The sequence below is a fragment of the Acinonyx jubatus genome, chromosome D1 (genome assembly GCF_027475565.1).
Source record: "Acinonyx jubatus isolate Ajub_Pintada_27869175 chromosome D1, VMU_Ajub_asm_v1.0, whole genome shotgun sequence".
Classification (NCBI taxonomy): Eukaryota; Metazoa; Chordata; class Mammalia; order Carnivora; family Felidae; genus Acinonyx; species Acinonyx jubatus.
This window is the reverse complement of record NC_069390.1, coordinates 103,782,825-103,854,255: the sequence shown is the minus strand read 5'-3', so window position 1 is coordinate 103,854,255 and position 71,431 is coordinate 103,782,825. Positions and strand designations below refer to the sequence as shown.

Below are 71,431 nucleotides of genomic sequence, written 5' to 3'. Positions count from 1 at the left end.
ATCTCTCTCCAAGCTTCTGCCCTGTTGAGGGCTCGGCCCCAGTCTGACTTAGAGACACACAGAGGAATGCAGGTGCCGCAGCCGCGGGCCGCCCAGCTTCACACATGCACATGCAGCATTCTCCACCGGCTAAAAATCCATTCCTGGCTGCACAGGGATCTGAGTCAAATGGTAATAGCAACCAGGCTGTCTGTGGGCACGTGCCTCAGTTTTCGTAACAGAAGAGAGCAAAGAGAACAGAGTTAGCAAGCACTGAGTGTCTCCTCTTTGCCAGTCACCATGCACATTACGTGCCTTCTTTTAACCTCACGAGAATTCAACAAGGGAACAGATACACTAATAGCCTCATTATACAAAGGCCACAGACTATAGAGCAGCTAGGGGCATAGGCTCTGAAGAAAAGACTGCCGGGGTCCAAAGTTTGGCTCTTCTTCTCCCTGCTGTTTGCCTTTGGGCAAGTTCCTTCACCTCTCTGTGCCTCAGTGTCCATTCTCATCAGTTCTTCCCTGGGCTCCAGACTTGAAATGCAACTTGAAATTTTGATTTCCTTCTCAAGAAGGAGATCGGCCCTTCCCCGATCTCCAGCCTGCTGACCCACTCTGCAGATTTTGGATTTGCCAGCCTCCTTAATCAAATGAGCCAATTCCTTAAAATAACTCCCCAGGCCCCACCTCCCTCTGGAATGTATGACCCCCCTTTGCTTCTTCTCAAGCCAAGGATTGTCCACACTGGTGCCATCTACCAGGCCCAAGAGAAGGCCACTACTCGGGAGAGCTGGCCCAGCCCTGGCAGGTGGGGTCAGTTATTGCTGTCATGGTTATATTTACCTAGGTTGTCACGAAGGCCTTTACCTCCCTGGCTTCCAGCCCAACATCAGGGTAGCACCTGGTGGGGGCATCACGGCTGGGGGTGGAGGGACTTCTCACACCGAAAGCCCATGGGCTGTTTCTGGAGTCTGGTTTGTCAGTCCTTTACCCTTCTCAGCAAAACTTCCTGAGCCACAGAGACACTAGGTCATTTTCCCAAGGCTACACTGCTAGTGGATTTCAACCCAGATTTGCCTCCAGGGACCACCACCTACTTCTACTTGCTGTGGCATTAAATTAGGTAATAACCCAATCACACATGTGAAGTGAGTAACAAGCACCACATCTGGGGGCACCTGGGTGGCTCAGGCGGTTAAATGGCGGACTCTTGATTTCCGCTTGGGTCATGAGCTCACAGTTTGTGAGCGTGATCTCATGCTGACAACAAGGAGCCTGCTTGGGAGTCTCTCTCTCTCCCCCCTCCCCCATGTCTCTCTCTCTCTCTCTCTCTCTCTCTCTCTCTCTCTCAATAAACAAACAAACGAACATTTCCAAAAAAATAACCACAATGTCTGGTGCATTTTAGGTGTTCCATAGTCATTAGCTTTTCTTACAGACATGATCGTCATCCAATCTTTACAAAGGATTGACACTTAAGACAGTTCCACCATTTTCTCAAAGTTACTCATACCGAGTGAAGGTCAGAGCTAAGATGACTGTGCAATGCTGATAGGAAAATAAAACCCACCGAATGAAAGCATTACTACTTTATCGGCATTACCTCGGTGGTCTAGACGCCCGCACATTTGCCATACAAAATGTGAGAGAAGTTAGGGTTGCAAAGTTAAGACACTTCAAAGGCAAAGCACAAGAGCATTTCTTGCGAATTTGTAATTCTCATAAAAAGTGATGAATGTCCATGCTATTTGGCCTTCCACCCCTCCTAGGCTGGCTGGTCAAAGTCAAGGTCATGGCTTGTGGCTTTACGGCCCTGCTCTGAAATCGACTGGTCACTAATACCCTGTCATCCAGTCCTCTGCTCCTGGAGGATGGCTCCTGGGTCCAGTCCAGGTGTGAGCTTGCCATCCTTAAAGATTTCCCAGGAAAGACACCTCTGAGTCTCCCCTGTCATCATTTCCTTCCTGTAGCTAATGACCATTGTCATCAATGCTTCATATATCCATGTTCAAGGATCTTGGTTAAAACATCATGGTGGTGGAAATTGGGTAACAAACGTTCACCAGCTGTTCACCAACAAACAAACAACAAACAACAGAGGAACCAGACAACTACAGCTTACGTACCCACAACGGGAAACTCCAGGCAGTGGCAGACAGGGATGAATGCATCTGCTATGTGTACATGGAAAGAGGGTCAAGACATATTGTGAAGTGAGAGAATCTCGAAAACGACGCTTGTAAACACCATTCCGTGTATTAACGGATAATAAGGGATGCTGATGCTTTCTCTGCATTTACTTAACATGTGAGATGGAAAAAGCTCTGAATTAGCCAAACTGACAATAATTACCACCGGAATGGGGAAAAGTGACACAAAAATAGGGGATTGCAGCTTTTTCTGAGCCGTCTTAATTTTTCCACAAGAATAATGTGTCCGTGCGCTGCTTATGCAATTATAGAAAATTTATTTTTTTTTCAACGTTTTTTATTTATTTTTTGGGACAGAGAGAGACAGAGCATGAACGGGAGAGGGGCAGAGAGAGAGGGAGACACAGAATCGGAAACAGGCTCCAGGCTCCGAGCCATCAGCCCAGAGCCTGACGCGGGGTTCGAACTCGGACCGCGAGATCGTGACCTGGCTGAAGTCAGACGCTTAACCGACTGCGCCACCCAGGCGCCCCTATAGAAAATTTAAAATAAAGTCGCTTTGATTATTTACATTAGAGAAACGGTAACATATGGTGTTCAAGGATGCAGCGTAGGGTCAGATCTTGGCTTCCACGTTGACTTGGCCACTCAATAGCTGTGTGACCTAAAATAAGTTTACTTAACCTCTCTGCGTCTCTTCAGCCTTTTCTATAAAACAAAGCTGATACTAGCACTTAGCTCAGAAGGTGTAGGGAGGAATTAAATGAGGTAATGGAGTAAGCACTCAACTCTGTGCCTAGAGCATTAAGTGATAAGTAATACTGGCAACTCGTTTGGTTCCTGAAGACCTCTGAGGAACTGTGACTTCTGCCCTGGAACTGGCAGAGATCTACTGGCGATCACTAAATGTCTCATCACAGCTGCAGGATTTCTATCAGGGAAATATCCAGAGCTCGTGCCTCACCCCCAGCGCGCACACACACACACACACCAGAGGAGAAGAAACGGCAGGACAAGTGACAGCCAACAGGGAAGCTGGATGGAGAACAGGCATGAGAGCTCTTGTCTGTTGAGGTCAGAGGATGTTTACGGAAGCAGGTCCCCAAGACCCAGGACTCATCTGACATCCTTTCCCCAACATGGCTGATCCCCTTAGCTCTGAGGGCAGGAGTTCACCCCCAGGGAAATCAGATCCCTAGAAGAAGGCATTTGGAAATAGAAAGGGGCAAATATAAGAACTGAAAGAGAGCATTTCTTCCTTCCTGTAAGACCACCACTCAGTTGACTGCTGAGCGCTGGCTGAGCAGGGAAGGTGGACAGAGAAAGCCAGGACAATAATGAGGGGGTGGTTGGAAAGGTCCAATTAGGAGAGTGGTGGGGTAGGGGGCTTTCTACAGAGAGTGAGGCTAGACCAGGCTCTGTCTATCCCAGCCCAGCACAGACCCAGAACCACAGCATGGCTGTTAAGGATGCAGGAGTCCGGGCAAGCAGGGCTGCTGTTCGGCACAACATATCCATCTGAATTCCAGTGACTGGCTTCGGAGCCAAATAACTCTGTGATCTTACCCTTGGAGCGAGGGAGGGACTAATACTTTCCTTGGCGCTTAGCCAGAGTCTACAAGCACACGTCCCGAGCGTTGCCTTTACAGAGCCGAATGCTGTGTATCCTGATTAAATATTGGTAATAGCTCTACCTGCCTTATCTTGATCTGGTGGAAACCTGGTCCCCGGGGAGCTGTGCATCCAGGCTGGGATTTACCTGCTGTGCTACATGCCAAGGAGATTTCCTTGAGTCATCTCTGCAAAGAAACTGCTCTAACTTATGTAAAATCCAAATCTGTGTTTTGAATACTTACATTAGCAAAATCGTTTGTCTGACTGTTAAACCCTAAATAAAAGTCTCCTTCAGCCATCTGGGTCTAGGAGGTGAATAGCAGGAATGTCACCTGTGTGACTTAATAAATCACTCATTAACTTTCCCCTGGCAGGTTCCGTGGGGGGTGGTGTGAAAGGCCCGGGCGCAGATCCCTGATGCCTGTGCTTGAGGCTGCTGACCATCCAGGCCCTCCCCATCCAGGGCCAGGGCCTGCGAGGTCAGAGGGAGTCCAAGAATGCCAGCCCTAAAAGAAAGGACTAGCTGAAGTGAAATCTTCAGGGGGCAGAGGTTACCCTCAGTCCAAGCTTGCCCGGTCGCTCGGGGCCCTCAGGCTATTCTGTGCCATCCAGGACCCGGACCTCTATGCTGTGTCTTCCCTGGGAACATGCCAGCCCCCTGCCTGGGACCCCTGATTTCCCCACTACGCACCCTGCTAAAGGGGCAAGAATAGATTACGATTATCTCCCAGGAGATGAGGAAGGGGTGATCCCACGCCCTAGGTCTCTTTGTTGGCAGAGGGCATCAGGGTGTCCCTGGGGAGGAGGGTTTCTCATGGCAGAGCTCACTACAGTAAGGAGGGTGGGCACTTGTGACTCCCCCAGGCAGGTCCCCTGCTCTGCAGGTGTGAGTCAGAGGTTTCTCTCTCCCCCTCCCGCCTCCACCCCACAGCCCCTGGCAGACAAGTGAATCTAATCAGAAGCACAAATGCTCAAGACCGAGTTTTCAGTTCGCGCCGCATCCTAAGACCCTTCTGGTAAGAGCTCTGATTCGCTGCCGTCTCACACTCCCTTCCACCCCTCCCCAGGCAGGAGATCACGAGTTCCAGAGCTCTGTGACAGAGAAGAGCCACACGCCTCTAGAACGCTGGATATGGTCTTCTATTCAGGGGAGAATGTTTTGGTGTCGGATCCCATAGGCCACAGAGACGGATCTCTGAGACGTCAGGTTTTCTCTCTCGTTCTTCCCCGGTGCCACCTGTCACTCAAGACACCAGGCCCTAGGATAAGTGCTTTGTGTATTATGAGTGTATATACTCATCTAATCTTCAAGGTAATCCTTTGAGAGCCCATTTTATAGATGGAGAAACTAGGGCAGAGAGGCAGCAACCAACGTGCCCTGGGTCACATGGCGACTAAGTGACAGAATCAGGGTTTGAAACTAGATCCATCCGACCTCATAGTCCAGCTCTCAGGCAGTCGGAGACTCTAGGGCAAGACCGCTGAGGTTACCGTAGTATGAAAAGAGTTACTACCCATGAGGTACTTGGAGCAGAGCCTAGAACATTATAACACTGTGCAGGGTTTATTAATTCATAACAAGCCTTGTGGGACCACAGGAGAAGATGACACCGAGCACCTGCGTGGCCAGGATGCAGCCCACAAATGGAGGAGTGGCCTGGGACCAGGCTGAAGAGCCTCTCAGATCTCTGCCCCTTTCGAACTCCTGACTGTCCCCCTAACCCCATGTGCTGAGGAGGAAGTGGGAGCCACCGGCACAGTTCTCGGCTCTGCCTGTACTTGACGGTCCCTGGGGCTGGAAAGGGCAAGAGTGATCTCCTGCAAGGGCTCCCAGGAAGGCTGCACTCAGCCCCCTAAACCTGGACGTTAATACAGCTGGAGTTCGTTTGCATTGGGATCGCACGGGCACCGCATCATCCAGGAGATAAGTCTGCATTATGCAAATTACTTGTGCCAGGATTCTCCAGAAATAACCAAGCCACAGGGGAATTGCCCAACCGCTTAACCCTTTCCATCCAGCTCCAGATTGAAAACAGACACTGCTGATCAATGCGAAGTTTCCCAGGACTTGATGACTTGATGAGCAGACGGGGACCACTCAGGATGGATGTGACGGGCACGGGACTCACCCAGTGGGTTTGCGGGTTTGCCCTAACAGCTGGTTTGAAGCCCGAACTCTGCCTTCCCATACCTCTTGAAGGGGAATGTGTTTCCTCCAGGGGATCCTTGGGGCTCACTGAGGGCGGGAGATTCCTCCAACGGGCCCCAGGAGCTCAGAGTCATTTACTCTGACTGACAAGGCGGTGGGGGTTCTCAGAAAGGTGGTATTTGAACTTGACATTGGGGGTGAGTCAACCAGAGAGAAAGAGCATGTCAGGGACACAGAAGCAGAAAAGTCTTCGGTTTATATTGAGGACAGCAAGTGGTTTAAGCAGACTAGGTAACGAACAAAGGCAAAGTGCGTTTTGTGTTACAGAAATCAGTGTAACAAAGCTAGGGATATTTACTAAAATCACCAAGTTCATATCTATGAGCTATAAAATTTACCACTTGAACAAAAGACAAACAACAAACAAACAAACAATTACCCAAACTCACTAGACAGATTTCCTACTGGCAGGCATGTGGGCATTGGAGGTTCCAAAGCAAAAGGTAAGGTCGGCACAAATACAAACTCATAACTGGCATTTGCATAGCTGAGCTCCCGGGTCCAGCTGGAGCAGACAAGCCCCAGGGAGGCCAACAGCTTGGCCACCTGGGGCTTAGACTGCCAAGTGAGAAGAAAGCAAAGGGTCCCTCAGAAAGGCCAGTTTCCCCTTGTGAGTGGCAATCTGAGACATCAGCTTTTCTTATGGCCTCCATAAGAAGGAGTCATGGGATCTCAGGGCGGGTGGCCAACCAGAGAGCATCTGATCTATCCTTCTATTTCCAGGCCAAACTGTACTACCTCTAACAAAAAATGGAGACAGAGAGATGATGCTCATCAAATGCGTCTTGTGACAGTAATGTTCCCAGCCCAGCCTGTCCTTTGATGCTCAGAGATCTTACTGATTCCATTCACCCTATGGTGACGATATTTACTGCCTTTATTTTATTTTATTTTTATTTTTTTAATGTTTATATTTGAGAGAGAGACAGAGACAGACAGAGCCTGAGTGGGGGAGGGGCAGAAAGAGGGAGACACAGAATCCAAAGCAGGCTCCAGGCTCTGAGCTGTCAGCACAGAGCCTGACACAGGGCTGGAACTCATGAACCGCGATATCACCATCTGAGCCGAAGTTGGACGCTTAACCGACTGAGCCACCCAGGCGCCCCTCACTGCCGTTATGACCAAAAGCTGTTTCTTTAGCGTCAGCCTGGAACCCTGGAGAGGAACTGTGAGCATCCATGGCTTTAGATGATAGAAAATGGACCACCTTCTCACATATGCTTCCTACATTTGCCCTCACTTATCAGTTGACAGAACAGGACTCACTAAGCACTGTGCTCTTAGAAAAGTCACTTAATCCCTGTGGACTCAGTTTCATCTCTGTAAAATGCAGATAACAGCATCATGTTCTCATAAGATTGCTGTGGAGATCAAAGGAGAACATAGAAGCTAAATCTGTTCATAAGTAATGCAGTATAAATATAAAATATCATAGTATTATTTCTACTTACAAAAGAACAATACCAGTGAGCAAACAGTAAGCACAATGAGGCTGAAGTGGCTATATTAATATCAAATAAAGTAGACTTCAAAACAAACGGTATGACCAGAGACAAAGAGGGACATTTCATAATGATAAAAGAATCTATTTATACAGAAGCCATGACAACGTAAATGTGTATCTACCTAACAAGAGAAATTCAAAATACATGAATCAAAAGTCAACAGGACTAAATAGAGAAATAAATAAACTCACAATCATAGAGATTTTAACACCCGTCTTTCAGCGACTGATAGAATAAGTAGACCAAAATAATCAGTAAATACATAGGAGACTTAACACTATCAACCATCTTAATTGAATTAACATGTATAGAATACCACATCCAACAATTACAGAATTTGATTTTTTTTTCAAGAGATCATGGTATATTCACCAAGAAAGACCAAATGTTGGTCCATAAACACAAGTCTCAATACATTTTAAGATCGCAATCTTACAGACTATATCCCCTCACAACAGGGGCGCCTGGGTGGTTCAGTCGGTTAGGCATCTGACTCTTGATTTCAGCTCAGGTCATGATCTCACGGTTCATGGGATTGGGCCCCATGTCAGGCTCTGCACTGACAATGCCGGGCCCACTCAGGATTTTCTCTTGCCCTCTCTCTCTGCCCCTCCCTTGCTCATGCTCTCTCTGTCTCTCTCAAAATAAATAAATAGACATTAAAGAAAAAAGAATATATTCTCCCACAATAGAATTAAATTGCAAACCAGGAATGTTATGATTTCTAGAGAATTCCAAAGCATTTGGAAATTGAAACATACCCACATACCCATGGCCAAAGAAGAAATCACAAGGAAAATTAAAAATATCCCTAAATTAATTATAATTAAAATACTATACATAAAAATTTGCAGAGCACAGCTAAGGTGATGTTAAGGGAAATTTATAGATCTAAATGCATATTTTAAAAGGTATTAAAAGAAAATTCAGTGAGCTCAGATATATCTTTAAACTATAGGTCAAATGTAATTCTCAACCAGGAGTGATTTTATTCCCTAGAGGATACTTGGAAATGTATAGAGACATTTTTGGTGTCACAACTGGGTGAGGGAGAGCTATTAGTATCTAATGGATAGAGGGCAGGTTTGGCCCTAACCATCCTGCAACGCATCAAACAGCCTCCCCCAACAAAGAATTATCCAGTCAAAAATGTCCATAGTGCCAGGGTTGAGAAACCTGAGTTAAATATGGCATGGAAAACAGCCCCACAAAAAAAGCTATAGGCCCAGATAATTTCATTGGTAAATTGTATCAAACATTTCAGGAAACGATGAATACCAATCTTACACAAACTACTGTAGAATACGGAAAACAAACAAACAGTTCCCCATTCATGTTATGAGGCTAGCATAACCTGTTATTAAAACCTGATAAAGACAGGACATATATACAGGTGAAAATTTTTTTACCAAAGAAGTTACATCGTGGCCTAGTGAGATTTATTCCAAGAATACAAGGTTAGTTTAAATTCCAAAGAAACCTATTGATGTAATTCACCATATTGACAGAAAGAAGAAGAAAAACTGCATGATTATCTCAATGGATCAGAAAAAGTCATATGACAAGTTCAGCATCACTGTGACTTTTTTTAACTCAGCAAATTAGGAATAAAAAGGTATTTCCTCAATCTTATAAAGGGCATCCATTAAAAACCTACAATTCATATTATACATAATGGTAAATATTGGTTTCTCTCTAAGATCGGGAATAAGGCAAGTATGTTGCCTCTCTCCACTTCTTTCAACATTTACTAGAGGTCCTAACCCATGTGATAAAACAAGAAACGAAAATAACCCAAACAGACTGGAGAGAAAGAACTCTGTTCACACATGAATGTCTATGTATAAAATCCTAAGAAGCCTATGAAAAATAGCGACTATAATCAATAGTTTAGCAAGATTGTGGGGTACAAGGTCAATCCACAAATGTTAGTGGTATTTGTATATACTAGCAGCAATTAGAGAATGAAATTTTTAAATATAATTTCTTTTATGATAACATAAAAAATGAAATGCTTAGGAATAAATTTTGAAAACATGTATAGGATTTGTACATTAAAAACTACAAAACCTTGGTAAGAAAAATTTTTAAAGAACTGAATATATGGCGAGATACACCACATGCATGTATTGGAATATGCAATGTTTCAATATGTGAATTACTGAAAATTGATCTACAAATTTAATAAGATCCAATCATAATCTCACCAGGCTTTTTGGGGGGGGTGGGTGGGGGGAGTAGGAATTGACAAGCTGATTCTAAAATTTACATGGAAGTGAAAAGGACCTATAATATTCAAAGCAATCTTGAAAAAAAGGAGAACAAAATTGGAGAACTTGCATATTTGATTTAAGTTTCACTACAAAGCCATAATAATTAAGACAGTATAGTGCTAGCATAAGAATAGATAAATGTATCAATAGATCAGAAAAGAAAGTCCAGAAATAGAATTAGACTTACGTACTTATCTAACTTCAGCAAAAAACATCAGAAAAATCTGATGGAGAAGGGCAAGGCTTTTCAACAAAGACTATTTCATACCCCACCAAAAAAATGGATATTAGGTTTCAACATAAAACATAAAACTATCAAGCTTCTAGAAAAAAATAGGATAATATTTTCACAACTTGGTGGGGAGGGTAGGCAACAAAACTTTCTTAGGTAAGACACAGAAATAAATACCCATAAAAGAAACGACTGCCTCAAATTAAGATCTTATTCGCACCAAAAGATACTATGGGAAAAATGAATGCGCAAGCTGCAGCCTGGGAGAAATATTCACAAAATATATACAGGGCAAAGGAATTATATTCAGAATACATAAAGATCCTATAACTCAATAAAAAAGAAGACAAATTGCCTTATTGAAAAATGGGCAAAATATCTGAACAGACATTTCACAAAGGAAGATAAATGAACAATAAATATGTGTAGGACAGTATCCAACATCATTAGTCATCAAAGAAATGCAAACTGAGATACACCAAACATTGGCAAGGATGTGGAATAAAATGGCACAACCACTTTGGAAAAAGATCTGGCAGCTTTTTTATGAAACTAAATATATACCTACTATATGATACAGTAATTCACTCTTGGGTATTTACCTGAGATAAATAAAAAACTATGTGTACCCACACAGACATAGGCAAAGTAAACCAACTCGTACAGGACTGTTTTTAGCAACCGCATTCGGAATAGCCCAAAACTGGCAACAGCCCGGGTGTCAGTCAATAGGAAAATGGGTAAACCGACTGTGATGTGTTCTTGCCATGGAATAGTACTCGGCAGTTCAAAGAAACTATACGTTCAACAATGGGGGTAAGCACGAACAGCATCATACTGAGTCACAGGAGAGTTACACGAGGGAGTGTGTACTGTATGATCCGATTCATGTTAATTCTCCAACAGGCAACACTGATCTATGAGGAAAAATAATTGGTGGTTGCCTCCATGGAGTTGGCAGTGGAGACTGCCTAGGTAAGGGCATGAGGGGATTTGGGAGTAATGGTAACGTTTTGGATCTTGATAGAGATTCGAGTCACACAGGTGTACTCGTTGAATTCTTACATTTCGTTTTACATAGATTTGCCCTCCCAATAAGAAATAAGAGCCCTAATCTCAGTTGGGTTTTTTTTCTCATCTCAGTTTTAATATACGCGTCCTAAAGTACTTAGAGGTGAGTGCACCGATGTCCACGACTTAGTTTGAGATACATCTAAATACAAAATCGATTAATGGAGAAAAAGATGCATTAGATCAGTTTATAATAAACTAGAGAGAAATGCTCATTGTAGCTCTGGGGGGGTGGGTGAGCATATGGGCATTCACTGTATGTTTTTTTAAATTTTGGTGCCTGTTTGAAAATTCTTATGATGAAATGCAGGGGAAAAAAGTAATGGTGATGGGAAATATCAGAACTCTTCCTGGTAGCCTCAGGGCAAAGGTATGTGTGCTTCTCCTGTTTCTTTCCAGCCCACTCGCCCACCTGTTGCCATGATGGGTTCTTCTAAACACAGGCGTCTGATAAACCCACATCATTACGTTGAACTTGCCCAAAAGAATATACAGTGTTTTCAGTAAGTCTGCGCGTACCTTCTAATTTTAATAGTGGTTGCCAGTATGATAAGGTTTATGATAAGTACATCATTTAAGTATATGAAAGGTACCCTTATTTCAGACGTAAAGCTAGTGACACACAACTGCTATATACAGCAGTTTGTGTAATAAATGAAACCCTAACTATATGTATATGATAAGCAAGCTATAAAAAATATAATTATTTTGCAGCCAGGTGATTCTGTTTTACTATCAGCTATAAGAAAGGTAGTTTGCCTTTAAATTTTGCTTCGGAAGTGTTTCTACCATACCTGTGGGCTGGTTTTAAAGTTTCAGTACAAGATGCCGGAAGATCTTCTTTTCTACTCAGGAGGAACTAACATTCATGCGAGGTTTATGATAGCTACGTCAGACGTTCCCACGGGCACTTTAATTCTACTCTGACATATACCCATTCAAACCTAGTTTCGTCTGCTCTAAGCTGTTCCCCTTTTCATCAGGTACCTCTGCGGCAGATGGGGTAACAATGGCTTTTGATGTGAGAAAGAGTCTGTTATTCCATTTCAAAGGTGCAGGTAAACAGATCTTTTACAGGGGACACAGCAGCAAACGCATAGCCTCTGAACTCGCCCCAGGTGAGTTGGCGCTGAGTCACTGCAATGACTCAGCTCAAAAGCCTTCTTGTCTTCAAGTTCATAGACCAGAGTCACTGTTCCCCGGGGGGGGGGGGGGGGGGGGGGGGGGTCAATAGGGCCGAATGCCGCAACTCCAAAAAAATATTTATCCTGACTTACTTCCTGAGGCAGAAAGACAGAAATTCAGGTCTGCAAAGGCATTTAGGCGTTCTCGATGCATCTTTACCCCAAAGCCCTTGCACTCTTTATTGGCTTATGCAGAAAGGATTATGCTTTTTCTGTTTAGGAAGATGGTGTGTAGATTTCTGTTTAAAACGGAGAAAGTAGATCTGTAAGTCTAAGAGATTTGGAAAAACAAAAGAGGATCCCCTTCAGAATAAAGAGAAATACCTGTTTCAAATTATCTCATAAAAACTTCATACCGACTACATCACTCCTTCCTCTGAAGGGCATTTTTTTTAATTTAGTTTATTTTTGAGAGAGACAGAGACAGAGCAAGGGAGAGGCAGAGAGAGTGGGAGACACAGAATCTGAAGCAGGTTCCAGGCCCTGAGCTGTCAGCACAGAGCCCTACTCAGGCCTCCCAAGTCACCAGCTATCAGATCATGACCTGAGCCGAAGTAGGACGCTTAACCGACTGAGCCACCCAGGCGCCCCAGAAAGGCATTTTTAAATCAAATCTACAGAACAGGGTACTCTCATGAATAATTTGCCAGAACTGAATTCTGTGTTGAAATTTACAAAAGGTGTTTAACCCATTTAATTTCAGCCCCTTAGATATTCTGATTTATGTTAACGATGTCAGGACACAAAAAAGAAAGGCGAGGAATTCTAGATTTAGGAAATGTGCCAGCACCTTGGCTGAACATGGTAGCTGCTCACTACGATATTGTGATTTTTTTAAGAAATAGAAATTTGGTCTTCATCCTGTTCCTAGCACACTGCTCCTAAAACCCTTGGAATTTCCTAAGTGACCAGGGGGATAAAGACGTTTTGTTAATGAAGCGGTTTAGGATAGCCCCTGGGTAACCTGAGGAAGGGCTGGTTGCCAGAGAAACCAACCTGCCAACCAAGGCTAGATAGTCCTGAGAGGGAAGAGGGGCTAGAGGTTGATTGAACTGATGGCCAGGATGGATGATTTAAGTCAATCAGTGACCATGTAATGAGCCTCCATAAAAACCCAAAAGGGTGGGGTCCAGAGAGCTCCTGGGTTGGTGAACACTTGGAGATTTGGAGAGAAGGGTGCGTGGGAGACAGCAGGGGAGCACCGCTCCCTTTCTCCCATCCTTTGCCCCGGGCACCCCCCCCCCCCACTGGCCAGGCCCTTAAGTAAAATACTTCTCTGACATCTGTGAGCCACTCTAGCAAGTTAATGGAAACTGAGGCGGAGGTCATTGGAACCCCCAATCTATAATCAGTGGGGGTGCGGTCTCGTGGGACTGAGTCCGTCACCTGTGGGATCCGAGATATTTCCAGGTGATGGTGTCAGACGTGAGTAACAGAACTGGACTCCCTAAAGCACCTGTTAAATGGGTGGCTAACATATCAAAAGGAATGCAAAAAAGGAGCATAATGAAGACAGAGCTACCATCATCACTTCCCTCGATTTGGAAAGCACCCAAGCATAAGTGTGCATGGAGCGCTTTGGAGCTAACAATCTACTAATTCTCAAAATTCCTCACCCTCAGAAATGGGCAAATGATACTCCCCTCGACAGAGGAAAACAACCCAGGCACACAGGTGGTGTGGCAGACTCAGAATCTTTACAGCAACTTTGAAAATCACGACACCTGAGAAACCGCCTCTGGGGACACACCCATTGGCTACAGGTCCACTGAAGGACAAACTTTCAGAGAGACCACAAAAGTACGAAAAGGTAAGACTTCTGGCTACAGTCTGTGTAATCCGTTAAATATATTTTGTTTTGTAAATCTACATCCATTCAGTTTTCTATCTGTATTGTGTGTATACCGCAGGTCCAAATGATATTACCTCGCTTAGTAGCAAAACGGGAGGGTTTGGATATTGGCACATAGATAATTAGCACCGTGAGAGCATATAGGACTTGGAGGGGGGCGCCACTAACCATCAAGATTCTAGATCTCAAGGTCAAACAGCCACCAGCCGGCTGACCTAAAATGGTGCCCTTCTCGCTGCACATCCATTCTGGATTCAGTGCTGACCAGGAGATTCTCCCAATATGTAGACCCCTGAGTGATTGCAATCTGAGGTAGTCCACGTGGGAACATTCCAACCGACCACACGTCTTCATCCGTATCTTCTTCTTCACCCATCTTTACACACAGGGCAAACAGTAATACTTGCTGGATGAATTGAGGTGAACATGTGAACTTGGATAAGTTACTTAACCTCTTTAAGGGTTTCTTTTCCCTATAAACAGGAGTTAAAATGGTGCCTTCCTTAGTTGCTTTTTGTGAGGATTAAATGAGATAGTGGCAACACCTTTACTAGTAAATGTGAGATACGTAAAGCACCTGGGTTTATACTTACCACTCATTTCACGACGTTAAAATAACCTTCCATTTGCTCCGCTAACCCTGAGTGGCTTGTAATAAGGGCTATGCCTGACTTTTTAAATTCCCCAACGAGTAGCTCAGTACCCGGCACCTACATGTTGTTTATTGCACGTGGCATATGAGGCAAGAGTCTCCAGTCTCATTTATCAGAAGTTAGTTACAACCTCTCTGGAGCCCTCCTGAGTCACTGTAGACACCACCAGCTTGTTTCACAGAAATAGATAGAATTTTAAGACCGCAACTAAAGACATTAGTCATGGCTCAGTTATACCCTATCATTGGGATAAGCAGATTTTTCAGCCCTGCAGGGGTCATTCTAGTGCCAAGGTTCTTCAGGCCACAGCCAGCTTCTCTCGGGTGGTCCCCATGGGGGGGGGGGGCTTTAGTGACAACTCCAGCAAGCAAGAATCTTTAATCCAAGCTCCAAAGTGGGGTGTGTATATCCTAGGTATCACAAGAGACAATCCATTGGGGTATAGAAAGAAACTACTCATTTATGAGAAAAAAAGAAATGAAATCTACTTGGATTGAATATGTGAACTAAGGGGACCAGATGTCCCTGTTTGCCTCAGACTGAAGATTTCCTAGAACACTTGATTTTCAGTGCTCATTCATGAGTGAATTGTTACCTCAGCATGGACTAAGGCTGGTGCCCAAACTGTGTGACACGTGGGTCTGAGAGTGTCCCCAGAGAGACGAGGACGTCCTGTATGGGAGAAAGGTTGATGGTGGTGCCTTTGCTCAGTTCATTCACTTCCATCAAATTGCAACATAGTGAGTTTTACAGGATGATCATCTGTGTGATTAACCTTACGGACATAGCACCTCGCAGTGACGCAAGCTTTATAGTGGGATGGGACTCTTGCACCATGAAGAGAATCACTGATTATCTCCCGGCTAAAACTCCAAAGAACTGTCAGACTGAAACATGAATTATGGATATTTTTTACCTAAACTTGCTATTCTTTTTTGGTTGATAAGTTTACTGTGCAAAATATGTTACCTGCAGATTTTTTAATGTTTCATGTATTTTTGAGAGAGTGCAAGCAGGGGTGGGGCAGAGAGACAGGGGGACAGAGGATTCGCAGTGGGCTCTGGGCTGACAGTTGTGAGCCCGACTTGGGGCTTGAACTCATGAACCAGGAGATCGTGACCTGAGCCGAAGTCGGACGTTCAACCAACCAAGTCACCCAGGCGCCTCAGATATGCTTTAAGTAACGAACATAATTTTCATTTAACCAGCCCATCAAAACAAAGATGACATTTTAATGATGCTTTTATAAGCTCATGCAATGGGGAAAACATTTAGAAAGTGGAAGTTTAGTAGATGTTGAGGAATATATCCATCATCATGGGCTATTGTTGCTGACAATTATGATTTAGGTGTGTGTCACCTATGAAAACTGTCTTCATACTTTTTTTTTTTAAGTAGAAGCAGAATGTTTTAGCTTGTTTAAGAATTTTCCAGATAAAGATTTTGAGTGGTTTTAACTCAGTGTGTTGAAAATATAAAAAGGCAGCCCCCTCAGTGAGTTTATAAGACTGATGTCAGCTAGGATGGCAATTTACCAGCCAGATTTACAAATAAAGCTTTGCAAAATTGATGGAAGCAGTTATGAAATGATTTTTTAATTTGTTTAGCACAGCCAATGATTTACTATTTTTATTTGGATCTCAACATCTTGGTATGGTGTCTTTTTCAGCTATGACATCCATTCAAACCAAGTACCTAAACAATAGAACTTAGACCCAGATCTTCAACTTGGAGTATCACAAAGATTTTATTTTATTTTATTTTAAATTTATTAAGTTTATTTGTTTATTTTGAGAGAGAGAGAGCACAAGCAGGGGAAGGGGCAGACAGAGAGAGAACGAATCCCAAGCAGGCTCCACACCACCAGCACAGAGCCTGACGCAGGTCTCGAACCCACAAACTGCAAGATCGTGACCTGAGCCGAAGTCGGACGCTTAACCGACTGAGCCACTCAGGCGTCCCTGGAGAATCACAAAGATTTTAAAAATCAATTTAGATATATTCAATAATATTTCTCCTTCTAAACATTATTTATTATTATTTATTATTTATCAGTAACAAATAACTTTAATTATTAATAAAGTTAAAAGAATTTTATTATATTAATGACTGAAACAATGCTTTAAAATATTATGTTTTATATTTACTTCATCTTTTAAATTTCTCTTGTGACCGTTCTATAATGGATATTATGTTCATAGAGGAGTTCAGGGATACGATTTATAAATAACTAAATATACGTGTATAGGGATGGACACTCACACTGAAAAGAGATCACTGCACTAGCAAACTACTTCAAAGCAGAAATCTGTAATAACTCTTGATGCCTGCCTAGCCCAGAGCTGCCACTGAATAACATATATTCAGTGAATGAATGGTCACGTTCGTCAATGTTGTCATGTCCTGTAGGACTGCCTTTTTTAAAGCTGAATAACCATTGTATGTATAGGTCACATTTTCTTTATCCATCGAGGACATTATGCTATGTGGAAAAAGTCAGTCACAGAAGCACAAACACTGTACAAGTCCATGTCCACGAGTGTTTTGCCAAAATAGTTAAACGCATAGAAGCAAAGAATGGAATGGTGGTTGCCAGGGGCTAGGCCGAGGGGGAAGAGGGAGTTGCTAATCAGCGGGTATTCCATTTCAGTTATTCAAGATGAATAAGTTCCTAGAGATCTGACGTATAACATTGTGCCTAGAGATAACAATACTGTATGGTATACTTACAAGTATGTTGAGTGTTCTTGACAAAATTGATTAATCTAATTTTAAAAAATTTAATTTTACTGAGGGCTGATGGGGGGTGGGAGGGAGGGGGGGGTGGGTGATGGGTATTGAAGAGGGCATCTTTTGGGATGAGCACTGGGTGTTGTATGGAAACCAATTTGACAATAAATTTCATATATTTAAAAAAATAATAAAATTTAAAAAATAAAAATTTAATTTTATTTATCTTGAGAGAGAGAGAGCAAGGGAAGGGCACAGAGCAAGGGAGAGGCAGAGAGAGAGAGAGAGAGAGCAAGGGAAGGGCACAGAGCGAGGGAGAGGCAGAGAGAGAGAGAGAGAGAGAGCAAGGGAAGGGCACAGAGCGAGGGAGAGGCAGAGAGAGAGCATCCCAAGCACGCTCTGGCTGCTAGCGCAGAGCCCAAGGGGCTTGAATTCAAGAACCGCGAGATCATGACCTGAGCCAAAATGAAGAGTCAGGCACTTAACCGACTGAGCCACCCAGGTGTCCCTAAAAATTTTTAATTAAGAAAAAAATGTAAAGCCCTTCCAAAGAATCCATAGGTGTACCTGAAGAACTAACGAATAAGAAGACCAGCTTATGGAAGTTCCTACCCAAGCTTTAAGGGGAAAAAAAAAAAAAACATCTGAGAAACGTCATGTGTCTGTGAGTCTCAGAAAGGAGGCTCCACTGTAATCAACTGTGTCATCCGTATCCGTTTTCCTTCAACAGAATCGATGGAAAATCTCCCAAATTCATGCAATTCAGCGAGGAATTACTGAGTACCTCACCTCTGATTCACAAAGTAGGTTACTACAAAATGAGTTATCTATGATTTCTGATTTCAGGAAATTCATGTTTAGAACACGTCTCCAAATTCCACTGAGAGATGATTGCAGATGAAGGATCAGAGAATTTGAGCCTCGTGGTGGCATTATTATTTTGTAGAGGCCCAGCTTCTTTGTCCCACCGGGTACTCATCTTCTCCTTTCTGCCTCATTTCACGCTGGAAATGGGCAGCTTCATGGATCAGAATCTGACAGGGCACCGACCTAGACCAAGGCGGCCGTATGTTCCACACTGCAGACCGAGGGCATCACGGAAGCTGGTGACAGAGGCAAAGTACATTTTTAAAAGATCTTCCCCTCCCACTGAGTGTTGGTAAAACTAGAGGGGGGAGAAATCCTCAAGTACGTTTCCTTTCGTGTCTTTATTCTGGATTATGATCTACACAGAGACTAAGAAGAAAGACAACAGGGGTGATCAAGTAAAGCACATGAAATAGCTGGAGATACTATTGTCCCCCAAAATCTGCACACAAGACATATGGCAGAATAAAGTGGACTATTAAAAAAAAACAAAAACGGTTACCCCAGGAGAGATGAACAGTGAAGGCAGTGATCTCAGAAGTTCTTAGTAACTCAGAAAATCACCTGGGAAAGGAGACCTTCCAATCCGTTACTCACTCTAAGGACTGGTGTTCCAGAGGACTGGCAGGCTTCTTGACCGTCCCTCTCACTGTGATGTCTGGCCCTGAGAGCTGGCTTCCTGTGGGCCTAGCTTCTGACACATGGAGGTACCAGTGGTTGAACTTACCTCTGGACACCCAGCATCACGAGAATTGACTCATGTAGCATGAATAACACCCAGGAAGGGCAATAGAGTTAAACAGTTTCCTTCATCATCTCAGATCCCCGCTCGCCTGGAGACAAGGCTACGGGCCTCGCACGTTGTGCCCGCAGGAGCTGGGCAGCAGGCAGGTGGGGCCGGTTCCTTCTTCCCTTGCTGTAGATCAAGTTGCAAAGTCAACAAGACTGGTGTAAGCGGCTGCCTGCACTCACACTGCCCCACACGGAACTGCAGGTGAAGGGGGATTAATCTGATAAGAAATAAAACGCTTCGGCACAGGAGTCTGAGCAAATCTTTATTAACATGTTTCCATTTTAGCAGGAAAACCCAGGAAGAAACTGAGGGAGGTTATTACAACCAAGACCTTTTCACCTCAAGGTAAGGAGACAAAAAGACACTGTTTAAATCTTAGCAAACACTTAAAGTACTTTATTTCCTTGGTAGTTTTTGCCAACCTAACTCCCCTACAGAGATTGCTTCTACGTCCTCTCAAGCCCTCCAAGAGTAGGCTGAAAAATCTTGCATAGTGTTTTCTTAAAGGAAACCAGGGTGTTTGATCCAACAGGCCTGAAACCGCCCCCCCCCCTTTGCCTACTCGCCGTCACTACCAACAAAGATGTCAATTCGGTACCTGAAATTTTATGCTTTTAAATCCAAAGAGTAAGTCTGAGTAAAAATAATTCAAGATATTCGTATTGAGATTTTAGGCAGATGCTGACATTTGGGTCAAAATAAACCCAAAGCAGAAAAAAAAATCCAATGAAAGACAACTTTCTGGAGTTTTTATTTTAAAAGGGCAAGAAAATGTGTCCAAGAAGCCATTGTTTCTGAGAAAAGTTTATTACCTCGTCATGGATTCCGCCAACTAAGCTGTCTGCCCTGTGCTGACAATGCGGTTAGCCAGCAGATGACAGCCCCTGTCAGGAGATGAACGCCCCCAGCAACAGCTGTGCTCCAGCACCAGCCAGAAAATATCCGTTGAAATTAAACCCAGTGGTACTTCTGGCTGAGCTTCTAGAAGCCCCCAGGAAGGTGCCTGAGAAGGAGGCTGTGGTCCCACACAAGGATGGCTCTTTCTAAGACACAGAAGAACCACGTGTGGCACTGAGCGAGGACCCCGCCCCCATGGGGCTTCAGCGAGTTTTGGTTCGCACACAGCGAGCACCACGGAGGGTCCGCACGTGGGAAGGCGCAATCAGAGGTATTAACCCTCCCGATTATAAGAGCTCGGCTTTCCTCCCAAGTATCCTCAAGGAGAGCGACAAAACCACCAATCGAAGCAATTATTGCTCTTAAGTTTATTCTCCTTCTTAATAACCAAGTAATCTGAAGCTCAGTGGTTCCTTAGTCCTCCTTCTCCCCACCCAACCTTCTCCTCCCCCTCCCCCCACCGCAACACATGCCCACACACACACACACACACACACACACACACACACGTTCCCCTCCCTCCTCTGTCCCTCAACCCACCCACTCTGCTGTTGATTTTTCTCCCCCGGAACCCCCACCACCTAACTGAGCCCCAGGCCTTGGGACTCTGCTGCCTAGACTGTAAATCTGGCCAGCACAGAGAACAGCAAACAAAGAATCAACTGTGAGAACTGACAGCTCAAGGACTTGGGCAGTGGGTCTGCGAGGCCACCCCATACACCTCAAAATGACAGAGGGCAGGGCGGCACTGGCCCCAAGACAGCTCAGCTGGGCTGCTGCTCCAATGAACAAAATGAGGCAGAAATAAAAGCACCTGGGACATGGGTTTGCAACACTGGCATCAATATTACCACAAAAATCTCTATAATTCCTTCTCAGATGGAAACAGAAATGGGAAAAAAAATGAAGGAAGGAGGAAGGGAGGAAGGGGTTCAGGGGAGGGAGGAAGGGAGAAAGAGAGGAAGGGAGGAGGGGGAAGCGAGGGGGGGAGGGAGGAAGGCAGGGAAGGAGGGGAGAGGGAGAAAAGGAGGAAGAAGGCAGGAAGGCAAGGGGGAAGAAGGGAGGAGGAGGGAGGGAGGGAGGAAGGAAAGCCAATTATTCTAGTTGAGGGTGGAAAGTGTAGTTGTGAGACAGCTACTCCAAACAGGCGTGAATCTGAGGCTCAATCCCAGGCTCAGTGTAAAATCCCAGGCTCGGGGAGCAGGACTCTCCGGGCGAGCAGGCCCTAAAAGCCTTCCACCGAGAGCGTGTGGTTGAGCGCGTAGGCGTCGCCATCCTCTTCCTCCAAAAGCAGCTTGTCGATGGTCAGGGAATTGATGGCCCTCCTGGGGTCTTCCGTGTCCTGAAGGACCGGCTCGGGGATGGAGATGGGAAGCTGGACGAACTGGGGCCCGGGCAGGGCTGGGGCCGGAGGCTGGTACTGCAGGGTGGAGGCGGGCAGTGTGGAAAGGGGCTGCGGCCATGGGAAATAGGTGAGGGGCGCCTGGTGCTCCGGGCCCTCCAGCTGGGGCCCCACGGTGGGCGCGGCCGCTCCTCTGGTCTATGATGGGGAAGACAAGGGACCAAGGGTTAGCAGCCCCGGGGGTATCCGCTCGTCCGTCTGCGCTCGTCCTGCTCCCGGTGGAGAGCTCTCCAGCCCCCTCAACTTGGCCCCTGCCTGCGCTCTCAGCCCAGGGGGTGGGGGGGTGTGGGGGCTCCATTTCCACCTGCTCGGTGTCTCCCCCCAAGGAGAAGCCAGGCAAACTTCAGCTGGATCCCTGCCCCTGATTCTCACTAGCTACAAGTCCTGGCTCCCACCACCTCCATTTTTCTCTTCTGTGGGGTCCCTTACGAGCAGGACTGACATCGCAGGGCTGAGCCAATTGGAGACGCTTTTCCAGATTTTATTGCATATGAATTCCATCCTAATTTCAGAGATATTAAATTGTGGAGGCGGGGGAGGGGGGGGATGCACATCTTAAAAACTGGTGAAAATACAGCATGTTAACGAGACTGCCCCCTGGGTAGCAGCTGTACCCCCAGGCAGCCGCTGTCACGCCTGGACACACACGGTGTGTGGTCCGCCCTGAGGTCCGCCCACACGGTGCCACTCATCTCCCACGTGCTCGGGACCGACCCAGACGCTGGGGGAACCCGGTGCCTGCCACATCCTCATCCTCCTCTGTCTCTGAGCTGGGCCCCCGTGGCTGTCCCCGGGCGTTCTCGCAGGTGCCCTACAAACAATACCCCTCACGTGGGCAACAACCACACTATAAAGGTCACTTTATAAAACCACACTTGAGGTCAAGCCTGCAAGAGAGGCAGGGCCTGGATTCCGACTATCTCCCGCAGCTGAGGCAGCAGGGACGGGGAGGAAGATCTCTGCGTGAAATGATGTGAGACAGGCTGAAGTCTCCCCCTACCGCCCCTGGGAACAGAGTCATTTAGAAAAGAGATTATGTCAGTCCCCTGGGAATCTTGCTACAATGCCCGTTTTGGTACAAGAGGTCTGGAGTAGGGCCCGGGATTCCGCATGTCCCATCAGATCCTTGGTGACGCCAGGGTGGCTGGTCCGGGGACCGTAGCTCGAGTAGCAAGGCTTTAGGGTGTTTTTCTATAGAATGACAGAGCTGGGAAGGGTCTCAGAGGCCTTCCAGCCTCCCAGCAAAGCCTGACTGTTTCCAGCATTTCAAAATTCCCATGGAAATCCTACTTTGTGGAGTCAGAAACCGGGGACTGCAGGTTTCTTTGCTCAGGGATAGAATTCCACCAACCCCGGGCTTTAACAGGTCTTATCTCCTGCTAATCAGGGGTGCTGACTAGTAGCTCTCACCAGCTTTGATGCGTTGATTTACAAAGCGGCAAAACAAACAAATTATTTCTTAATAAATACAGTCTGTTTGATACACAGAGCCTTTCAAGGTAGGAGGTGGGGATAATGAAAGGATAAATAATGAGAGAAATCCTTGGGATTGAAATGACTGAGAACCATTATGTCCACCGCTTCCCGCCCCCACCAAAGGCCCACGATATGGAAATGAGTTGCTTGGGAAAGATGTTGAATTCACTCCTCTAGCCACCATCATCCATGCCCACAACCGGTTTGCAGAGTAGCCAGGTAGGGTTGGGGGAGGAGAGCTCTTGTGTGCGCTTGCCTGGATGGTGATGAAAGGGCAGGTGCAACAGCATGACGCTGAACCCTTGAGGGAAACGGGTGGGGGGAGGTGGGGAACCAAAGCCAGTTCCACCTCAATGTGGGCTTTGCAGCTACTCCTGAGGCCCCAACTCGCACCCCCAGAGTGTTCCCTGAACTGAGGCGGGATATAGCTACACCCATAGACCTTTCCTCCTCCGAATGCTTAGGGGATTCCCATTCCTTTGCTCAAACAGATACCATTCACATAAAACCACTTCTCTTCCTTTGTGTCTGGGGGAGCAGGCCCTTTCTTTCCCATCGGGCACTCGAAGGCAGCCCTTGGTTAATGTTGCTGGCCGACTTTGAGACAATCATAACGTAACATTTATTGAGTGTTTTCTATATGCCAGGAACTGTGTTAAGTCCTCCACGGGCATCATCCCGATTGAGCCTGACATCAGCCCTCTTGTTAATATACCTATTTCACAGATGAGGACACCGGGGCTCAGAGAAATTAAGTTACTCAGTCCAGGATCACATAGCTAGTAAGGGACAAGAATTTGAACCCAAGCAATCTGATGCTAGAGTCAGGACTCAACAAATTACCCTGTAGGTGGGTCTGACTTCATCAAAAGTAGTTTTCTGAAAAGTCGTGTCACCTGTTGCAAATCCCACTATGAGGTGACCGATCAGCCTCTAAGTCAGCAGAATAGAAAGAGAGCCCTGGTGTGGCGCAAGGCCCCAGTCAGACCTCACCTGATACCCCCACTCACTGAAAACCGAAACTTCCAACCAAGACCTTCTGCTTTGGGGGCAGCACGGGGAGATTTAGGGCAGAAGGGCCGGAGAACATCCCTGCCCCAAAGAGCACAACGTACGACAAGGGAGGCCATCCGCCTTCTTTGCGGAAGGTCAATGGGAAGAGCAGGCCTCCCTGCGGGACAGGAAGGGCTTGAAGACTCAGTTATCCTGAGAATCAGTAGCAAGAACGATCAGGGGTCAGGAAGTCAGCCCAGGTTCCAAAGGGTGTCCTTGGTGCAGCAATGCTTTTGTGTGACGTACCGTGACATTAGTGATGAGCGGCTGGGAGGCGTAGGTCAGCACGGAGGAGGGCCCCACCACCGTGTAGCTCGGGCACATGGGCTGCACGTACATGTCAGCTGAGTAGGGGCAGCTGACAGCTTCGTGGGACACGTACTCCGTGTAGGGTGTCCACGGGGCCAGGGGTTGGAGGGTGGCCGGGGCCGGCTGGGAGAGCCAGCCGGCACACAGGGCCCCCTCCTCTGTCACTGTGGAAGCGGAGACCTCCATGTCAAGGCAGGGAGGACCTGTGGGAAGAAGGAAATTACAGAGTTGCAGGTGTGGCCCAGACGAGGGGCCTGGAGGGGACCAGGGCTGTGGGGAGCTCTTACCCACTGTGGTGTAGGTAGCCAGGGGCTGATGGGGCAGCACCACCTAGAGGGAGGAGAGACTAGGATCAGTGTTCAGCTCTCTCCATCGGGCCCTCTGCAGAAAACTTGCCCAGAGGGCCCCAGGGGAGGAAAGTATACGTTGCGGGGTGATGGGGGGGAATCTTCCTTCTCAGACCAAAACATCCATGTCATGTCCCAGCCGTCACCACCTATACTTATGGGGGATGCGTGTTTCCGTTTAGCAAGAAGCCTGTGCACGTAGGGAACTGGCCTCGTCGTCTTCCCAAGGGGGTACCCAGCTCACGCCAGGACGTGTGAGTCATCTGCTCACTCAGGCCCCCGGCATTGGCTTTGTTCAATGGGGCCAGCCCATGGCCCCAGTCCTCCTTGGTCTACCCAGGGATCACTGACCTGTTCTCCCCTAAGCCCATTCCTCAGCAGCCGTACCTGGCAGCGTGTTGCCTTTGTGGCCTCGCTGAGCCTCGCCTAGAGCCAGGGCCCCTTTGGACACCCCACCGCACACGCACACGCACACTCGGGCCACAGTGGCCCCCTCACCGCCGTAGGTGTGACAGCCGTCCCGCTGCTGGCATGGCCACGTTTCCTCCGGAGCAGTTCCTTCACTGGCTCCTTCACACGGACGCCCTGGTATGGCCGGGGTGGAGCCGGGGCCTGTTCTGGTGCTGAGGCTGCGAAAAACAATGTCGCCGGTGCTCATCGGCCTCTCAGACGAGCCCCCACCCCAGCGTATGCTCCCCTCTTCTCAAGGGTCTGCCGGCTCACCTCAGCTGTGCCTGAGCAGGGAGGACCCGGGAGACTTCCTAGACAATTTCCCCCAGTATTGCCACTCCTCCTGCCCCAAACCGTCTATAGCTCCCTTCTGCCTCACCAGTTCAGTCCTGTAAACTTAATGTACAATTGAAAGTCCTGGGCTGCGTCAGCTCAACCCATTTTCCGACCACTTTGCACACTAAGGACTAATAAGCCCTGACTCTGGCCAGAAGGGCTACTCAGACTTCTCTGGTTTCCTGCTTGTCTCCTCTCCTCGCCTTTACTTGAAATTTCCAGTGGTCAGGATTCACGCTCACACTTCTCAGCTTCCTGATTTGCCCTGGCTCAAGACTAGTGCAACCCTCCTGGTGGCCCACGGCTGCCCACAGAAGTGGCTTCATCCTCCAGCCTCTTAGACAGGCCTGGTTAGTGCTCATCATAGGGGGCAGTAGAGGACGGCAAAAGAGCAGGGACGCCGAGTCGGATGGCACAGGCCTCGAAATCTGCCCCTGCCACATTCTAGCTATGTGATCCTGGGCAAGTTACTAAACCTCTCTGTGCCATTTCTTGCCAAACGAATGTCATAAGGGGTCGCTGACCTAGTAAATGGGGAGCACAGTATATGCTTACTATAAAACAGGTACAGAGCAAGCATTTAATAAATTTGCAATCTGCTATATAATAATTAGTAATCCTTCGGTGTAAATTTCGTATGCCCCTAACCGGATGATAAGCTTCTCAAGATGAGATACTATACCTTCTTTCTCTATATCTTCTCAAGTAGCATGTCCACAGCGAGCTCAGTAAGGGATTTGCTGATTAACCGGTTGGATGATTATTTGGAATGTGCTGCCATTCACCCCCTCCCACCGCCTTCCCCTCTCCTGGACCCATAGAATGGGCTGCAGTGAACGGTTCCTGGATTCTCCGTGGCTCCCAAGGCAGAGGACCAATACCCACTGGTGATCCACATACCGGGAGCCGGAGAGTGTCCAGCCCTGCTGTAGAGAGAAGGCTCCCTGTGCCCTTTGTCATCAAAGCTGGGAAACCAAAGCACTGAGCTGGAACCGGGCACTTCCTGGCCAGGGAGAGCAAGCCAGAAGCAGTCATGGCTGGGCACTGACCATCTGCCCTCCCAGACAGCCCACAGTCTAGGGCCCTGGGCCTTTGGAGGGCAGGCCTGGGTCAGCCAAGAATAGTGAGTAGCCCTGGCCCTGGGGACTCACACAGGGAGCCCATTATCATCCACTGATAAGGGTCCCAGGGACCTGGACTCTGAATCAAAAGCCTGGAAGCCTAGGTATCTATTAAACCCGGAACCATAGGGCTACCTGGCTGAACTTTGCTCAGTAAATACCCAATTGATAAGAACTCATGCCTGACCCGGCACCAGACCTCCATCCGTGCTCCAGGCACACACGCAGTTGGCCTTGAAGCCCAGCAGGTAGAGAGGCAGCAGGGGGAGGGAAAGGGGTGTCCAAGAGCCCCAGGGACACATAATACAGAGAACCCCAGACTCAGATGCATCCATGGGGCCTCCTCACCTGGCCAGGTAGCAGAATTGACCAGGGAGTGGTACACAGTGAAGATACCCAGGCCCTGCTTCCAGGTAGTTCCAATTCTGGGGGGTTGATGTGGGCCTAGGAATCTATATTTTAAAAGTCTTTCCGGTGATTCTGAAGCTCTGCTGGGGTTAGCATCACTGATAACCACCCCTAATCGAATACCAGAGTTTCCCTCTAACGTCCTGATAGATAAATTATCCTCTTTTTAATTCCACCCCCACCCCTGACCCCGCCCCATCGTAACAAGGAGTCTCAACTGATATTCATTCTTCCAACTATCCCTGGGCACTGGGAATACAGCACTGAGCAAGATAGCTATGGCTCCTGCCCACATGCATCTTGCATCTAGTGGGAGAGACATGCAATGAAACAGTTACAACCGACATAAAATCAGACTGAAACTAGAGTGTGGAGCAGAGAGATCCAGCCCCATACCAGTGCCCCAGCACTACCTGGGCACCATCACCTTCGTAAAAGCAGCATTAACAACAGACTTGAGAGCCAAAAATACCTGTATGCAAAACTGGGCTGTCGCTTATTGGTGGCAAGGTCTCGGATGATTTATTTAACACCCCTGGGCCTCAATAACCCACGTCTCACACAGTAGTTGTGAGGATTCCCTGCAATAATACGCCAGAGGGTCTCAAAGCCATGGCCAGGGCCAGCTATGGTAGATGCTACTTTCCTTCCCCTCCCTCCACCCATTTCCACCTTCCTCTGGGGAGCTTCAGTGTCAGGAAGCTCTATCCTCTTGCTTGACCGGCCGCATGGTAACAAGCGCCATTTTGCCTGGCATTGCCTTCTGATGAAACTCGCCGTTCAGAATCCATTGACAGCCTTCTCACCTCTGCAAATGAAGATCATAATGGCACATACCTGGTAGGCTTGAGAATTCCAAGTAAATGCTTGCAACAGAGCGTGTGCTCAGCAAGCATTAAATACATGTGAGCTAATAGTATCAGCAGTAGTCGTATCTCTTTCCAGCATCGGAAGGCAGATACCAGGTCCCCCGTAGTCTGAATGCATATCCGTCCTTCCAGCTATTTCTTAATGACATGTCCTGAATCCTTCTAACCCTCCTTCTGGGTGCCTCACTCCTACACGGGTTCCTTGTGCCACTTTCTCTCATGATCAGTGATGCCCAGCATTGGCCACAGACCCCAGGTGGGGCCCCACATGGCAGCAAACAGGGGCGCCTGCCCTCCCACACTCTGTTCACTCATTCTCAGTCACCCACAGTGGCTTTATTCGCTCCCATATCAGACCACACTTGTCTGCAGCTGGGTTTCCAGCTATTCTTAGGTACGAGTGCAGCCTGAGGCATTGCACACTCGGAAGAAACTCAGGGGACAGGGTTATTTGGGGGTCTAAGCACGGTGGCCACACTCTTAATTCAGCTGAGGGGCAAGAAAGGCTCCATCCCACGTGCTCACATCTCAGTCCAGACCAAAGACAGGTATACGGCTAACCCTCTCTGATTTGCATGTACGCTTGTGGGGAAGGGCCCAGAGGACTCCCCACCCGCTCCCTCCCAGGAAGTGGACACATCGAACACTTGGCTGCAAAGGGGCCAGCTGGGCATTTCCAGGATCTTGTCAAGGGAGGGCTTCCTGCCTCCTGTTGTTTTTGAATCAATGAACAAAGAGGGCTTGGGGGAGGTGCTGTGAGCTGAGGGCATCACCCTCTGATGTCTGGACTTCCTTAGAAGCCACAGTGTCAACAGGTGTGCCCTGGCACAAGGACCATATGGAGAGCAGTTTCTAAGTCCCCACCTCTTCCTAGTGCAAAACTCCCGGAGCTCTCAAGGACCTGCTGCCTCCCCACCTACCAGCCCACAACCAGCTGCCAAGGAATCCAGGAACTGACTGCCAGTGCGCATGTTCCAGTGCTCGAGGGTGCTTCAGCCTGGTGTCTTTGCAAAGTGACCGTGAAATACCAGAATCAGAAGCCTCAGGACAATTCCCCAAGGACCCCAGTGGCCAAGCCTATTTGCAAAGCCAAAACCTGCAGTTAGTCCTTTTCACACCAACCTTTGTAAAGCAACAATAAACGTTTCTAATTCTGTGGTAAACACTGTACCCCACCCCCCACCCCTACCACCACCAGCCTGAGAAACCAGCATAAAAATTTGGAAGGTGAAAAGAAATTTGTCTGAAATGGAGATTGCTTTGCCTTGGGGGCGTGGGGATCCCTGAACGGAGCCACTTTAAAACAACTAGACTAGAATACTGAGAAGAACATTTTTAAGATTCTTAAAATAATTTCTTAATAATAAATAAGAGACAAAGAAAAGAAAGCAGGAGATCAAAATGATGCTACCCGGTCCAGTTTCCCAGAGTAGAGTTGACCAGAAGTGTTAGGATTCCCCTGACCAAACGGCAGCTTGTCCTGAAAGCCTGAAGCCTCCTCACCATTTCTCCTGTGGTCGAAGGCCCGTTAAGTCTCCTGGGAGCAGCCAAGTGTCCGTCACTGAGAAAAATCTTTCCACCTAAACATGAGCCTCCTGGCCTCTGCTAGGAATCTCCTTTCCTCAGGGCGAGTAACGTTCAGCCATGTTACTTCCCACCACTGGAAGTCAGTCGCCAATGGAGTTTGGGGGAAAAAAACAAAACAAAACAAAACACAGCAACAAAAACCCCACAAAACTCGTTTACAGAAAAACCTATAACTTTGGCCCCAGTGAGGGCTTTCCTTTTCCAAAATAAGCGATGAGAAAAATCTGAAGGTATAAAAAGTCAGCAGAAGACATTTCAGTTCCCCCTGCCACACAGCCGGACAGGCTCCACGTCACAAAAATAAGAGCCCTGCAGCTGTCGTTCCACTGGAGGGCACAGACCATGACAGATCCAGCCGACGGGTCGCCTCTGGCAGTGCTCTGTCTGCATGCGGGCATCGTGTGTGTTCGCCCCGAGCTTGGGAAGCATGTGGATGCTACTCATTTAAATAAACACGGCCCTCCAGTTCCCGGAAGAAGGGATAATAAATATCACCGAGGACATATGCAAAATTGTCAGCACTTGTTTATTTCATCGCCCCATGTAAACCACATTCACGCCACAGTGAGGAAGCTAAGGAGATAGGTCCCTCCTCATGGCTCCTGGTGGAGCTCACACCCAGGTATTTGTCACTGTAATGTCTCCAGTCAGCTTTCAGGGCGCCTTCATCAGCCAGGTGCTACCTAGAACGGTGTCGAGGGTCCTCTTGAAAGAAGATGCTTCTCCTAGCCGCTGTCCTGTTACAGATTTCTTGCGAGCCACCAGGGCCAGGCAGTAAGTTCAACAGCAGATAGGACTGCTGCTGTAAGGGCTAGTTGGGATCCAGGGTAAGCCTACATTTCTACCATCAAGGAACCCGGAAGAGGAACCCACCTCGCTCATGTCGACTATCTACCTCGCTGAAAGTGCTTTCCATTTACAACTGACTGGTTGAACCTCCCTCCTGCAGCCACACGAGGCCATTTTGAAAGACAAAACCTTCCTAGCCCAGAAGGACACATGACACACTATTGATCACTCCAAGTAACCTCGGTAAATATTATTCTCTTTTGCTGTTGAACCTTCGGTATTATTTTTTTAAAGATCCACTAAGGAGAAATACAAATAATTTTCTCTTCACTTGTAGCAAAACCAAAAACAAATACATGAACAATAGGAATTCAAGCCCAGGGCTAACAAACTTGTCCTAGCTTCTAAGTGAAAACAAAGTCATAAAAGTTGCTGACACTTTTCACTTTAACGTAAAGAAGTTTGTTTGTGTTCTCTGCCTAAGGTAGTTGAGGGCGCCTGGGAAAGTTTAGCTCATGTGGCTAAAGGATTATCCACATCCTTAATTGAAACACTAATGTGAATGTTCCTCTTCTGGTGAAGATCTGAGTCAAAGTTTTCAAATTTGTTCTTTCCATTCATGGACAATGGCTGAGTTTTTTCCAAACAGGAAGCAAGAACTTGGGCTTTGGCCAAAGATTGGACTTGACACGCTACAGAAAAGCTTTCCCGCCCAATTTACACTGGATTGCTGTTTACTTTTTTTTTTTTTTTTAATGGACTCCAACAAAGAGATTTCATGCGCATGTAAATGTGGGCTTTCCACTCACTGGTGTTTGAACTGAAAGGGCTCTGCAGCCAGGAGGTATCACCACGTCACTCATACGTTCTAGCAATCTGGATAACACGCAGGGCAGAGGCGGAAAAAGATAGATGGACAAAAAATGCCTTTGAAGGTGTTTAGAAGATATGAGAAAGTAGAACCTCAACCGAATTACAATCTGGTGTTGCTTGTAAGGCTGCTGAGGCAGCCGAAGAGGAATAAGTCGTGGCATCTTGATGTGTAGACTGGTACGTCTCCACCAGGAGAGCTCCAAGATGGCAGCTGATCTTGGGCTCTCTGGTCTCATCAGAGAAGGAAAGGGAAAAGTAGTGACATTTCCTCTCTCTTTGTCTCCATTCTAAGAGGCATACTTCCATCAGCCCCACAGAGGCAGGTCACTGGGAAAGGATGAAGGACAGCCACAGACCTGGGCGGGCCAAAAGGACCTAGAGCTGACGACCTGAGAGAGCCAGGGAAGGCTCCTAAAGTACATCTGGGGTGACCACAGAGGTTTGTTCAGTCTTAGAAAGCACAGAGTCCCTGACCAAAGGGGTCTAGGGGCCGAGTGATCCCTGTTGAAGGGAAGCCCCAGTCAGCCTGGAATGAATACCCAGGGTCACCACACTGCTCTCAGGTTATGTTAGGCTTAAGCAGAGAGCTAGTTTTCCTGCAGTCTGCTCTCTTCCACCAGGTTCCTGCATGAGGTGTTCCCATTCCACAGCCTCAATATTACCTAGACTGTCCCAAAGTTCTGGATGTCCCACTCCATGACCTTGGGAGAGGTCAGCCAAAAGGCTGCTAGTGCCAGAGCCTTCAGACTCTCTTCATGGGCACCGCTGCAGAGACATCCTTCCCCGAGGACTCTCAGGGCCTTCCACACCATACGTCCATCCTCCCTCCAAACCTCCAGCAGAACAAGCAGACCACGCAAGGCTCTTGGGTTGCTCTCTCTACTCCCAGAAACAGTGTCTGTGTTCTGCCTCTTCTTTGTGGAGACTCGGGCCTGTGTTTCCTGGTCGTGAGCTTAGCCCCCAGGAACTCAGAAGTCACCATGCTCACCTTTGCACACAATGTTCTGTGACTCACACAGCCTTGACACAAATGATTTCAAGTGTGGCCTCACCACAACTCCTGAATAGGCAGGGTCAGTCTCCCTCTCACCCTCCTTTCCACTGATGAGGAACACGATGCCCAGAGATGTTAAGTGGCTTGCCCAAGTCCACACTCGTAAATAGCTTTGTCATCAGCTAAACCCAGGACCTCTGATTCCAAGCACAGTCCATTTCTGCCTCATCACCTGCCTGTCCTCTGCCTGGGCAAGTCCATTTATCTCTCTGGGTAACCCTGGAGGTCAGTCACCAAATGTCCCCTGCCAGGTTCTGACCCTCATTCCTCTCGTTGGAGTCTGGGATTGGACCACCCTGATCCAGTCTCCTTTGACTGCCAATTTCCCCAAGAAATAGTGTTTCCAATCTGAGACGTGAAAAAGAAGTCCATGAGAAGGTTACCAGCAGTGTGCTCACATGAGTGACGAGAACTGAGAGGCCCAAACAATTCCCCGCAAAGTTTTATTTTTGGTATTTTCGACTGAAATGACAGTGGATAGGTCCACCTGAGAAACCAGCTGCATCTGCCTGTCTCTTACAGAAACCCGGGTCACCAGAGCAGAAAGTGCTCCCATCTGAGATACACTGGGTCCCAGTGCAGAGGACAAGACTAGGAGAGCCCTGAACAAATACTCACTAAGCAGAGTAAACCAGGTCCCAACCATCATGGAGCTCACCGTCTAGTCTAGTGGGATATCGACATTAATTGAATAAATGCACAAGCTAGAATTACAAACTATGACAGAGCTGCAAGTGCCTCACAGTTGAAGTGTTTTAGCTTGTTTGGCTGGTTTCCACCACCACTTTATTCTTACTTGGACTTACTTAAGCAGCAAATGGGGGTCCCCATTCTGTAGGGGCTATATAAAGGGGACAGTGCAAGAGGCATAGCTGTTTTCCTTCTGAGGCAGAGAAACTAGTCTGGGGTCAGGCTCAGCCCACACCATGAATGTAAGTCCTGCCCAAGACACACAAAGTAGTTCCAGATGTTCAGGGTCCACCCCCAGCCTAGGGGTCCTGGATGAACTCCAAAGATGTTACACCAGCTGGTCTTATCCTATCTTGGCTGATTAGCCCATGGAAGGCCAGTCCTAGGAACTCAGATTCTGAGATAGAAATTGGCTGGCTCCAGAGGTTCTATATCTCAAATCTAACTTCCTGAGATTCATGTTTGCAGGAGCTTTTGAGTCAGGATACAACTGCTCTCAGTGAAGTAAAAATCCACTTCCATCTAAGGGTGGACTTCTTTCAGTGGGGAGGGGAAGAAGCATCTAACGGAACCCTAAAATCCTTGGCCTTGAAAAGTGGCATGATGCTGTTGGGACTCAAGCAGACCTAGTTTGGAAAGCCTAGTACATAGCTTATCACTGTGTGACCCTTGCCAAATCATTTAACATGAATGTGCTTCAGTTTCCCTATTTGCTGAATGAGAGTAATGATATCCATCTCATGGGATTATCATGAGGATTGGATGAAATTTACACAGTTAAGCACCTAGTACATAACAGTGTTCAACAAATGGCTATTTCTCCTGTGACCTCAGCCCCTCACTCATCAGGGAAGTAGCTAATCCTTGTGTGGTGATTCTAACTTCTCTTGTCTTGCTACGTCCTGATACTGAATGTCTCTATCCTCAACACACCCAGAGCGTCTGTGGCCAGCAAGGCCTGTCTCAACCTGCCTTCATTGTGCTCCTGGAAGTCATCCCTCACGTATCTGGGCCTGGTGTCTCCAAGCAGCAGGAGAGCCATGCTTAGGAGACAGGGGGGGCAAAGATGCTACAGAGAGACTGGTCAAAGACTGCAACTGAAAACAGAACAAGCCTGGACAGGAGACATCAAAATCCTAGCATTGGTCTCTCTTAAAGGTACCATGAGCTGAGCAGAAGGATGACTTTATGTCTTTCTTCAGAAGCCAGTAGAGGAGTACGTTTGTGGTAGATTTCAATTTTTAAAGAATGCCAGGAAGGAGCACCTGGGAGATTTCTGAGAGACAGAGTAAGATGGCATGTCCTTGTCCTGACCTCAGATACAGCCCCTCAAGGAATTTCCGTGTATCTCCCAAAGGACAGAGACAGAACCATGACTGAGACCATGGTCATGGTACTTCTCCACAGGGCTAGAAATCTAGGAGCACATATCCCATATGGGTTGGAAACATGGCAGTGTGAATGGGAAGGCTCTTCGGTGGTCAGGGAGGGAAGTTTTATCACCTATTAGAGCAAGGCAGACTTCCAGTTGACATACTAGGAGCATTGCCTTAGCATTATCAAGAGAAACAGGAATCAGAATGGGGAGAGAGAGGGTCTACACTGAGAGCACAAGACCGTAACGGGGATGAGCCAACCCAAGGTGTCTACCCAAATTTTGTAGCAAGGTAGCACCAAAGTGAAGAGACTGAGCAGAGGAGACAGATATATCTTTCCTTACTAGATTACGACCTGGAGGCTGAATCTAGAATTGACAGTCTGATCAAGAACAGGAAAAACCTATGGTCAGGCAGCTAGAGGAGAAGAAATCCAATGGTTTGTTCGTTGATTTAAATAATATCTAGTTTGAGATTTTCCAGACCAAAGAGACTAAGGAAATCAAATTTTCCCAAGACCACTTCCCTGGAGGAAGACTCTTCAGACCCAACACCAGCTGTACATTTGGGGTCAGATCCAAATGCTCCAACCCCAAGGCCTGGGGCAGAGCCCCTGTGAGTGAAATTAGACCTTATAATTGATTCACGATGTGAGGTATAACTGCCAGTCAAGATGAGCTTTTTTGCCAAATCTCTGGTTTACTAACCATGCCTCATGACGTGGGGCATTCCCTCATGAAGTTGCTAGAATAGCAAGCCAGGGAGAGGAGTCACCAGGTCAATCTTGAGGAACAGATGCCCTTCTTTGTTCACAAGATACCCACATAGACTGAAAATATGACCTTCACAGTTTCAGAGCTTAATGGAGACCAATACAACATGCTTCACAGTGACTCACTTTGCTTTGGGAGTGTAGCCTTTACCCTGGAAGTATTTAACCCAAGGACTTATGACCAGCTATGAGGAATCTTGCTGAATGAGTGGAGGATGGGTCCAGGTCATGGTTGTCCAGCTGTGACCTAAAGAACTTTGGAATACAGTGAAGGCACCCGGAGTGGCCAACAACAGGAAGGAAGTAGGAGAGTCTGGGGGTGAATAAGCAGTCAGAGCTTCAATATCCTCCCCAAATGGCTCCATTTTTATTTCTGTATTGGAGTTCTGCAGTAGGTTTGGTTTGAATAAAGAGGTTTGTGCCAAAAAAAAAAAAAAAATGTTGTAAACACCAGCCTACACATCCTCGGATTTTCTTCCTAATGCTCACATGTTATATCCCTCATAGGCTTCTTCCTCTCCCAAGTTCTAAACAAGAAATCTGACTATCGTTTTATCATTTATTCTTGAAGATCCATATCCAATGCCACATGCTTCAGGATACCTTCCCTGATTCCATCCTCCACTCTCCACTGCTGAAGATAATTTATTTCATCGCTTGATTTCCCTACTAGGAATAATTCCATTATTGGGTGGATGTCCCCACACAAAGGATGACACACGGGTGATTGATTTTCCTTCCGTGCCTTTCTTTCCTGAATTGGTGTTGCTTTCATCCAGCATTCGAACTTTCAACTCTCTTGTCTCCCTTTTTTTTTTCTCTCTTTTCTATCTCCCCAGCATTTCTCAGTCCTGGAAATTTATAACAATCTTTGTATATTTGCTTCCTGTCTTCCAATTAAATATATGAGTCTTTCTAGAGGATTAAAGAGGAATGCAGCTTTTCTCACATGTGGTCAGATCCTTTTTGGTCCCAACACCTGGTCTGAGAATATCTCTGGTTTGTACCTCGTTGGCTACCTGTTCTTCCCAGAAAGTGATACTGATGAAACCATTACTAAGAAAGGCAGCACACTGGTGTTTCAGTTTTCGGTATCATTGTGCCATTTCTTGAAAAATTCAAGGGTCATTCTCCTGACGGCTAGATTATCAACACCTCAGTCCAATTTTGTGAATTAAAAAAAAACAAACGCAATTGGTCAGTCAGTATGAGCCTGCCGCCTGATGAGGCGTGATTGAAAATTGTGGCCCAAGTTCCAAGTTTGGTCACAGAATGGCCAGCTTCACCATCGGCATTAGCCCTGATCACTAGCCCCACCACAAATTACAAGACTGGAAATGTGCCGCCCTGCTATTTCACAAGAAATGCAGAACTCAGAGGCCACACAAATTACGATCTATAATTAGCCGCATCAGCTTTGTTCTCAGACGTAGAGCGAGAGGGAGCGGGAAATTAAGAATAGTAACTAATATTTATTATTGAGCATTGACTTAATGCAAAGCACAGTAGTAAACACGTACCACAGCCTGTGAGGTAAGAGCTACAGCCCCATTATATACTTAAGGAAATGGCAACAGAGTGAGGCATAAACCTAGGACTCAAACTCAGATCTGTCTGCACTAGAGGCTAAACTTTAAACCGCTAACGGCATAGAAAGAACAGAGACGGCACTCTGATTCCAAATAAACCCCTACTCTCTAGATGTTGCTTTCCACACCACACCACACGCGTGTGTGAACGGACAGCCTGACTCTTCCAAAGTCTAGATAGTTCAAAAAGAAGGCAGTGCCGACGAGGCAGAAGCTTGGGTCCCAGCTCAGGCTGCCACACAGCTCTTCATCAGTGCTGCCCGGAAAACAGATGGGCTGCACGTTGGCAGGAGGGGGAGATTCTGGGTCACTCTCTCCGCGTTGAGCCCTCCCATTGCAGATGAAATGTGTGCAAAGAGCCCGGTGCGGGAGGTAAGGAAGCAAAGACCTTATTTCTTTCAGTAAGTTAGATGAAACACGCGCATCAGAATGAGGGCGTGAAGTATGAACATCAGTCTCCAGCTGCCATACTTGATTTTTGCCATCGGGTGTCCATTCCTTTATCTCACGCGGAAGGCCTGTGCCTTTACCAAGGCCTGTGTGCTTTACCTTCTGAGCCCCGGGAGTGAGCCGAGCCCTGTGGCGGGGACACAGGACAGCTTTGTAAGACAATATTCAGCGTGAGTTACTAACCTAATCTTTAAGCTCAGATTTTCTCATCCAGGAAATGGAGCTTGAAACAGAACCTGCCTCTCGGAGTTTCTCTGAGGATTAAGTGAGATAATACATCCAAAGTGTGGCAAAGACTGGCCACTGCCACACCCAACATCAGCCTTATCCTTTCTGACTTAACAACCCTACACGATGGGGGGTGGGGGGGTTGTTTTTTTTCTTTTTTCTTCTTCTTCCATGTCCAAAACACAGAGGTGGTGGCTGGAGCTAAAGTGGCACAACCACAAAGCAACTTTGACAAAAGTTGCATGCCAAGGACGACAGACCGGAAAGACGGAAGTAGCCAGAGGTGTCGCTGGGACTGTAGAGTCTGCATACAGTCCTGCACAGCCTGCTGTGGACTTGTTCAGTGCGACAGAGCTAATGCCGCTGTCTTATTCAAACCCACGTTGTTTCAGGTCTCCTCACTAGCAACCAAATGTAATCAGTCTGATGCGACAGAACATGTGACACAGTGCAAGGCACCAAGTAAGTACTCCGTGCCCCATAGCTGGTACGTACCCCTATGAACAGGATGGAACGTGTCCTGCCCATGGCACTGCAATGTCCAAAGGAATATTAGAAGCCGTCCCCTGTAACCTCCAGCTCAGTAGTTCTCACCTTGACTGCACATGAGAATTGCCTGGGAAGGTTTGAAAAGCTAATGCCCAGGGCCATTTAATGAGAACCCTCGGGTTGGGACCTGGGCATTAGGATTTCTTAAATTCCCCAGAGCATTCCAATGCGTAGCCAAGGTTGAAAAGCACTGCTCTGTGCAGATGGGAGCATGCCTTCTACTAAATTAAAGACTTGGGTTTGAAAACATGTATTTATTTGGTATAAGCATTCATGAAAGCTCAGAAATTACAGCTAGAAAAAGAAGATGAAGTCAAGTTCACTCTCCCTGCTCTTAGCCAGGAAAGGGCAAGTCCCATTTTATAGCTGGAACACTTGAGAAATAAGGTGCTTAGGTGGCTTGCCTGTAACCCCACACCTAATTACCTGTAGATTGGAAAGTAAACTCCACGTCTCCTGTCTGCAAGAACAGTGCTTTGTCCATGGGGCGCCTGGGTGGTTCAGTCGGTTAAGTGTCCAACTTCAGCTCAGGTTATGGTCTCGCCGCTCGTGAGTTTGAGCCCCACATAGGGCTCTGTGCTGACAGCTCACAGCCTGGAGCCTGCTTCAGATTCTGTGTCTCCCTCTCTCTCTCTGCCCCTCCCCACCCTCTCTCTCTCTCTCTCTCTCTCTCTCTCAAATAAATGAAAAAATAAAAAAAAAAAACTTTAAAGAACAATGCTTTGGCCACACCATCACACAACCGGGACAAGAAGATTCCAGAGAAAGCCTCTCTATCCCAGGCAAGCCCACTCTCCTCAAGCATTTGTTCTACAAAAATGATTAAACTAGAATGTTGCCAGGTACTTTATAAATGTGAAACTTACGTTAATAATCTTAATTAACCAAACTTGACTTGGTTGGCTCAAAGTCAGAAACTGGTGACATCTTCATCAGTAGGCAAATAAACTTCTTTAGAAAGAAATCAGAAGGAGGAAAGAACCTAATACCTTTATTTTGTAACGGGAAGGTTTAAAAGCAAAAATTTACAGAACTTCTAAGCTAATTAAATGTCCAGGTATTTAGCTAATAAGTGTAGTCAACCTTGGTTCTTTTTGTTCCTTACAACAGAACAGATTTACCGACTTAAACTGGAGGAGAGATTTCCAAACCTCTGACTTGGGAACTTTCTGGGTATAGAGAAAAACAAAGTTGGCATTTTTCTTTAGTGAATACAGGGAGAAGGAAGTGTCCACCTTGAAAGATTACTCTTTTTACCAGTTAATCTGTGTGCTCGGTAGGTGTTTGTCACTTACTTTACTTCCTTCTGTGCATGTGACTTTGTGTCTGTCTTTTAGACCCTATTTGTCCTTATCAACAAGAACCACTGAATCAATAACATAAACTTGGTAAGAAGTAAAGGTGCTTACTAAGTGGGCAAAGGTTGTAACACACAATAGAAATGTTAAAGGTACTGCACAGACCTAAATTACTTCTTGTTACCAGTTTGACTGAGTTCCTGCAAGAGATAGACTTCCAAACAGCAGATGACTACTATAGGCGTCTCTTATGTTTTACTGAATTTTCACTTCCCTTTAAAAATTGGCTATTTTGGAGGGCCTGGGTGACTCAGTCAGTTGAGCATCCAACTTTGGCTCAGGTCATGATCTCAAGGCTTGTGGGTTCGAGTGCCATGTCGGACTCTGTGCTGACAGCTCAGCCTGGAGTCTGCTTCAGATTCTCTGTCTCCTTCTCTCTCTGCTCCTCCCCTGCTTGTGCTCTCTCTCAAAAATAAATAAACATTAAAAAACATTGGCTACAGGGGTGCCTGGGCGGCTCAGTTGGTTAAGCATCGGACTTCGGTTCAGGTCATGATCTCACAGTTTGTGGGTTGGAGCCTCACATCGGGCTCTGTGCTGACAGCTCAGAGCCTGAAGCCTGCTTCGGATTCTTGTCTCCTCTCTCTGCCCCTCCCCTGCTCATGCTCTGTTTCTCTCTGTCTCTCAAAAATAAATGTCAAGAAAAAAAATTTTTCTAATTGGCTATTTAGTGGAACCCTGCAGTAAAATCCAGAGTTCTACATGAATGACAATTTTGACACCCTAATGTATCTATTTGTGAACCTGTGCTCTGTTGAAGTTGTCGGAAAGCAAAGGCACATTCATGCCATAATAGTTTAATAACCATTTCCTGTTCGTAAAGTGCCTCCCTGGGCACCACAGCAAAGAAACACCAAGGCCATGTCTATGGGGAATCAAGGCAACTAGCCAGTTCAAAGAAAATCAGGCAGCCTGCCTTTCATTATCATGTAAACCTTCCCTTACACAAAGAACAACAAGAAAAAGCAGTTATGTGACTCATTCATTTTGTAACAAATGGTGTTGAGTTTATTATACACGGTTCCATAGCTTTCAAGGAAGAAGTCAATCAAATCAAATTTCAGCATTATGCAAATCGCTTAATCAATTGACTGCAAATTTTACCTCCCACTGGCGCTGGCATTGTGTGACCCCAGGACGCAGAAAAACCTGAGGAAAAGAGTATCTAAAGTATGAACCAAATCATTTTAGTTCAGAGGTCAGCAAACTATTTTCTGTAAAGGACCAGATAGTAAATACTGTAGGCTTTGTAGGTCATATGGCACCTACTCAACTCTTTCGTTGTAACAAAAGCAGCCCAACAATATGTGAATAGACACGGCTATGCTCTGATAAAATTTTATTTGCAAAAACAGTTAGTGGGACCCATGTGGCACTAAGGCTGTGGTTTGCAGATCCCTGATTTAGACCCGCGAAAAATTGTTTGAAAGATGCTGTCACTCAAGAATATTTTGGTGATGTCTTTTTAACTCTGCTAATCAAATTGTGGAAAAGGAGAGACAGGAAGGAATTTAGCATAACCCTGATCCTTCCAGATGGACACAAGGGAGATATCCCAGGACAGCACATACTCTCTCTCACCACGCTCAGGAGACTTGATAACACTACGTACATTCCCTACTTTAGCTCTGACAGAAGCCTTGTAAGGCAGGCATTAAAATTCCCATTTTCCAGATTTTTAAGAATCTAAGAAGGTTGAATAATTAAGCTGCCGAGCCAACTTTCAAACCCAGACCTGCCTCACCCCATCGCTTCTGCTGTTTCTACTGCCCTGTAGCCAGTTGGCCTTAACAAGGACCTCTCATTGGGGTGGATGTGAATTCATATCCACTCGGGACCTGTAGGACGAAGTGCAGAGCCCAGAAGGGAATCTGCAGGTGCCGTGACTTCTTTATCTAACCGGCCAGTCAAGCAAAGCTCAGATCCATGGATGAGGCTCGAAGATTTCCATTTCTGTGTGTCAGCATTTCCGAGCTGATCTGAACCAGAGTCTGTGTTCACATTTCGTTCACAAACAGGGATCACGGGCCAGGCAGGGAGGAGGCAACATTTACAAAGTGGATGTTTTCTTAACCCTTTCCAGAACCCCCTAGTACAGTCATTTCAGATCATGGCCCGAGGGTGTTTTCTGAAAAAAGAAAGTGCCTTTTCAGCACTCTTGGTGTCTGATTTCAAACTCTGCCCTTCCATCAGGTGATTCTAAGCGGGCTGACAATGCTGCCCTGTTTTTACCGGTTTCCCCACAGAGTCTAGTCACCTATGACCCCTCAGTGTCCTGGAGGAAGGTTTTACTTGAATCCACGGTAAGGGGTCCGGTGCCCAGGGCCTTTCTTAATTTCCTTTAAGGTGCCAAAGGATAATTAAAGATAATTTGGATTGTATGCATCCGAACCTGTAACACCATTCACTCCACTTATTCCACTGAGGAGTTTACAATACAGTCTCCCTAAGGATGCGGCTTTGCTGGACCTGACCGACCTCTGGGGTGTCAGCAAGAAACATGCCTCCAGCATCCCCTTAAAAAGCAAAACAAACAAACAAAAAAACCACTGCTAATATCACAAGAGGAATTAGAGAAGGAAAAATGCAGTGTATAACCAAAAAGGGGGAATATGGCGGCTCATGAACGCAGGAAAGCAACCCGTATCCCAGACACTGAGGGCAAACGACAGCGATCAACAATATGGTGGCATCTCAGCTCACTAACGTAAGGGTAGCTCTGAGGAATAGGTAGTATTTTTACCCCATTTTACATATGAGAAAACTAAAACTTTAAAAAAAAGAAAGAAAGAAAGAGAAAGAAAGAAAGAAAAGAAAGAAAGAAAGAAAGAAAGAAAGAAAGAAAGAAAGAAAGAAAGAAAGAAAGAAAGGAAGGAAGGAAAGAAGGGAGAAAGAAAGAAAGAAAGAAAGAAAGAAAGAAAGAAAGAAAGGAAGAAAGGAAGGAAGGGAGAAAGAAAGAAAAGGAAAATGACTTACTCTGAATAGGTAGGAACCAAGGCAGAAGTCCCCCAAGGGCTCATATAAAATCCACCAATTCAGCTCTAAGCGTAAGGGCTTATAGGACGCTCAGCGCTTCCAGTAAAGACAATAATGCCTGCCTCGGCTGCATAGCTGTCCCATGGGGCCGGCTGCCGTTACCTCTGCAGGTCAGGGTCTTCCTTCACGTAACTGTGCACACCACCCATATCAGCATACCTCTAATTGCTGTGGAAGGATTCCATAGCTCTCAAGCCCAAATGGAAGTTCATCTCTTTTTATTAAAAAAAAAAAAAAAAATTGCATCTTGCTAGTATCAACGATGAGACCTCGCAGTCTGAGAGATTTTGAAATCACTCCTCCCAATTATACATTAACAAGTTCAATTCCAGAGAATTTACACAAGTAACAAAAGAGAACACTGAGTTGGTGATAAAGGACTCTAAGTTACGTTTTCATCGATGAAGGTGTATTTTCAGAACTTCAAGGCCTCCAGGAGAATATCTTTGTGTAAAATAAACAAAGACTCCCCAATGTATCATCTTCTGTAAATCTAGATTCTCTTATATGAAGTTTGCTTGCAGTAGGGTGTACATGAATTTGTTAAAAGGCATTGTAAAGACCCAAGCACCTTGGAAAAGACAGAGTGATTTTTTTTTTTTTTTGGTAATATTTCTCTCTTGAGGTAGCACAGAACTGAGCCCCGGTAAGGTTCAAGTCTCATGAGGCTGTTGAGTTGACTTTGTTATTGCAAGAAAGGAATGTTGTAGATAATCTCTGTATGATTTCCATTATTAATAACAGGAGTCTCTGTTTGATCCCACATAATGGAAAGTAAAGTTCACAGTTGTTCCATCCGACCCCAGGGATAAACATTAAGGTTAAAGATAAACCCGCTGCCCCTTTGCACTGGGACACACGGGCCTCGCCACCAAGGCGTGGAGAAGAGTGACTTAGGCAGGACAGCGGAGCGAGTGGAGGCACGCCTGACCAAAGCCAAGTTTCCACATTGTCCCAGGGCACGCACGCAAACAAATCACGCCTTCGGCAGAAACCTAAGTCACTCAGACAGCAACAGGCCCGAGGAATTGAACCCCAGGCCACAGGGCAGCCGTGGATGAAAAACAAAGCCAATCATGTGAAGGACCCCATGGCCTTCCCCTCTCGGCCCCAAACCAATGTCACAGTTGGCTTTTCTGTTGTGTGAATCATGAACTGCCCTTTCCTCACCACAGTGATTCATGCCTCGCAGCGGAGACACGATGAGCTGTCCCACCTTGGAACACTAGTTCGTTCCCCTCCAGCCTGGAAAATCAGCATCACCTCTGCCAGGTCGCTTTCTCCACCGGGCTCCGTCGCCCACCTGGCCCCTGCGCCCCCCTGGCTGGGGATGGGCACCCCCGGTGCCTCCATCGCCACCACCCCCTCCCCCGTCCCCGGGTGGGCTCACCGGTGAAGCCCCGGCCCCTGCCCGTGCTTGCACGGCTCTGACAGCCACGGTCAAACCACTTACGTTTCTGCCAGAGCATGGCCTGTGACAGGATGTTGCCTTTTCTCTTTGAAGCAGACAGTTTGGCTGCTTTCACGTGAGACCTGGGTGTGCTCTCCTCCAGTGTAGCCACCGCCTGCTCAGAGGCTGTTTCCTCGGCTTTTTAAAGGCCCGAGTCCCCGCTGCGCGGGGGCACAGCGTCGTCACATCCTCCCACCTCAGGTACCCGGGCGCTTTTTCTGTAGCAGGGCTGCCCGTCACCCCACTGTGCGCTCCCTCGGAGGCCCACCGGCCACAGACCCGCAGAGCCAGCCAGCTGGATCTGAACAACAACACAGCACAGAAGGCCGCGTCCTGATGACCGGGGTCATCAGAGTGTGGTGCGGTGCACGGTGAGCGTGAAGATGTCTGTGCGTGTGAGCTGAGCGAGCATGTGTGTCAGCCCTGGACCTCTCCACACCCACGAGGTGCCCAAAAGACCCCTGGAAAACTCTGGCTTTTCTGGGGCGCCCATTCAGGCTTCTACGCCACAGGCATGTTAGCAGGACTCAGTCCACCATGGGCCCTGCTCAACGGGAAATGCAATTCCCAGGGGCCGCTGGTTCTCAACACAGGAGGAAACACCTGTAGTCTCTTCAAGCCTCACTAAACAACCTCCTCATTCTTTTAATACTGCTTTTCTGTTTATTCCATTTTGAAACACAACAGCCCCTCCCTTGCCCCCCGGCCATAACCAAAATGGCGAGGCCTAATCATGCTTAAATATGGGAGATACTGGTTCCCGTGTTCCGTACGCCCGTGGAGAAAAAGGCCAACTCGCTCAGGGAAGAGAGGAGAGGACACCCATGCTGTTTAACCAGAGCTGGTAACTGAAAGGGAACGTGCAGGTACAATATGAGCGGGGCCTCTTTCCTAGTACCCACCCACCTGTTAGCATGAAGCTTCTCAAAGGAAAAGTCACGAGGCTCACCACCTGAGAGCGTACAAGTAGCAGGCCACGGACTCCCTCCCAGTTTGGAAGCCTCCCGCCTCCTTGCATCTGAATTCACATGCTCAGGCCCCCGTGACCCAGGTTTTGGGATTAAGACCCTCTGACGAAGGTCCCCCAGGGCAGGTCTGGGGCCTTGCCCCCTACGCTACCTCAGAGCCATCTGACACAACTTTGTCCCCTGGAAACAGAGGCACATCCATCTGGCCCAGCTCAGTCATGGGAGAGGTGGGTTCCCGGGGAGGCTGTGCCACTCCCTGCGTCCTCTCCACCAAGTCACATAACACTGAGTCTAAGTTTTCCTTGTTTATAAAATTACGAACCCTGAATGTCCCCCAGGGTTCTTAGGAAAGATATGTGACCTCACTTGTCCTGTCTCACGTCGTTCTGAGTTTTGTCCTGTTTCTCCAAGTTCCACGAAGTTAAGAACTTTTTCTTACGTATCTTGGTCTCTCCTCCCAGGCCTAGCATGATGAGTTTCATGAAGCAATCATAATAACAACTACTTACGAGGCTCCAAGCTCTATGGTAGCCCTAACGACATTATCTAGTGGAGTTTCCACAACTCTGGGGAAACTTCTATCTATATTGTTCAGAGAAACAAATGCTCAGGAAATTTAATTTGCCCAGAGTCACAGGGGGATTGGGCAATAGGCTGACCCTCAGACTCAAGTTCATCTTACTGGAGCCAGAACTTTAAATAATCACACTGACAGATATTTGTGAAGTTGAAATCAGTGAAAGCCATGGGGCGCCTGGGTGGCGCAGTCGGTTAAGCGTCCGACTTCGGCCAGGTCACGATCTCGCGGTCCCTGAGTTCGAGCCCCGCGTCGGGCTCTGGGCTGATGGCTCAGAGCCTGGAGCATGTTTCCGATTCTGTGTCTCCCTCTCTCTCTGCCCCTCCCCCGTTCATGCTCTGTCTCTCTCTGTCCCAAAAAATAAATAAACGTTGAAAAAAAAAAATTAAAAAAAAAAAAGAAATCAGTGAAAGCCAAATGTCAGCCATGTTTAAAACCTAGAACAGGTTGATGGAAGCTCTGAGGTAATTCCTCTATCCTCTGGAAAGAAGGGAGAACACAAATCTAGAGGTGCTCTGAGAAGTCAGATCTTATACAATAGCAGATAAAAAAGGATGTCAGTAGATTAGCCCACTGTCATGCCCAGCTATAAGCCCAGTAGTCTCTGACAGCCTTGAAGCTCAGGAAGTAGATTCCAGCTCAGTGCTTCCAGAAAAGACTCTGGATATCAGTGACCACATATAAGGGAACCAAGACTTGATCAAAATGTCAAATATTTGCTGGGAAGACATTCTCTGCGGCTAAGAATCCAAAGTGAAACTTCATGGCGTCGTTCAAAAGAACAGAAGGAGGTGTCCATGTTTACAACACTTCAAGAAGTCGAGGAAAAGAAAAAATTCCCTTAATGCCTCTAGATGTCTCAAATTTGGGCATGCTCACATTTTTTTTTTAAAACTTTCCTATATTGAAATCAAAACTCCCAAAATAATTCAGTAAAGAACTCTGATCCGTACTGCAAAAGAATTCTAGCTTTGCAAAACGGGATTTGCCACAGATTTCATTCCTTCCTTCAAGTGAACAAGTATTTACTAAATTCTCACTATGTGCCATCATCTAGACTAGGCCTTGTTTTCCCCTTTCCATTTGGGCCTTCATCATCTTTTTCAGCCATGGCACTTTATCATCATGGGTCCATGAAAGTCCCTCTCTTACTTATTCATTCACTCACTCATTCTTTCATTCATTCATCCCCATCCACATCTGCCATGTCTGTTCTTTTTCTTGTCCGCACTCACCTCCATCACATACCAGTCAAAGCCGCTATTTTCATCTGGTTGATGTCAAGCCTTTTATTTGCGGATATTTGTACCTGTTCTTACAAAATGTATACTGTTTGGCATGCATGCATTTTTAAAAATTTTTTTTAATGTTTATTTTTGAGAGACAGAGACATGGCACGAGTGGGGGAGGGGCAGAGAGAGAGGGAGACACAGAATCCGAAGCAGGCTCCAGGCTGTGAGCTGTCAGCACAGAGCCCAACGCGGGGCTTGAACTCACCAGCTGTGAGATGGTGACCTGAGCTGAAGTCGTACGCTCAGCCGACTGAGCCACCCAGGAGCCCTGGGCATGCATGCATTTTTAATTTATGTAAGTGGTATTGTCTTATAGTGCTTACCCTGTCCCTTAGTTTGTAACTCAGCACGATGTTGTATCCAACCACATTGCTATGTAGACATTCCCTCCGTCTCTTGCAATGTCTTGAAAGGAGCGCATGGAATGCAAACACTGTGTTTTACTTAACCAGATTGCCTCCGAATTCTCCCTCCACAATCAAAGCATCAATGAATATTTTGATGCATCCTTTTACAGATATATATCCTTTTATGGGTTATATGCCCAGAGGTAGAATTACTACCTCAGAGAACATGCATATATTTAAGTGGAGCAGATACAGCCAGATTGTTCTCCAGGACTCCCACCACCAGTTCACAAGGCTTCACGTATTTCCATTTCACCGCCAAACGTGGTACCAGCCAGCTTTCCAAGTTTTGCCAACCTAACAGATGCAATGATGGTTCATTACGCTTTTGTTTTACGTTACTAGCACTAATGCATTCGAGCATCTCTTCCTATGCCTGTTAACCTTCTGGATGTCCTCTTCTCTAAAATGACTTTTTCTTTTGCTAATGTCTCTAATAGGGTTGCTGTCATTTTCCTATTGATTAGGGTACTTTGTATACTCTATACATAAAATTCTAGATATGATCAGTTTTGCTCAATATAGATTTCTTCTCTTAACCTGACATCTGTTAACTTCACTCATGGTTTTTTGAGTAGAAACACCTAATTTATATACATGGGCCTGTCTTTGAATTCTATTGTATTTCATTGGTCTCCTTGTCTGTTCTTGTACTAATATTTGAAAGTTTTCTCTATTATTTATTATAGTACATCTTAAAACTTTAGAACAAGCTTTTCAAGCTCCTCCAAAAAAAATGCAACTGGAATTTTTATTGCCTTCTTGTTGAATTTTATAGATACCTTTAAGAAGGACTGATACCATTATAAGATTAATTTGGCCCCGCTAAGCATGGGATAGCTCCCCATCTACTGAGATCATATTCCATGTTCTTTATTACTAGAAATTAAAAATTGTCTCCATAGAAGTGTGATGTATTCTGAGCTAAGGTAATTCTTTTTTTATTACATTTTTTTAATGTTTGCTTATTTTTGAGACAGAGAGAGACAGAGCGTGAGCAGGGAAGGGGCAGAGAGAGAGGGAGACACAGAATGCGAAGCAGGCTCCAGGCTCTGAGCTGTCAGCACAGAGCCCGACGCGGGGCTCGAATTCACGGACCGTGAGATCATGACCTGAGCCGAAGTCAGATGCTTAACCGACTGAGCCACCCAGGCGCCCCATAAGGTAATTCTTATTTGCTTCATAGTTCCTGTTGACATTGTGAACAGCATCTTACTTGTTATTGTATTTTTGAGTTGTCTGTTGACGTTATTGAAAAATTCTAATAATACTGTTTTTCTTACATCTTGCTATACTCTCTTATTGGTTTTAACAGTTTGTCTGTTGATTATGATGGTCTTTCTAGGTAGATGATCATCTCTCCTGTTAACTGTAGCAGTTTCTCTTTCCCCTTCCAATCTTTACATTTCTTATTCCCTTTTTTATAGTGTTAGAGAGTACCATGATAACAGCAATGGTGATAGTGGTAATTCATGTCTCATCCTTGTCTTGGATATGATGAAGACAAATCCCTAAAATTAATATATGTTAATATACATGATTTATATATTAATAATTAATTAATGTATACAATATAATATATTATATAAATAATAATTAATATATATTAATATATACATGAAAGATCTAATATTAAAAGAGTGATAGTCAAACTGTAGGGGTAAAGAAAAACTAACACCTGGACACATTATTGTGAAGTTTAAAAACAACTCATACAAAGAGGAAATTCTAAAAACCTGTGGAGAAAAAGAGTATATTAACAGCTGAGGAACAAGAATCATATTAATACTAGTTTTTCTTAACAGCAAAACTAGATGCAAGCAAACAATGAACAAAACAGAAATTGTCAGCATCGTATAGCCAGATATTTGGTGTTGGATAGACAGAAAATCCATACGACCTTCCAATGAATGAATCATCAATGCAGATGTGGACAGACTGGAGCAACCCCTAGACTAGAAAGATTGTGGCCCAGAAAAGCAGAGCAATTTGTAAAGTCATATCTAGAGAAAGATTTCTTTCTCTCTCTCTCTTTTTTTACTGTTTATTTATTTTTGAAAGAAAGAGAGAGAGTGCAAATGGAGGAAGGGTAGAGTGACAGGGAGACACAGAATCCGAAGCAGACTCCAGGCTCTGAGCTCCAGGCACAGAGCCCAAGGCGGGACTCAACTCATGAACCGTGAGATCATGACATGAGAGATCATGACCTGAGCCAAAGTTGGATGCTTAACTGACTGAGTCACCCAGGCACCCCTAGAGAAAGATGTCTTGACCTTAGGGGTGGGGTGAGAGACAAAGGGAGGACCCAGTGATTTTAAAGAGGGGTCCTGTGTGTGTGTGTGCTTATATACATTTTCCTTGGGAGACAGTCTGTAGAGTTCATAAGAATTCCAAGGTTAAGAACCACTATTTATTTCAGAGAAATACTATGATATCAAATTTTTAAATACATGAAAGATACATTGCCTAAGTCCAGCTAAAACACTAATGAGCCCCCAAGTGATATGGGAAATCCGTGGGCATAGTATCAAACTTCATTGCTACCTACAGGCAATCTCCCATATTTCCTTTACACACAGAGTCAGCCAAGCCCATTTCTCATTTCTCCTGCAAATAAATACCATTTCATTCTTCCATCGAATTTGCCTCCCGGCAAGACAGCAGAGCATAGTGAAGAGATTATTTAATGTAGAGTCAGAGAGCTTGGTGTGGAATCTAACTGTACTTTTAGCAGGGTGGCCTTGGGTAAGTTGTTTCAGCTCTCCTAGCTCTAGTGTCCTCCTCTTCCAGATCAAGATAATAATAACAATAATAGTAAGGATAACTGTTGTTATTGCAATGATTGAATGCAATAGCCTAGGGTAGAGGACTCTACATCTACTAATTTTCATTGTTTCATTCTGATCAAGAGACTCCGTAACTGAATTCCCTTTCATGTTTTTGTTCTCAAAACTCATGCACACCAGGGCCCCTTCAAGCTTGAGCAGTTTGTACCTTTCCAAGAGAAGAGCAGGTCCGCTACCTTTGCCAAAGAAGCAGTGGGATTCTGACCACGTCTTGTCATCCCTGGTTCCCAGCCATCATCTGCGCATCTGGCTGACAGCTGCATATGGCAGGCTCTTATCTGGGAGTAGCATTAATGGCTGGGATTTCCAGCTTTATTATGCCTTAAATAATTAGATGTTATGACTAGGTACAATTAAAAAAGGAAAGCACACTCATTCTGATTGCATAGACCCAGGGCAGAGTGGCCTGGATGGGTGCCAGTATTCAGAAGCTATTGTACGTAGCAGCCTGGCCTTTGGAACAAGCTGGAGGATGCCCCCCTCTTTTTATGGCTATCCTGAATGCCCCTTGATGCTAAACAGATGGTTCCTAGAATTTAAAGGTGACTTTAATTATTATCTACGGCTCAAGACTGCCATAAATAATCCTGGAAGATAGTCAAGGAAACTTAGTGGTTATTACCTTTGATTCACCTGTTACCCTGGAGCTTTAAAAAACCAGCCTTTGCACAAGAAAAAGTCTCCAGGCTCTTCTACCCACATGTGGTCATTTCAAGGCAAAGGGACTTTTTGTGTGTGTGTGCTCTACCATTCCTCGGCATCTCACACTGAATAATAAGTTTAATTTGATAGTTTAACCTCCATGTCACTAACATTACCTCCCCCACAGTCTACACAGTTGATGGTCACCTTTGAGAAACAGCTTCCCTCTTACTTCTACAAATGCTTTTTTTTTTAAGGTTTATTTATTTAGTTTGAGAGAGAGAGGAGAGAGAAAATCCCAAGCAGGCTCCGTGCTGTCAGTGAGATTCCATCTCACAAACCATGAGATCACAGCCTGAGCCCAAACCGAGTCAGGCAATTAACTGGCTGAGCCACCTAGGCTCCCCTCTACAAATGCTTTTTTTTTTTTTTTTTTTTTTAATTTTTTTTTTCAACATTTATTTATTTTGGGGGACAGAGAGAGACAGAGCATGAACGGGGGAGGGGTAGAGAGAGAGGGAGACACAGAATCGGAAACAGGGTCCAGGCTCCGAGCCATCAGCCCAGAGCCTGACGCGGGGCTCGAACTCACGGACCGCGAGATCGTGACCTGGCTGAAGTCGGACGCTTAACCGACTGCGCCACCCAGGCGCCCCTACAAATGCTTTTTGAGCGCTAACTCTGTGCTGGAAATTATGCTAGACATTAGGGATTTCGCATGAGGAAGACCCAGGCCCTGTGCTCAAGTACTCATCACTGATAAGAAACACCTGATTTTTTTTTTTTAAATGAAAAGTCCTACAAGAATTCCTAAAGAATGGTTCATATCCTAATTATGCAGGATAATTGTTATAAAGAAATGTTCTTGAGTGCCACCCTTAGAAAACCTGGTTCAGTAGGTCTGGGAGCTGCCTATGACTCTACTGGCTGTTTTTTATCTTAAAAAAAAAAAAAATCAGATGACATTACTTTGGGGTTTAAGAAACACTAACTTAGGCAATCAAAAACTAGTCCTTCCTGAGGCTCAGGACCATCCTTTGCCCTCACTCCCCTGTCCAGGCAGAGTCCCGTATGACTGACCTGATTCCAGGGAGGATTGTAATTGGCTGGACTTCGCAAATGTGCAAGGGGTCCTGCCTGGGATGATTGTTGCCTCTGACTGGTGACCTCCTTGGCCATCTGCAGCTCAAGGCACTCCAAGAGTACCTCTTATGGGTCACCTTCTCCCCTCACCCTCCTGGGCCAAATTTCAAGCAAGCATCTCCCACTTGAGTGTGGTGACAGAGAGCAGCCTTATCAACTTCTAGATCTCTACCATTAAGTGTGCTCATAGCTGTAGGCTTTATTAAAGATTCCATTTACCAAATTATGGAAGTTCCCTTCTATTCTGGTAGAGTGAGAGTGTACATGATCATAGGGTATTGTGTTCTGTCCTATTGTTTTCCTGCCCCTACTGAGATAGTCACACTGTTTCTCTTAATCGGTTAATATGAATCACATTCATCATTAAAATTAAAACCAAAAAACTAGTTCTGTCTTCTTTCTCAAGATCTCTTTTCCTTTTTATCCTCTTTCAAACTCTTATTCATTGGAATGCCCCTAGAAAGCCCTGATTAAGAAGAAAAACAAAAGTCTCCACCTGAAGTGTAGCATGGAAGATCCTTTGTCTAGGGAAGCAAATAAGCATCATTTCCCACGCACGGAGGGGAGCTTGGCCCCACCAAGGAGTAGTGGTCAGGTGACTCTGTGACCTGGCACCCACTTGGCCTGCCCATGACTCAGACCACTCAGTCTCACTGTTTTTCTGTTCAGTGTTGAAAGGTCCCCCAAGTGACCAGAGCCCCCCCAAACAATGGACATCAGGGATGCTCTTGGCCTCTGTTCCCCTAAGCTGAAGGTTCAGAAGAGTAAGAGGAGGGGAGTTTGTCCAGTGATGTTTGCCAGTCATCCCTCCTTCCAAAATGCAACAAAGGATCTCCTCCAAGATCCCCTTCCTGCAACACCAAGCCCTCTGGTGACTCAGGATTTTTACCAGGTGTACAGTTCATGATTTGTGCCCAAACACTGTGGAAATCGGAACTACGGTAAAGCTAAGGCCTATTTCCTTGTGAATCTAAGGTCTGGTTTACTACAAAAGGGAAAAGGCTCCAGACAAGCCCTGACAAGTCTATTTGCATGCATGCCGTGCTCCCGGGCAGCTGTTGGTCACACGGGGAACTGCCAGGCAGGCGGCTGTAGTTTGGCGGGAGAGCAACTCGAATGAATGAAGGAAGAGATGGAGAAGTCGAAAAGGAGACAGAAATAGAAATGCAAGTGGAGAAAGAAGAAAAAGAGGAAAAGGATGAGAAAGAGAGAGAGGGATGACTCAGAATTGTAGACATCCTAAACGTCCAAGGGGAAAAAAGATCCGCCTCCAAAGACAGAGCTGTTAATTCAATCAAGCAGTAAGTGTGTGGGGTACGTGTGGCCCAGTACCACCGGGGAGAGACCAGTGAACCGAGTAAACTAAGCGTGTGCTCAGTGAACCCGGAGGCAAAGCCAGATACTGACAGTCAGTGCCTACACGTCATTGACCCTGGCCTGGGCAAACACTTAGCCACTAAAGTATATGATGCCCAGCATATAATAAGAATCTATAAATGGTGGCCATCGTTATTCTTTTTAATATGAAATATTTTAAATACTATGGAAGCTTTTGACTTGAGCCCAATATCTCTGCCATTACCTGTGGGAGCAAATATGGAAAGTGAAAACACAAACACAAACAGGGTTAGAAATGTAATAGGCACACAATAAATAGAAATTGATTGGCATGAGTATATTTAAAAAAAATCTTTCTTAGTTAATGTGTTCCACAAATGGGCACAGTCACACCATGAAAAAATAAAATAAAATAAAAGTGAGGGGAGGGGCCAGAGATCAAACAGCTCCAGGAGCTCCCTGTGTACCTTCCAGTTTGCAAAGCCAATGACAGCCAAGATTTATGGACATTTACTATATGCCAGGAACTCTTCTCAATACTCTGTACATATTATTTCATCTAATCCTCATAACAATGCTTTGAGGTATCAGCCTCATTTTACAGGTGAGAAAACAGACAGAATGAGGTTAAGAAACTTGGCTAAAACACACAGCTCATAAGGAGAGCCAGCGATCCCACCTGGACACTTGGATTCCACAGCTCTTTTTTTTTTTTTTAACTGAGGTATACTTGACCTATTCATCTCCCATGTACAACACAATGACACAAGTATATACTGCAAAAAAGTCTTGTTAACATCCATCACCACGTATAATTACACGTTTCTTCTTATGATGAGAATAGCTCTATCACCATGTAACACTACCTCACCACGAGAGAGTTAGTTTCCAAACAATCAATCATTCACCTCTCCATTCATTCAGCAAAGAGTCGTTGACGGTCATTCTACTATTATCCAGGCTGTATTTGGCACTGAGGATATATTAGTGAACAAGGAAAGGAAAGTCCCCGACTTCACAGAACTTATATTCTAATGGGGGGGGGGGGGGTGGAGGGAGGTGGGGGAGGTGGAAGAGGGAGAGCCAGCACCAATGTCCTCACACCAGAACAAGGAAAACAGTGGGTCAGAAAGCATCTCCCAAATAAATATCTTGTGTTTCCATAGAAATATGCACATGCAGAAAAGCATTTCTAAGAACCCAGCTAAGGATACAGATAAAAACCATCAGTGATGTTAAACCCAGATATTCTACACTCAGCACACTCAACAAACATCATCTGAGCACGAACCACTCCCTCACCGTGGCAAGGTAGACACTGAGTTCAAGGAGGTCCAAGCTCAGTCATATAGCAGGAGGTGGGGCGAGGGCTCTGGTGGGCTTTCCACTCTTTCACAGATGCCTACAAGGATTTTACCAGTGTATGGATGCCACGCCCAGAAACCGAAAGTCCAGTAAGACCCAAATAGCCTTGTTGCTTTCCCTCTTGTTCAGCCTCAGCTGCAACTCGGACCACTTCTATATCTGCAACAAGGTGAGCATTTTGCACCAGGGAGGCGGCCTTCACAGGCAAGAGCACAAACCTTAGAGCAAGTTACAGACAGATTGCTAAGTCCCAGATCCATCTCAGCTTGAGTGTAGATTGCCCGACGCATTGACGACACCAAGCTGTGGAATGCAGAAGCCCTGGTCCAAGAAGAGCCAGTTCCTTAAGGAAGCATCTCGGGTTCCTTTTGTATCCAGAAAATTTGACACAACGCCAGTTGTAGAGTATATGCTCAGTAAAGTCTCCTGGATGGGTTGATTGCCAGCCATCTATTCTTTTTCAAACAACAGTGGCCTCGCCTGAAGTTGGAGAGCAAGCTCCGTAGCCCATCAAATTCAACTGCGGTCACTAAGCATCAAATTCAACTGCGGTCACTTTACTCAGGATGCTGACTGAGGGGTACAGTGGCTCACAATAGACTCAGACTCATGCTTTTAAAAATTTTGCACTTGAGTCTTGAATAGCCAACACATCTTGGGCAAGTTATCTTCTCTGGGTGCGAGTATTTTAATTTTGGGGGGGAGGATTAGATTAGTTAGTATGTGAAAAACACTGCAAGTGCCTGGCAGATAGTAAGCCTCTAAAAGCGATAGCTATGACTCCTACAATGCTGTGGCAGGGCTCGCGCCCGAGGCCCCAAGAGGAGTCGTGTGGTCTTACCTAGACCACAGAGCGGCATGAGGACATGTAACAGAGTGTGTTAGATTACATGATACAGTCACCTAGATTCACAAACATGCATATCAATGAGTACAAAGATTGCTGAAAGAACAGGGAGATCACTGTGGGCTGATCCTATGTAGATCACTTCAAGGCCTCCTCCAAGTCCACTTGGATGATCATGGAGCTCCCTGCTATTTCTCTGGGTCGAGGAACCAGGTTGCTAAATCAGTTTGTAAATGATGGTGAGTCACAGCGTGTAATCTAGGTAGCCCTCTGCTCTCACCTGTCAGAGGATGTGATGACAGCTTGGACTGATTAGATCGGCCAGAGCAAATGGCAGACGTCAAACATTTGAACACCTGCCCCTGTCCAGCCCTCTGAATACCCTCAGGCAGCACTGGCAGGTGACTTTGGCTCTCAGTCCCCGTGAATGCCTGAGAAGCGCACGCTGAAACCAGGCAGTAACTGAGTGTGGATGCTGGCTACCCAGAGAACTGTATATTTGGAGATTTACTTTAGTTCTAAGTTTCAGTTGCACCCCCTGACCCCTAAGAGAATTTTCTCATTAGCCAAAGATGGAAGGACCACTGGGCAGAGGTTGCAGAAAGAAGTCATGGGGGATGGCTCCCAAATTACTAAAGAAAGAACAGAGTGTCTAAAGTGTAGCATGGGAAGGAAACACTCTAGGAAGGAAGGGTGAGTGACCAAGTGTCATGGCCCCTACCCCAAGACCCACCATACACTGCAACCATGTCCTCTCTGGGAGCTCTCCCACCTCTGAAAAAGTTCCCTCCAAGCTTAAACTGAACACGCCCCCTTAGTAACCCTCAGCACAGAAGATCGGCCGATATTGTCCAGAGGACTCCACGGCAAAAAGCAGTTAAGAATTTGATCTCTGGAATTAGATAGATCCAGGGTTCAAATTCTGGTTCTACCACTTAAAACTGTAATCTTAAATAGGTCAGTGAACACTCTACCCCTCAATTTCCTTGTCTGTAAAATACAGGTAATACTTCCTTCCCAGGCTATTGAGGATCAAATTGAACACTGCATGAAAAGCCACACCACAATGCCAGTAACCGTGAAGGTTGGCCATTGCATTACTAACCACTGGGCGAGAGAGCCCACAGTGGGAATGAGCCCCAAGGACACCAGGCTTGGTGAAGAAGCCAAGCCGACCAAGTGCCACAACCAGCTTATTCCAGTGGCTCATGGTCCTGCCTTTTCCACATGTCATGTTCAAATTAATGCCACCGTGGGGCTCATCGACACTGCCCCCTCACTGCTACTGTTTATCTCCATGTGAGCCCGCCCTGACTCCCTCTCCAGATGTTTGTGCACAGCCCGTGCCTGGTCTGAGCAGACCTCCTCGCCAGGTGACTGACACCAGGCACGGTGTCTCTCCTTGTGATACAACTACTCCCACCCACCATGATATAGTTATACCCGTGTCGGCCCAACAGTCTTAACACAGCGGGATAGTAACACACTAGCACGCTCATAGAATCACTCATTTCACAGATGCTGATGAGAGCCTACGAGGTGTCCTGTCCCCATCAGACCCTTCCCCCTTAGAAGCGATTGCATTACATCTTAGTTCCCTGGCTCAGGGAACATCTCCCAGATGGTGAGCCGTGAGGCGGCTACGGGGAAAAGGCTGAGCAAGCTGGACACAACAGGGAATCCTTTTACGGAGCAGGGGCGGGGAGGGGGACCGTCCTCAAGGGCAAGCAGGAAGTGAGAAACGTGGCTGGCCAGGGGGGCTGGCCAGCAACCGCTCCTGCCGTCTTCAAGGTGCCCGGGGCTCCACTGCAGGTGGCGTCAGATGTGCCAGGGGAGCCTGGCTCAGGGTCCCTGGTGGCTTCCTGCCTGGACAAACACGCCTCCGCAGCGCCGGTGGACTGTCCCCTCTGCTGAGCCCCTCGGGCGGCGCTCACACTAGCCCATTGTTCCTCCCGCTGGCAGCTCTCTGGCTCTTGCTCCCCGGCCCTGCCTCCAGCGACCCCAGCAGAGCCTTGGCTGGTCTGCACTTGCCGAGCAGATCCTCGGGGCTCAGTGCTTCCACCCTGGTGCGCCCCCACGGAGGCGGGGGGCTCAACGAGTGCCTTCCCTGTATTGAGGACATTCCTCCAAACAGGGACCGAAACAGAATGTTGTGGGAAGGCCATCGGATTGACAAAAGTTTTCAGCTGATTTCTGTCATCAGAATTCTTTTCTTTTTCATCTCAATTATTAAACAGATCCCCCAAAGTCTAAAACAGAAAGAAGAGGACTAACTCCGGTGAAAACAGAGTGAGGTCGTCGGCTCTTTGGAGGCTCCCACCCCTTTGGCTGCCCTGGCCCTCGGTCAAGCAGTCCACAAGCATCTCCGGAGAACACACACGGTTGGAGATGTTCTGCCCCGTGATGTTCCCCCTTGAACTCACCTTGCAGACCGATGTCTTCTGGCCAGACTCTGAGACACGTTCCCTGCACCACCCTGACCCTCTGCACGGACCCGCCCCCTGGCCCACAGGCCGGTACAGCTATCTCCCGGAGGCAGACCTGTCTGCTCTCAGCCTGGCCACACCTGCCTCTGCTGCCACAGGGTCTGGTTTCGGCCCCTCTGCTCTTCGGCCTCCTCCCTACTTCCTGCCCATGGTGGTGGCAAATGGCCATCGAGTGGCAACTCGTGCCTAGGACTTGAGGGCAACGCAGAGCCAAATCGACCCTTTGGTACAATTGAACTCTGCACAAGAGCAAATTGTGTCAGGATTAAGAAGCAAAGGGTTGGGGTTTCTGGTGGCTGTGACTTTAGAAGTGACCCCTTCTGTTACAGGTAACTTCTAAACTGTCTTGGCGCTAGGTAAGGTCCAGAAAAGTAGAGCGTGCTGATTTCTGGGGTGGCAGGTAGGGTCATGGAGGGCCCCTCACCCGCCCTCCCCAGGCCTATCCCCAGTCAACCCCACACGCCTTTCCAAGTGTGCCTCAGTCCCAGCAGGGATGGCAGAGAAGTGACCGCTATTCAAGATGGGAACATTTACTACTGCCTTATTCTTTGCCCAAAGCTACTGCACTTTTCTGTTATGTCTCAGGTCCCGTCGACTTTCCCTGAAAATCAAGACAAATTGAAACCACAAGTGTGGATCCAATCACAACGCCCACTTCCGCCACCTGCACTGTCTTCCCTCAGCTGGTCTCTCTACCCACCCCCAGGAGCCTTCAAAGCCATGTGCAAAGTCCAAGACCTACGTCTTCCACAAAACTGCTTCTACTACTGCTCCTCTTAGAGCGTCTGTGATTCCATCCTCCCTTTTTGATCATTGATAACACACAGATGGAGTCTTCGATGAAAATTGAAATGTATGTTTTTATTTCCGTAATTCAAACATCAGTTTCTTGTGGTCAAGGACCAAGGCTTCCTGGAATCCCCCATGATATCCAGCACGGTGTTTTACATTGTGATTTGCAAGAGGCTAGTGTCCACTTAGTATTAACTGTCTTACGCCGCTAACTAGAAACTCCATGTGTCGAATGCATATCCACGCCGAAGACAGATGCCACACGTGTGCTTCATCCAAAGAACAAAACTCGGGCTGAAAAAGAACACAAGAGGCAATACATTTGAATCTCACAATCTCTTAGTCCATTTCATATTTTTCTAAGCAAATATTCATAAGTTTCATCTGTACAACAGACAGCTTCTGTCTCCCAATACTACGGCTCATCCCCCTCCCCCGGCCAATGCACTTTCCAAAGTGTTGCCACAGGATTTATTTCTCATGCAAATCTGTCATTTTCTTCCACTGCTTAAAAACCCTCAGTGGTTTCCAGTTGCCTTTAGGCCCCGGTCCAAATCCTTCATGGGACTTCCTAGGCCCTCGGGGATCCGGACTCGCTGCCTTTCCAACCTCATCCTTCCATCCCATGGCCTACGCTCTCCAGGGCCTGGTTTATTCAGCTCACGGCTCTTAAAACTTTCACATCAAGCTCTCTCTGGACCCCAGGCCTTCATTCGAGCTCTTCCTCTTTCTAGAATGTTCTTCTCTCCACTCTCTTCTTCCTTCCCCTGCGTCCCTTCACCTGGCTGATTCCTGTTCAACCCTCACTTCCCCTGAGAGGATTTACCTGAGCCCCAGAGAGCAGATCAGAGAAAGTACCAGATGCGCACACAGCATCCTTCCTGTGTCCCCTCTTCGGTGGCACTCATGTTTGTTTCCCCCCGTAGATCTTGAGGTTAGGGACAGTGTCCCTCCTTCTCATTGACTAGCACCTCTTGTCCACCACCCCAGTACCCAGAATAGTGCTAGTTGAATAGAATCATTGAAACGTCCCCACATTCCAGCCAAATGTTCAAGGCATCTTTCCCACATACAGTGCTGTAGGTCATGAAGACATTACCCTTCAAAGTAAACTTTAGGATCACTGTTTTTTGAGATTAAATTTATAATTCAAGAAATAACGTACTGTGAAAAAGAGTTCCCCGACCTCTAATTCAATCCAGTTCAGCTTAAGAAATCAAATTACTTATTTCCCCTACCACAACCTTACTCTCTGCCTCAGCCCTGTCCACCAGCCTCACTTGTGGTCTGTGGCTTGTGGGACACAAGAGGAAGGAAGGGGGGAGTCGTGATCACCAACATAAGCAGCGCCAGTTAATACTATTACCCAGTATACTGTTGCCACTTGAAGCAAAGCTGTCCTTCCTGGAAGAAAAGGTTCTAACACCGCTGATGGTCTGCAAATCTGAGACAGCCTCAGTCGACGGACGAGGAACCGGAGACGGCTTTCTGTGTACATAGACCAGGCAACCATTTATGGAATGTGTTTCCCGGGGGAGCCAGTGCCCTCCGTCCATTGTTCTCCACTCCTGGCTGAAATGTACCGGTTAGACCTCGGTCCTTTTGCTCAAGGCAATGGTTCTCAAACCTTACCATGCATCCGAGTCAGACTTAATAAAACAGATAGATCATGGGGACGCACCCCCAGGTTTTCTGATTCAGGAGGTCTGATTCAGGCCCCAAAATTTGCATTTCTAAGTCTGCAGGCGATGCTCATGCTGCTGGTTCAGGGACCACACACTAAAAACCTCTGCTTAAACTAGGAATGGTCTCAGCCCTGGTTGCGCATGGCAACACCTGAGGAGGCTTTTGATGTTACAGAGCTTAAGTGAGGCCTGAGCTGTATCACAAATGTGCCACAAGTGATGCCAATGCATGACCAGGACTGAGAACCATATATGTGTTCATCTGCATCGAAAGGTAATGGTCCTTCTAAAGGCTTAACACTTTGAAGTGGAATCAGTCAGTTACATGCCAGTATGAATGAGTCCCCAAGGTTTCCTGAGATACGATGTCTAAATGAAAAAGGGCATCCCGGATTGGATCCCGGAAAAGAAAAAACAAGTCGATGAAAAACTGGAGAAATTCTAATAGTCTGTATAAGCTAGTTAATAGTATTATATCAATGTTAATTTCTTAGTTTGGATCCATGTACCACGGTTATAGAAGAGCTTAACATCAGGGTAAGCTGAGTGAAGGGTACCCAGGAATTCTCTGTCCGTTTTTTCTGCAACCCTTCTATAAAACTAAAATTATCTTAAAAAGCTTTTTTAAAAAAGGCTCTACGTGGTACATGCCAAGTCATCATTGCTGAAAATGTGTCAACTGGCAATTAATATGGCATTATTCTTTAGATATAAGGTAAATCTTTTCAGATGTAAGATTTAAGAATTGTACATCAGTAAGCCTGGATTAAATGTCAAAAAAAGCATGGCCTCACTATCTTCGTCTCGATATTTGCTAAATTACGCTATAATTTGTATGAGAGATTTTAGGTCTTGTTCATCACAGTATCGCCATCACCTCCCTCAAAGTAGACGCTCAGAGAGTAAGTGTTGAGTGGATGAATGAAAGAGTCATGAATGATGATATTCTGGATTCTGTACAAAGATAGTTGGATAAGCTCAACCCTTGAATTCTTGGAACATACCATCTAAGAAGGCATATTTATATATTGTTTTACTTAATGATATGTATATTTACATTTTTATTATGTATTATATATAAAGCTGATAAATTTAAGATCTGCATATAAAACCGACAGATATACATACATGTATAAAAAATACAGGTGCCGATAGATAGATAGATAGAGATACATATAAAATCAAAGAGAGCCAGATAACAGTGTGAAGCCAATCCGAGGAAAAGTGAAATTTGTATCACTAGGGATTTTTGCCTACTTTTGTTCCCTGCTGTATCCTGCACCTAGAATAGGTTTGGCATTAGCTCACACTCAATAAATATTTGTTCAGTGGATGAATGGCTCAAGCCTCATGTACCAGCCAAGGGGATGCCTTCCAGTTCCTTTTGGGTGAGCGTGTAGGAAGAGGGGCCGCGGCAGAGAAGCCCTCAGTCTCCTCAGCCTTGAGGCAAGCTGGCACGTGCTGTGTTTCTGCTAAATGTTCCCCCGAGATACCTTCGAGGTCCTCCCCCTCTGCCTTCCACGGCCTTTCAGAATCCGCATTGTGCACAAAGGTCTGACTGTGTTGTTATCCAAAGGCAAAGAAAGAAAGAAAGAAAGACCACATCGGAAATGTCTCCACACGCTCATTTCCACATTGCAACCTGTGTTGACTTGGTGAAGAAATTCGACGGAACTGAACACCCCCTTTGCAGAGTGGAACTTCTCGGCAGAGCCCCCCGCCCCGACCCAAGCAAAAATTTCCCTCAGAATCCCTTTACCCTTGTGAATCGCCAAATAAACATCTCTCCAGAGAAGGGCTTCTCTTATGGGGGTCCCACGTGGTATTTATGTCCATCTTCTTACAACTCTTAATGAGGGCAGGGCTCTGGACACAGCCTGAGTAATTTCTCTCCTTCAGAAACCCTCAAAGTATAGCCGCGGGTCACAAAGATGAAACACAATTGTGTGCACAGAAATCTGTCTGGGAAGCCGAAGGTAATTAACTCGGCTTTTTAGGCTTCAGAATCCCAACCTCAAACATTTCTGTTGTCCTCCTCCAGGCGCTCCCATTATTACAGACTAAAATTGAAATGAAGCATCTTCTCTTTCCCATGACATTATAATTAATGGGGAAAAGGGAAAGGATTTTAGTGGGCTAAGGTCTCCTTCATTTGCATCGTCGCCGCTGTTATTCATGGGGAAATGAGAAGAACTCAGTGAAAGAATTTTTCTGTGGGACAGACCTACTAGCTGCAGAGGGGGTGATTCGAGGGACATCCAAAAGACCATCCAACTAAAACTAACGCCCTTTCTGCTCGACCACAGGGACTAAAATTGTCAGCATTCATTTCCAGCAACTCACTTCCTTGCCTCTGAAAACTCGCAGAGATATTACCTGAGCGGGGTGACCAGCCACTGTCACATCAGGAGAACATGATATTTATCGGATTAGCCAGCCAGTCAGTTAAAAAGGTCCTACAGGATGGGGCACCCGGGTGGTCAGTCAGTTAAGCCTCTGACTCTTGATCCCGGCTCAGGGCATGATCTTACAGTTCGTGAGTTCAAGTCCCGTGTCGGGCTCTACACTGACAGTATGGAGCCATCTTAGGATTCTCTCTCTCTGCCTCTACCCTGCTCCCAATCTCCCTCTCTCTCTCTCTCTCTCTCTCTCTCTCTCTCTCTCAAAATAAATAGGTAAACTTAAAAAAAAAAAAAAAGATCCTACAGGAATGAGTCACGGGAGGTCCTGCTTAGATGAAGGTGATGATGGCAGTGATAGCGATGATATCGTTAGTGATGACGGTGAAGATTGTGGTGGTGATAGTGATGTGGGGGTATGGACAGTAGAGCTGATAATGACAGAAAGACACCCCTTTGAAAAACATGTAATGTGCCAGTCACTCTGATGAGCACGCTGCAGTTAATTGTTCCATTTCTGCCTCACATTCACTTTTATATATCCATCTTATAGACGAGAAAAACAAAAGCCGAAAGAGATTAAGCAGCTTGCCCAAAGTCGCCCAGCTAAGGGAGGGGGCTGCAGCCCACCAAAGATTCAAGATGGTGCCCTAGATGGGACACCCTACATTCCCAGAGTAGGAAGCTTTCCAAGGTCCCTGCGGAGGTAAGAGCACACCAAGAAAGGAGTAGAGGGCAGGGCATCGACAGACTTAATCCCTTGGCCTCAAGTCCCCTCTGTTCACATCTTTAGGACAGTTATTCTTCAGGGAGAACAGTCAAACTGCCTTCTCTAGCACCTCTGTTGAAAAAAATCATAGGAAAGGACAGAGTCACATCTTGATGAACATGGTGTGAGCTGCTGGGTGAAAAATGTTCTTTGCGTAGAATTTTCTTCTCTGAGAAGCAAAGACAGGTTACCCATGCTGGGTACAATGTCCCTAAAAAACTTAGAACTTTGAGGGGAAAAAAAAAAAAAGAGCTAGGGCATGAAGGTCACACAATTCGCGACATGTTCCATTCACCTCCCACTGTTTTGTTGGCAATACTGAACAATTTTGTGTTACATCACACTGTTACCTAACGGTATTGTTTTGTCATCTTAATCTGTTGTCTCATCTGTCTGATCTTTCCGAACAGACTTCTAACTTTTTGTGAATGGAGACCATAAAGAATCTTGTTTCTTTTATGCATCATGCCCCCTTGTCCCTGCACAGTGTGGGCGTGATGTAGGTGCCTAATGAATTTGGGTGATGTGCTTAATTGAGCACCTCCCTTGCTGCCAGAGTCAGCTACCGGGGACTCTGATGGACGCTGCGGTGTCAGAACAGTGAGAACCCGGACAGTTGGGTGAGATTATCTGGCCTCCCTACAAGAACAAAGATGACTCTCTTGATTTTTTTCTGCAGGCGCCAGGCAAGCTTTGCCAGGTTTGGTCTCTGAAGAGACTCAAGACAGTTCTCCAAGAAGTAGATTTTGCTCATTGTGAAGAATGGCCCAATTTCCTCTGTGCCCAAGACTTTCCCTGTTCAGGGAGCAGGGAGGGATTACCTGAGATCGTGGATGGAGGCAGGCTTTACCAGTGCACATGCTCCCATTCGCCTTAACCGCTCGGCTGTTAAGAGCACAGATTTGGAGCCGATCTGCATTCAGATGCCAGTTGTGCTCCTTGCTAGCTGTGTGACTTTGGACAACTTATTTAACTTCTCTGTGCCTCAGTTTTTCATCTTTAAAATGGATACAATACTCCTACTTGTCTCATAAGACTGTTGTGAGCTAAATATATATAAAGCACTTAGGAGCGTTCCTGGGGGCACCCTGGTGGCTCACTCAGTTAAGCTCCGACTTCGGCTCCAGTCATGATCTCACGGTTTGTGGGTTCGAGCCGCACATCGGGCTCTGTGCTGACAGCTTAGAGCCTGGAGCCCGCTTTGAGTTCTGTGTCCCCCTCTCTCTGTCCCTCCCCCATTCACATTCAGTCTCTCTCTCTCTCTCAAAAATAAATAAACATTTAAAAAAATGTTAAAAAAAAAAAAAAAGGAGAGTTCCTGGCATATAGCAAGCGCTGTATGTAGGTTAGATGCTATTACTGCTATTATTTTTATTTATTATCATCATTATTAAAGCATTTGCAGATCTAAGGTATCTTCACCACTGTCACAACGTATGATGTTTCACTTTCTCCCAACAAACCCATGAGACACATTCTACTGTTACCCTCTCTGTAGATAAGAGGAAATTTAAGATCAGAAGATGTAAGGGTTCACCATCTGTGCTCATTTCACTGCACCATTCTTGTCTCTCAACGACGGTGCAGTTAATAACCTTCAGGTGACAATCGGGCCCCATCCTGACTAGAGCGGGGCAGGGGCAGATGGCTCAGAACAGGCTGTTTCCCAAACAGGCTGTGTCCTCGGCTGGCATCCCAAGGATCCTCTCTCTCTATTGTTTGCCCACCACATGATTAAACCCATGCTTGTGCCCAACACCTTACCTCTACTGACTTTTCTTATAGAGTCCCTAACTGCAAAGTGAACATCTATCTTTCTTATTCTAATTGGCTTGGTGGTCATTTTGTCTCATTACACCATGCCTGTATACTCTAAGTGATTTTTCCTGTTGCCAGGCTCAGAAAGAGCCTGTTCAGTTGGGCTCCAAATGAGCAGGAGGCTTGGGCTTTGGGCACCTGGGTACCAGGAAGCCAGGGTCCTCCCTTTTGAGCTCTTAGCTACAGAGGGCATGTTCGCAGAAGGCCTCTGCTTGTACAGGCACTCCGAGACCACTGCCAAACTGGCGCAAGACGCTGGAAGGTTACAAAAATGCACCTGCCACGGGCAATGGGGACCCAGAGCCCAGGGATGGATACAAAGTGCACGTTGTAATATATGGTGTCTGCGCGTGATGAGGATTTAAGAAGTTAGTTGTTATAATTATTACTATTAATACTATTATTATCATATTATATCATTTATTTGCCTACTATTAAACATATAGTAAATCCATAGTATATACTACATATAGACTAGAGAACATACACTATATAGTTACACTCCATAAGTATATAACATAAATAGCACATGGCCTACATATAGCATATTATTATATTTACTTCTATTAAAGGAACTATACACTATAGTGACACCAAGGAGAAAGTGATTATATCGAGCATAATTTGTTCAGGAAACATGCTTGTAATCCAAAGAACTCGTACATCAAAGCGAATTTCGAAAACCATGGGCTCCGTTGTGATCATGTGACATTCAGCAGCATGTAGCACTCATATATTTTTTTTAATGTTTATTTATTTTTGAGAGCGACAGAGAGAGCACGAGCAGGGGAGGAGCGGAGACAGAGGGAGACACGGAATCGGAAGCAGGCCCCAGGCTCTAAGCTGTCAGCACGGAGCCCGACGCAGGGCTCGAACCCGGGAACTGTGAGATCATGACCGGAGCTGAAGCAGGTGCTTAACCGACTGAGCCACCCAGGCACTCCACGTACTACTCATTTTGCAAGACATTGCTCATTTATCAAGTTAAACTTTATTTTTTTAATGTTTATTTTTGAGAGAGAGAGAGAGTGAGAGCATGAGGGGATGAGGGACAGAGAGAGGGAGACAGAATCTGAAGCAGGCCCCAGGCTCTAAGCTGTCAGCACAGAGCCCCACACAGGGCTTGAACTCACAAGACGAAAGATCACGACCTGACCTGAAGTCAGACTCTTGACCGACGGAGCCACCCAGGCGCCCCATCAGGTTAAAATTTATTAGAAATGTTTGCTCATCTCGTGGAACACTCCCAGAACAAGTTCCTTGCAATCCAAGGTCTTACTGTAGGTATGAAACGGCAGAACAGTCACTATTTTTGAAGTCTCACAATATGCTAGAGCTGTCACAAGCATTATTGCTACAACCGTCATAAAATCCCATGCGTGAAGAATGCCACATTTTGGATGAGACGACGAATCCTTTCGGAGAGGGTTAAGTGACGTGCACCACAGGTCACGGTGGGACCAAGATTCGCACCAGGGTTGGACTGCCTCCAGAGCACAAGGTCTCCAGTGGGGAGCCTGACAAAGAGCCTGGGAAAAGAATGGCCGGGAGAATAGCCCAGAGGCAGCCGCAGGCACCTTCTGAAAGCCGGAAGGACAGAGTCCATCCCCAAGCCTGCGGAGGAAGGCTCTGGCAGTGGGAGCAGATGCCAGCGGGTACGATCGGTGTCTGGCAGGAAGATAGAACCAGAGCCTTCCGAGAGCACGGCCCAGGTGGCTCTGAATCCAGTTGAGACAATTAGTCCCTCTGACATCACAGCGGGGCATGTGCGGAGGTGGCCCCGGCCAAGCCTTGCGGCCCTGCTCTGGGACCCCCCACCCCCGCCCTCCCCCAGCTCCCCGAGCCGCGGAGCTGTGCTGTCCTGTCCTGTCATTCAGTGAAATGTCAGTGTGGGAGCAAACCGAGAGCAAACGTGTCTTTCATTTGCCAATTAGTCACTTACCACCTGTAACTGTTCTTGGGTGTGATGTGCGGGCACGTGCTCTACATTATTTAACCTCGCCTTGATCTGGACTTGGTGCCCCCGCTCCAGTTTCATTAAGTTCCACGTGGGGCAGGACTGTCTTCTATTTAACTGGATGCCCCGGAGCACGAGGCAGACACGCTCCTGGTGATGGAGGGCCTGCTCCAGAGAAGGGAAGCAGCCCGGCCCCTCCCCGGTCGGTGGAGACGGCACCTGGGGCGGAGGTGACTGGTTCTGATCACGGCCGGCCGGGCCGTGCTTCCCCACCCAGCCGTGCTTCCCCACCGGGGCTCAGGGAATCCCTGCCCTGCCTCGCCCTCCCCTTCCGCCTCTGTGAGAAATGGCAGCGGCACCACACGTGGGCGTGGGCGTCTGGTGTGAAGACGTTGGGTGAGTGACTGTTTGCTCTGTTGTCTTCCTGCCCTTTCCTGACGAGATAACATCTGGACAGGCTTGTGGTTCTCTCCCACCGACCCTCAAAGGCAACACAGAAACCAAGCTCCCATTTCTCAGCCGCCTCCCCCAAATCACACCCCATTTCAATATCTGTAATGAGATCCGGGTCACTTGAAAGCAGCAGCAGAGAAAAACACAGAGCAAGATCAATGCCTCTGCGCTTCCCTTTCTTCTCGGAAGGTGGAAGGTCTCCGGGCAAAAGTGATTTGCATGGGCCTGCAGCTCCTCCCCCCTCTGCTCAGCGCCTCAGAGGGAGACTCCAACTGGAGGTTGCTAGTGAAGGCCGCATTCCCCAGCCCTAAGGGGGGGGGGGGAGCGGGGGGTGCTTAGAGGAGAACTAAGTGTGCAAGTCTTCCAGGAGCCTGGGAAGAGGGAGCAGCCTGCCTTGGAGAGACAGGAGAGTGGAAAGTCACATATCCTCAGAGAAACAGCTGAAGAGCGGAAAGGGCGATGTGCACAAGCCCTGTGTGCCAGCTGGCTCCCAAATGGGATGCCAGTCGCAGGATGCCCTACGTAGGCTGACGCCTCTAGAGCCCCGCCTTGCAGAGCAGAATGCGGAGTTAGTCCCCCTCGCGAAAACCCTGTGGCCAGGTTCCTGTGGCCAGGTTGCTGACCCTCTGTGTGTCTTGCCAGCCGGAGAGAACAGAAGCCTTCCCTCCACTCCTCTTCAGACTCCCTTTACTTATAAGCTGGCCGCTGGTCACACCAGTCACTAGGATGCTGAAGTTCACTGAGAAATCAGGGAAAGTGAGCATAAAAGATAGCACTGCACAGAGAGGGCTCGAAAGGATAGAGGGGAAAAGAATGGGACATCTCTTCTTTGTTTTAAAAAGAATCATGTCCTTCTGGCCTTAGGTCCCAGAGGTCAGAGGGCAGGAGGAGACAGGGAGGTGGGAGAAAAGAAAGAGGTGGGGTGAGACAGAGAGAGAGAGTTTGGGATCCCTTTGGATCTCTGGTGTTCAAAATAGCAGGTACTTGAAAAGGAGGCGAGTATGGCTTAAGGTCCCGTAGGACTTAGCAATGGCCTCTCTGAATGACCAGCCCGACAGACTCCCGAGACACGTCCACATTAAACAAGGAAGAAAATCTGGCCTCCAAGATGAAGTCTGGCTGGTTGCAGAGGGGAAGAGGCAGATGTAGCAGTCCCAGGGGGCTGAGGGTAGGGGAAGGGGTAGGGCTGGGGCACACACAGAGGATCCAGAGGCCCAAAGGATCCTCTTTTGGAATGTGGCAGCTCCTTTGCCGTTAAGCTTCAGGATACTTTTCATCCTGGGCACTCTAGAATGTCCAGCTGTTAAGAGATGGGCCTGGAGGGTGTGGGGGAGGGATCGCTGGGGTATTGCTGATGGTGTAGCCTGGTGGGGGGAATGGGGTTGTATAGATCGAGTCTATATAGCTTTCATCAGTTCTTTTCCTGGATCCTAGATGGAAAGAACTGAGTCTCTCTCCCTCTCTCTTGCCCCATCTTGGATATATCATTATATTTAATCCTAGATAATATGTGCCCCTTACTTGGGGTCCCCATACATACATACCCCAGGCCTCAGAGGACACTAGCTTCCTGAGGTCAGGTCAGAAGAACAGATCTGAGAAGCTATGAGCCATGCCAGTGCCACGGAATAATTTGGGGTCCTTGCAGTAAATCCAGAGCAAGCCTTGGGCTCTAATTCAGTATCTATACCTCCCCCAAGTACAGCCTGGAACCCCCAGAAGGGACAGAAGGTACTTCCCCGTGGCAGGACAGGACGACCATTAAGAGCACAGGCTTTAGGGTCAGAGCTCCTGGATTTGTATTCTGGCCCCACCATGTACTTGGTGACCTTGAGAAAGCCATTTGACTTCTCTGGGTCTCATTTTCTCAAATGTAGAAAGGGAACAATAACGATCCTTGGTAGGACTACATGAGACATTGTGCCTAGCACAACATCTATCTGAGCAGATAAAATGCTCAATAAATAACAGTCATCCTTATTATTTTTATCATCATTATTATTGTGTCCCCCCAGATGAGTAGCCTCGCTGGGCCCGCAGTAGCTCGCTCAGAGGAGGCTCTCAGGGAAGCCAGGGCCCCCGCATTTCCCTAGTCCCCGTGAGCTCTTGAAGGGGGCCGGAGTGCCCAGGTTTACCATATGTTAGCTTAACCCGGAGGGGACTCAAAGCCCGGTGCAGCCCAAGGGTTTGGACAGAATTTGGTGGCAAACTTGATTGTCGGAGTTGTACTGACTCTGCCTGAAGGGTTAAAAATGATGTTAACCCGCCGTTCTGACTCGCTTTCTGCCAGTCACTGCTTCGCATGGCCGCCTCTGCCTCTCTTCCTCTTCCTCTTCCTGTGCTCTCTTTGCTGATCTGGACTCAGCTTGGTATTCTTGTCACAAGGTCATCTCCCAGGTGAGCTCAGCTCGGGCGGGCGTGAAACAAAACAGCTCAGCTGAAGGCAGCGCGCTGTCTGCACAGGGAGGGGGACAGCCCTCCACACTGTCCTGACCTCTCCCAAGGAGGCTCTTTAAGTTCCCTGTTGCAAAGCTGGGCGGAAAGTGTTTTAGCCTAAGCTCTTGAAATCCTCGGACAGGGCGCGTGCGCTGCCCCTGATTTGGGTGCTGGGTGGTCCATCTAGGGGTCAACCGTCAGCCTTAAAAGATGTCTGGGCCCAATTTGTTTTCAAAAGCCTTGTATGTTTGTTATTTTTTCAACTTCGGTTTTAGATCAGTTTGGGTGTTCTCCAAAGGAGAGCCACGCCGATTTGGCAAGCGACCACTCTCTCTCCCACGCTCTCCTCCCTGCACCCAGGCGTCTCGAATCCCTGCTGCGCCAGCTGCCGCGTCGTGCATCTGAGGCCTTTTCATGTTCGTGGGCCGCGGCTCGTATTTTATAAACACACGGTCAGTTTACACTGCCTGGGAACTTAGGGGCTTTCCTCTCTCCGGGAAACAGCTGTGAGGAGCTTGACCAACCTTGGCTTTGTGGAGAGCGAGGCGTCGCCTCTGATCATGCACGTGGGGCAGGTGCCCTGGCCGGGTTCCCGTTGTTATGCCTGAGGATTCTCCCAGACATGCTAAGGAGGGGAGTTCATTACGCGCTCCTCGCCCACTTCGAGTCTAATCGCTCATAAGTGACTCTGCATGCTACAAAACCCTGTACGTGTCCATCTTCACTTGTCTGCCAGTAGTACCTTCTAGCATCTGTGACAGGGAGGTCACAGAATCACAGAATCGTAAAGCCGGAAGGGACTTTGAGAGTGTCATCCATCCAGGGGACAAGGAAGTAGGTGAGTACTTACTATGCGCAAAGCACTGTGCCGGTTCCATGGGTGAAGGAAAGTGAGCAAGACCAAGTCTCTGCCTTCCTAGAGCAACAGACTTTCTGCTCAGCCGCCACCTCCATGAAGCCTTCCGTCACCTCCCCAGGCCAACTCAGGTTGTCTTACTGTGTAGTCCCACATCCCTCTGCTGACCGCCCTCAGGGCACCTGCCCCGCTGCAGTCAAATGGCCTTTGTGACTTCCTTCCCCATAGAATGTGCGCTTCTAGTGGACAGGAGCTGCCATGCTGGGTGACAATGAGATCCTGCAGTTTGTGTCACAAGGGAAACAATGGATGAAGAGACACGCTTCGTGTCTTGGCCACCAGTGATGGTAGTTACTTGGCTAACCACCTAAACAAGATGAGGTTAGTGGCTGCCTGAAGAAGGCAGAACTGGAGAAGACAGAGGGACACCAGCAATCTTTTTTTTTTTTAATTTAATTTAATTTTTATTTTTTTAAATGTTTGTTTATTTCGAGAGAGCCAGAGAGGGAGAGAGAGAATCCCAACCAGGCTCCCCACTGCCAGCACAGAGCCCAACACAGGGCTCAAACTCGCAAACCAGGAGATCGTGACCTCAGCCAGAATCAAGGGTCAGATGCCTAGCCAGTGGAGCCACCCAGGCGCCCCACACCACCAGTAATCTCGAGAGTCCAAGAGAAAATGGTCACAATGGGATCATCTAATCTACTAGCCCCTTGGCCCTTCTGCACACACCTTCTCTGTTATTGCTGGAAGAGGCTGTGTTAGTTGG

General features: G+C 46.8%; 1 protein-coding gene and 2 long non-coding RNA genes across 6 annotated transcripts in view; 1 reads left to right on the top strand and 2 right to left on the bottom strand.

The window, feature by feature from the left end:
- Positions 1-11,876: 11,876 nt before the first annotated feature.
- On the top strand, positions 11,877-31,142 carry LOC128311951 (uncharacterized). 2 transcript variants are annotated; one of them, XR_008290703.1, is made up of 4 exons: positions 11,877-12,156; positions 13,845-14,032; positions 19,403-19,462; positions 28,660-31,142. It is a non-coding gene; the product is annotated as an uncharacterized LOC128311951 (long non-coding RNA). The 2 variants fall into 2 exon arrangements; XR_008290702.1 differs by lacking the exons at positions 11,877-12,156; positions 13,845-14,032 and adding an exon at positions 17,979-19,318.
- Positions 20,525-49,913, bottom strand: POU2AF1 (POU class 2 homeobox associating factor 1). 3 transcript variants are annotated; one of them, XM_053204125.1, is made up of 5 exons: positions 49,825-49,913; positions 25,100-25,230; positions 24,542-24,584; positions 24,192-24,457; positions 20,525-21,554 (listed from the first exon to the last, which is right to left on the bottom strand). In XM_053204125.1, exons 1-5 carry the CDS (start codon positions 49,892-49,894, stop codon positions 21,240-21,242), a joined length of 825 nt encoding a protein of 274 aa, XP_053060100.1. In that variant the 5' UTR covers positions 49,895-49,913; the 3' UTR covers positions 20,525-21,239. The 3 variants fall into 3 exon arrangements, with proteins under 3 accessions (XP_053060100.1, XP_053060101.1, XP_014937779.2); XM_053204126.1 differs by lacking the exon at positions 49,825-49,913 and adding an exon at positions 38,169-38,390; XM_015082293.3 differs by lacking the exon at positions 49,825-49,913 and adding an exon at positions 43,590-44,108 and having other exon boundaries at positions 20,527-21,554.
- Positions 49,914-71,099: 21,186 nt separating this feature from the next.
- The window catches only part of LOC113593175 (uncharacterized), a 5,718-nt gene continuing 5,386 nt past the window's right edge, over positions 71,100-71,431 (bottom strand). Inside the window, exon 2 of the long non-coding RNA XR_008290701.1 lies at positions 71,100-71,431. This exon is cut by the window's right edge and continues 2,172 nt beyond it. This is a non-coding gene — a long non-coding RNA (uncharacterized LOC113593175).

Bases quoted from the DNA above. Each gene is read 5' to 3' on its own strand.
- POU2AF1 (XM_053204125.1), bottom strand. From the start codon at position 49,894: ATGACAAGACGTGGTCAGAATCCCACTGCTTCTTTGGCAAAGGTAGCG. The intron at 24,585-25,099 runs GTGAGGGGGCCA...TCCTCCCTCTAG, and splicing joins CGGCTGTCACACCTACGGCG to GTGGTGCTGCCCCATCAGCC. The intron at 24,458-24,541 runs GTAAGAGCTCCC...TTCTTCCCACAG, and splicing joins GGCTACCTACACCACAGTGG to GTCCTCCCTGCCTTGACATG.